Genomic DNA, 60,948 nt, shown 5'->3' with positions numbered 1-60,948 from the left:
AAAACTCGCAATTCAAACAACGCAATAACTTTTGCCACTCTCACATATTAGACCAAATATTGTGTTAGTTTAGCTCTCAATCAACTTCAACATCCTAACAAATAGGCAATAATCTTCGTGATAAGCAATTAGAATACTATGGATTTGGAAGTTGGATTTCAAATATGAACAAAATTGACAAACAAAGTTGGTTGATGTAATAACTAACAAAGAAAATGCTTACATTTTTTTTTTTACCAAATACATAAATTTTAAATTTGTTACTACGAGTATTTTCTATTAAAATTATTATACATATTGAACTGTGAGAAGAAATTCTCCAATAGATTATTTTGAAATTTTCATATATGCATATGATTAAAGTAGTGAAAGTGAAGAAAAAATATCTAAGCATAGGATAAACGAGAAAGAATAGAATAAGAAGAAGTGTCATTTGAGAATTATAAATTGGATTATTAGTTATCAAAGGTAATTTATAGATTTCATAAATGTAAGGGGTTAATTGCAACTGATCATTAATTACAGGGGGCTAAATATAATTAAACCTTAAAAGAATTTTGTTGGAATATAAGAGCAATTAATTCACTGTGGCACATACCTCACTTTCAAACTTTTGACCAAAAGCCTCCCAATACTTTCCACGACTTATTATATATATTTTATTCATCCGTGGATCAAAAATTAAAATTTCAAATTCCCAAAAAATTTTAGCTCAAAATTTTGCAGAAGAAGCCATGGCTTCGCCGGCAGACAACAGCGGAGGAGAAGACATTGAGCACGGTGGTGGAGTGGCAGTGGAGATGACCGCAACCGCCGCAACAGAATCATTATCACCTTCTTCTTCTCCTATGGAGGACGCGATTTCAATTTCCGATGAACATATTACTCCATTGTTGAATCAATCACAAAGACCTAGAGTCAACATCTTCTCCGTTTCTCACTCCAGAAGAAGGCCTGTTAAGGTGAATTTCGCTGAAAATCTTGCAAAATTTCAACATTTTGTCTGTTCATTTCAAGTATTTATGGAGAATTTTTTTTTTTGGCTTCAAACATTTGTTTATTTGTGTAATTTACAGTAGAAATAATGTTCTATAGATAGTTAATTACTCAAACGGAAAAAAATGTTTATTTATTTGATCAAGCCGAGCTTAGTATAGTAGATTTTTGGAGCTAGTATTTGAAATTCGGATATGTTTCTAATCTAAGTTGAACTTCACTCCTTAAAATTGCATAGACTTGACTTTGCTTATACTGGAATCGTATTCTTTTTGTTGTTGGGTGATCACTGTCAATTATATTTCTTGAGAAACTACTTATGAATAGGAAAATATATGTAATAGTTATTTATTTGTGATAAAGGATGAAATTTCAAAGCTTTGAATATAAGCTACTTAATTTTCGATTTTTGGTTAGTTGTGTTGAGCTGGCGATCAAAGTTTTGTGCTATTATAAGGTTGATTGTTTGAAAAAAAGGGTTGATTATTATTTGAAAGGGAATGGTTTTAGATCCAGTACTTTACCTGTTTGAAAGACGATGAATATCTGGTAGTATCAAATGCTGGATCGGTGGATGGTTTAGTAAGATGGATTTTATGGCCAAGTGATTCTAAGTTTGATAGATTATCAGGAATTGCTGAAGATTGAGCTGAGAAATTGATGAAGATGAGATGGTTTATATTCTTCCCATTGGAAATTCCATGGAACTTGTTCACTTTATTGGTTTTCTTCCAATACTTTAGGAAGCATAATTGACAATTTCTAAGTGGGAGAGAAAACATTAATGACAGTTAACCTCCTCAGATGGAAGCCCAAGTATCTGAATTTCTTTTAATCTTGTCCCAGCTGTTTAATTCTGTTAGTACTCTTGAAGGGGCAAATAGACTATTCTGTCATTGCTGGTGATTGTTTACTGTAGTTAACTCTAAACACTAATTACAATTCACTGACCAAAACCCTTACTGGAAAAGGGGAGTAACGGCATTATTTGCCACTTATTTCTACATAACTTAAAAGAACTTGATTACCTACTGAAATATCATTCTCTTTGTTTTACATGACTGGTGTTAGATTTCTAGTGGATTTGGGATATTGCTCTTTCTCCTTAAATTTAATTGAATGCTATAAGTAGCTCTTTTGTATCTGTTACTGTTTTCCTTTGATTTTTTTTTTTTATAGTTTTCTGATGTTGTTTGAAAATATGATGAGTCAAAGTTACATCTGTCTGAAATAGGAAGTATCAATTCTTGCAGTAGGATGAGTATTTAGTGGTTGGCTGATCATTATGATTAAATTGAAGCTTCAAAAGTCTTTGTTTTGGCTGTCTAGTTTTTATTGTCTTTTAATTTTCTTGAGTTGGGATTCTCATGTAAAGGCATTGTACTGCTGCTTGATTCTTGTGTTTTATTCCAATTTACACACATATATCAAGAAAAAAAATTTCTAGTCTTGTTCAGAATGCATCAGTGGGTAGAATTTGTTATCTGGTTGATGGCTAGTATTTCATGTGCTAATTTGGTTTCCCAGAGAAGTAAATTGTTTCTGGCCATAGTTTTATTGGTATGAATCACTTATGCTTGTTCTGCTTCAAATATGTTGGTTAAACATAGGAAAGGCTATTATATTTCTTACTTTTAGTATCTTACAGGAGCAAATAACAAGATTGGCTGAAACAGAGACATCACCATTCGTGCAGTTTACCGTTTGGATATGGGATGGTTCTAGGTACTCTGGTATGCTATGCATGGCCTTATCATCTATTATCTACTGTATCATGGAAGTTCTTTCAGATGTTTTCACTGGTAAGTAACTCACTGATTCAATTTACGAATAATAGCTCTCAATCAAACAAAAAGTTATTTTGAACAAGTTGTTAGTTGCTTAGCACTTTGAAGAGAGATCTTTATTTCTGTGGTTTCAATTATAAGCTTTGTGTGATTTATTTAGTTATCATCTTTTTTCTTGGTGTGAATAAACATGAGGCCAATTACATCTTCCTTTACGAGAAAGAGATTGGTGAAGATTTGTCCTCTCATTAATAACTTTATGTGATCAATGTAAGGAGTGAAAGCTAATCCTTCCGAACTATGTAGATGAAAATTTGGGCCTTCAATTGAAAAGGTGGAGTACATGATTCGGGCTTGAAGGTTCCTTATCTTTCAAATATGGGAGCTTCCCTCCTCTCCTCCATGACTGGCTGTATTTTCTTTGACTATGTCCCCCACTCGACCATGGAAAATATTGTATGCATAGCTTTAAATTATGGTGATGTCAAATAGTGGTCTTAGGAGTCAAAGAGTCAAAGACATTTAAGGCATATATAAGCTTAATTATGCCAGAGATTTCCTCTTATCTCCTTTACGTTGAGATTTCCTTCAGTTAAATCCTTTTTTGGTTTGTCAAAACTAATGGATTCTCCAGTCCTTTGATGACCATAATACATAGAGTAATTGGATGGTAAAATATCCAATTAGAAATATAAAGTTGAACCATTATATGAAGAGATGATATTTAGATGTTTTCATGAAGTAATAAATCATTAAATTTTTGTCTTAGTAAATGTAATTAACTGATTGACAATTCTTTGGTGAATTGACTGGATATTACTCTTTTTTCCTCTATAATTGCAATGTTTCTTTTTTTACTAGTTAATTTATTTTGTTTAGAAGTCTGAATACATCCTTTTCTTTTTTCTGCTTAATTAATGCAAATGTGGGCATTTCAGCTAAAGCTGAACAACTATTTACATATTTGAGAATTGTGAGAAATGTTTCAAGTTCAATATGCTGCTTTCCATTTAAAATTGGACCATGGATCTGCAAGATTTACGGTGCCCTGGCTCTATAAGTCACCATGTTACAGATTTTTCTGTTTTTAGTGCTTGGTCAGCTCTGCAATATTAGCTTCAACCACGATAATGTCCATCTTGAAACTCAATACAGATTTTTAATCAGAGCAAAGAGTTAGATGTTAGAATGGTGGTTTTTGGTAAATCTTAGAAGTATATTATGTAGCATTCGTTCTGAGTTTTCGTGATTACCCCTTTATTTACTTTGATATGAATCTCTAATTGAAATGGGTCCTTTTATACTTTCATCTTTCGTCATTAAAATGACAGGGTAATCTTTTCATTCAGGGCATGTAATGTCTTGTCTCTTCCCATGCTTCAAGTTGTGCCCATTCTAATGGAATAAATCGTTTTGCTCATCCTTAATGACAGCTCAATCAATTCCTCTTTTTGAGATGGCATTTACCAGATGTACAGTTATTTTGATTTTGTCGTTTGTATGGTTGAAAAGAAGCAGACAGCCAATATTTGGTACATCAAGTGTCAGAAAACTATTGGTTCTAAGAGCATTCATGGGATACCTCTCATTGTTGAGTTTTATTTATTGGTGAGTTCTAATGCTTGAACCAATTGAGTTGCATTTGGTCAGACTAACAACTTAGTAAGCTCAGCTGCTGATCTTGTTTATTGTAAATTTCTCTTCCATGCAGTTTATACATCATTTTAATAAGTGGAAGCATGATTTAGCCTTTTCCGAGGACTTATTACAGATTGTATCTATACTCTGTTGCTACAGAAGTGCTTCTTTTAAGTCTTGTCTGCAGAACTTAGAGTGCTTTTGAGATTGTGTATAAAGCCACTATATTTTTATCTATCTTACATTTTTACTTTCTGGTTCTTAAACATTTTCTAGATGTACACATGCTAAATTATTTTGTTTTGTCAAATACAGCTTTTGAGCTTACACAATATTACACACCACTATGCAAAAACTGTATCTGTTACAACGCTGCTTTCAGTTTTTCAAGTAGCACTTAGATCACCCTTATTGGCAGTTGGAATGATAATAAATCTGCTCATGTTCTATTCTTTGACTTTCTAAGGAACTCATTTGCAGCATTTTTAGCCGTTATATAATTTCTTTTCTCTTCTATTTTTTGGGTTGTTCGTCAGAGCTAGTTCTTTTTTTTGGGGGGGGGGGGGGGGGGAGGGGAGGGGGGTTGATGTTCTCATTTGCATAATTAAATATTTTGTTCTTTTATTTTACTCTGCTGTTCCATGCGTTTGGTTTTTCTTTTTTGGTGAGTTATGTTTGTGGACTTTGATGATTTACTTGTGACAATGTGTGAGCTAATTTCCTTTTCAGCATTCAAAGAGTACCTCTTTCTCAGGCAATCATGTTGAACTTTACTACTCCAATTGTGGCTGCAGTTGCTGCAAGAGTCATATTGCATGAGAAGTTAAAAATTGCAGAAATAGGAGGTAATTTTCTTTGTTATTAGACATTCTACAGTGACAATATATCTGTAATTTAGGCAACTATTACATGTACTGCAAACCTATTTGCAATTATCAGTCTGTTGGAAGTAGAAGGTAATCTGAAGAGATAAGGATAAAAGTCTAGAAGTACTGCTTAGTAGGCCTTGGACACAACTAGGTCTTTTGAAGAGAAAAGGAGAAAAGTTTACAAGTTCTCCATGAAGTAGAAAATTTCCTGAAGACGCATTGAGAAAAGTTTTCAAGTACTACTTAGTACGACTTAGACGGTCTAATTGAAAAACGAAGTTGGTTAAGGAAATTATGCAATCTTCATTGGTTAAGATTAAGGAATATCGGATTTCTGAGTATTGAAATTCTTCTGGTAAAAGAGGAAAATGAAGCTTTGAATTAGCTCTAAAGAACAGGTAAGTGCGAAGTTTGACCTAAATACTAAAGACATTAGGCTTGTAATAACATCATACACTCTAAAAGAATGGCTGCAAAGCTTGAATTATAGCTACAAGAAGGGTCATCGTTAATTGGAGCATTTGGGATGCCCTACCTTGGGACATTGGCATCAGATACTACACAGAGAAATATTGTTGAGACCAGCTAAATCTGATTGAGGTTGACTTTTGTGCCTTAGCAACAAGTTATCCTTGGTGTTTTATCGATTGCTGATAGGACTTGATTCCAACCCCAAATATATTTGCGCTTTTAAAACCTAATCCAAGTGGACTACATGCCAAACCTAAAAAATACATAAAAAGTACTTCCAAAATTTCTGAAATATCTTTGATGCAGTTATATTGGAAACCATGCTCAATGCTAGAGGAATCATTAATATACTGTGACAGCATTACATAACCCAAAACTGTTTCCAATCTCTGAACATGGTTTTTTTTGAAGTTAGCCAATGTTTGCAGTAAACTTACTCTTCCTTAAATTTATTGCTTCATTCTGTTGATTATAGAAGACTTGATTTCTAGTGGCTAAAACCAAACGAAAAACATTCTTAAGAGCAAAGGGCAGCAGATGCAGGTCTTCTGCTTATTGACATGTGATGCAGTATTCTCCAATAAGAACTCTCATTAAGGCTCAGCGTCCGTTGTTTCCAGGGAGGCACCTTGAGGACAAGTTTCTGTAGGATTCCTTATTTCAACTCCCGAACCAGCTTTAGCATCAAGCAGCTGAATTACTAGATTTTTAACAACTGGGCCTCTAACAGATAATTCATCATTCATTAATCCTCCTACTTAGGCTGAATCATCAAACTCACCAATATATGCTTTCCCATGTTGCTTGCCTCTAATCAGAAAGCTGGTCCTCTTGTTATATAGGAATCTAAAGCATGCCCCAAAGATTCTTTTCATTGGACAAATGGTTCAAGATCTCGTTTCTTGTAAGAGCCATTCCACAGGGACAAGCAAATTGGAAGATAAAATAGGTCAATGTTACCTTAATGCTCAGAAAATACACCATGAATGCCAAGAAGTTTTAGAAGTTTTGTTAGTAAGATCATTATTGATGCAACAGTGGGGTGTTTAATTAGGGAAGGAATGAGCATAATTAGGGACAAGCTCACATTGCTGCTTTTTCATTCCGAATTTGATGTCTAACCATATCCTTGTTGCCTATGTTGAATCTGAAGATCACAGTGCATTAGAAGTGTTTACTAGTTAGTTGGGTCATTTGGAAGACTGTAGGAGACAAGTTCGTCATTTCCAATTTTTACTTCACCTTTGGGTGTAAAGAGGTTTCAAGTTTTCTATCTTCTGTTCCAGCTATATCTTATCTTTCATTTTGCTTGTTGTGTCCCTTAAATATAAATATTCTTTTTATTTTGTATTCCTCTTTTTTGTTCATTTTGTGTTTACTTTGACCCACTCTACAGGTCTTGCTTGCAGTTTCTTTGGCGTACTTTTTATCTTCCGGCCAGTGCTCAACATACAAGGTAAACAAGCGAGTTTGTGGAGCTTCTTATGTAATTCTATGAGACTGGCTTCTTGAAGAAGGAATGCAACTTATTAATTTTGAGTATCGATATTCCCATGTACCTGCATTTTCATTTTCCTTATGTTTGTTTCAACTTCTATAACAATGATCACATTATACAGAACACAACCTGTTAAACTGAGTCAAGTAAGCATATTTCTCTAAATATATGGAAAGATATATTTGCAGCTGTCATTTCTGCCTAGTGTAAAAGCCTGATGACATATTAAAAGCTTAGTGTACTTAGTGCATGGATCTTCAAACCTTATCTTAATGCCAACTTATCAGAATACAAAATATTTCTAGCTATGCAATCCTTATGCATCTTTGACATGGGTAATTCCATTTTATTCCTCAAATTTAGCATCCAAGAGTTCAAGGAAGCTAGATATTTAATTGCTTTTTAATTAAAAATAAGAATAAGCTGGATCTTGGAAATAGTTCTAGAGAAAGAAATAAAAAAAGTTCAAGCTGTTATCAAGATTTGACAAACTTTAGCGTGAAACTGGGATACTAAATGCAAGAAGTAATAGATACTTCTATGGCACTGTCCTAACTTGCCAGTGCATCTCTTTACACAGCTCAAATGCTTATACAGTCTCCATTTGTCCATGTTCAGTTACTAGAGTACCACTAAGATCACAAATCTCCTTTCTGAATTGTTGCAAGTGAACTACCTTTAAAAGAGAAGAAAGATAACATTACCCAGCTGAAGCTAATCTAGCTTAGGCTGTCCTTAATCCTTATGTAAATGTTTTCAGGGTTAGGAATATATTCGGCATGTTTGCTCCAAAGGATTCCTGTTTGAATTCAATTCCAAACCATTAATTTTGCTAAAGCAGCGGATAATCGGTGATTATTTTTCCTAGCTTACAATTTCCTGACTGATATTTTGCCACAACACTTAGAAGAGCTGTCATTTGTCATTTCATTTTGAAAGCTATGCAGAGGATTGCCATGTATTCTCTGGTAGTTGACCCATGAAAGGTCAAGAAAGCATTAGTTTTTTCTATGGTATTCATGGAAATTTTAAAGGTCTATGCTACTATGCAAGAGAAATCTATACTCTAATTAGTAGTACAATGATCTGAAATGCTGTAAAATCAGAAATTACCCAGGATCTCCCTGTTAATTAGCAACTATCCTGCAAAGCTTCTCTCAAAATTCTAGTTTTCTGGTTGCTGTTATTATTTATATTTGTAAGAGCACTATTTCCATCTATACTTTTTAACTAGTTAGCAAGTTCCTAAATTTTTAATATCTTAAAGCCTTCTAAAATAAGTTTTACCACCATAGGCATAAAACCATTTAAGGATTTTCATTGTCCTCTACTATTTTCCTTGGGATCATAAATAAGAGGAGTGATAAAATTTTTCTGCACCCTCTGATGTTCTAATAGTATAATCAGATACCTTATGTCCTGCTTTAGCATTACTGAATTGTTTGTTATTAGTGTCATTTGTCCAACTTTTTGTGGCAGGCTCAACTGAAGCTGGAGAAGCAAATATTTCTTATGTCAAGGGAAGTAATCATTTATATGCAGTTCTAGTTGGTTTAGTTTCATCAACAGTTGGCGGAGTTAGCTACTGCTTTATAAGGGCTGGAGCTAAGGCAGCTGATCAACCTTTGTAAGATCAATGGTTTGCTTGTCTGGTTCATTGATTGATTTGTACATATTTACTTCCTACACTTCAGAAGATGGGTGGGATGAGTATAGTTGACTAGTGGGGAAATGGAGGGAGAAAAGAACTTTGGTTTACCCCATTTAATAAAGTTACATTTCTAAAACTTTTGGTCCTATTTATCAATGTATATTTTGCTCCTTTGGTTGTCTTCTTACATTAATAAATATACTAGAGTTGCTTTCCTATGACATTGAGAACTGTTATTTGTCTTTTTGGTTTGAGGCTTTAATCAGATAGACCAGTGATATTCATCCAAACAAATTGTGATGTTAGTTTTCATCTTGGACACCTTTGAAGTATACAAATTACATGAGTGGGTATGTCATAATTGGCCTTTTTATCTGTTCCCAATTTTTCTGATAGTTTTCTTTTGATGTTTCAGACTCACTGTCTTTGCATTTGGCTTATTTGCCACTCCTGCTGCAGCAATATGTGCATTCATCTTTGAAGTAAGATTGCAATTTGAGTTAAAATTTCTTATTGCTGTATGTTTGTATCATTCATTTCATGTTTCTTTATGAGCTATTGCCTAGATGTGTTATTACATGCAAGTTTATGGATATTTGAAATGATGATGTTTTCCAAATTAAATTGAAAAGGGTTGCAATTATTTGCTTATCTGAAAGCTATTGCATCTAGTTGCGCCATGACTTGTTGTGACTGTCAAAAAAAAAAAAAAAAATTATTGAGACTTAAATCACTTGGGGACTGGGTAGGTGGTGAATGTGGTGCAAGTCTTTTCATATGAAATTTCAAGAGATCTAAGGTGCTTCTACTCCCTTTTTAATGTTACCAATGTGCTCTAATGCGTGATTTGTAATTGTGACGGCTGCTAGAAATGTAGTTCCTTTTTGTGTAATGAGGGTGTATAACTTTCTCATATATGTTGTTTAACACAATTTCATTTGGATGAGTTAAACTTTTAAGTGATTATTCTGTGCCATTAGTTGCTGACAATTTTCAGGTTTCATTTGAACTGATATCTCCTAAAACGCATTTAAAAAAAAAAAATATTCAACTGAGTATCTTTATCTTTCTCCATTTATCTTGTCTTACAATGTGCCCATGCCTTTTTAATGTTAAAACTGAAAAGTAAAGGTAATTCATCATTGGTTTCAAGCTGTTTATAGATACTATTTATTTCTTATATGCTTTTGCAAGTTTCTTTTGCTTTTTGTATGATATTTTGGTCACCACTGTATTCTAGTTGGGGCTCTCATTAGGGAAGTACTGTTTTTCTTTTGCTTTTTGTATAATATCAGTCCATGCACTAAAGGCATTAGGAAATAACAATGAGCGAATGGAAGCTACTTTAAACAGCCCTAAGAACTTTATAGCAAGGTGCTTAGGAGCTCAGAACTCACAAAAAAATGATAGAGAAGGGATAGCTCAGTATGTTAACCCCCTTCATCCCCCTCGTGGAAAAAAAGAGACTAAGGTATCTGTAAGAGAGAAGGATTAGTCTGTTTAGTCTCCTGCATAACAAGACTCAGTCCCCTTCACTTTTATTGCTCATGTAGTTTCTTTTGTCCAAAATATACACTTTCTTGGCTTGGGCATAGAGTTTGGGATGATTACTCCTATCTGCCGTCATCCTCAAAAAGATTCTGTGCTTTTGTGAAGACATGCAATCTCATGTTTCATTTAGGTTTAGGACATACAATCTCATTAAAAAGACTTATTGTAGACTTTTCCTTTCAATAATCTTCTCTTACTCTATCTATAGCCTGAAGATAGACTAGTGTCATGTCATTTTTTGTGGTTTCAAAAAATTCCTTACTGGTTTTGAGTTACTAGATTGACTATATATCACCTCCTAAATCAACAATTACATTCTCTCTGCTTATTTAGCACACCCTTGTGTAGCACACAAATGGAGTGTGCCTCAAGCAGTGGTAATAACAATATTATTAACTTTTCAACAGACCTGAATGCCGGCGTTTTTCCTTTCAACTATGCAGCTTATATCTTGCCATCACAAGGACAGAAATAAGGAGAAGAATTACAAAAGAGCTTTTTTCCTTTTTTACTTTCTTTTTATAGAATCCTGACCCCAATAAATCATACAAAAAATGTTGCTTCTACTATGGTTGTCTGATGAGTGCATTGGATCTACTTGGTTTTATTGTGGCTTTGCTTGGTAGTCTATTTTTTCCTTTTTGCCTAACAGATTATAGCAATTTCAAACTTATTTAGTTTTATTGGCATAAACTACTCAAGTAAAAGCAAAATTCTAAGGAAGTTTATCAGCAGATAATCTTATGCCTTTGTTTACTGATAAAGCTAATATGAAAGTTGGAGTTCAAATATAATCAACAACTTGACTAGAAAATCAAATTGTATAAGGTACTAATGGGATGGTTTTGTTACTGAATGTAATTTAGAAAGCCAACATATACTGCCACATAAAAGATTAGAAAATGCAAGTGCAAATAAAAGAAAAAAAAGGTAGATTGTTGGAGTTGTAATTCTTACATGGTCACGGGTTAACCTCGAACAGCAGAATCTATTGTTGCTTGTCGATTGTCATCCTGAGATAGATATACCTATGGGCACATTTTAATCTTGTGAAAATTGTTTAGAAGGTCCTTTTATGTGCAAGAAAATGTAAAAGGTCAGATCCAATGTACAAGTGGAGTCTTTTGGCCATATATATTTACTCCGTAGGTAAATGCTGTAGCCTTTCTATTCTCTAAGTGAATTAAGCATTAAGATGACACGAGCTTTTAATCATATCTCTTGGTTTAGGTTCTTTTGTTGAATAAAGATTGTAATTTGTAATCTTTTGCTTCGAATGGCATGGACAAAAGTATGTAAATGATCGTCTGATGTGTGCTTCTTTTGCGTGTTTTAGACATTGCACTGATTTAAAAGACATCTGCTGTTTACCAACTACATGATGTATCATTTTTTATCTTGCTTTCTTACAACTATTTCTTTTTCGTGTACTCATGTAGGGTTTTGTGCTTCCTGGTTTTTATACTCTTCTTCTGATGGTGATACTTGGTTCATTAGCTTTCTTGGCAGAGGTCACTCTCTGAAGCTCTAATCCTTTCACATTGTTTGAATTTCAAAATTTGATCTGAAAACGAATTGTGGCTGAATATTGATCATAACTATTTCTTGGATGCCCATTGACACATTTTTCTCTCTTCAGATAACTGTAGCACGTGCACTTCAGCTTGAGAAAACCAGCAAAGTTGTGAATATTCTGTATCTTCAGGTATTATGTAGTGCTTCATACTGTACCATTTAGTCTGGATATGATGCAGTTCTTTTATACCAGCTGTCTCACTCTCTATGTGGTAACATTCAGTTAGGAACATGCAGTGTCTTTCTGATGATGTCATGATACATTTTATGGCTTTGGTAATTTATATATTAAAAAAAGGTGGAAACAAACTGGCCTATTATTGTGGGAGTTCTCCTGTATCTGTAAGTAGTTATGTGATCACATTGACTTAATGATTTTTTTCTTATTTTTTGGATAATAACTTTGACTTAATGACAGTATGCAACATTTGATCAGTTGTACTGACAGTATGTAATAACACTGACTTAATGAGTTTTTCCATATGCCTCCACATATACTCGAGATTCATATCTACGAGAATCCTTGAAAGGGAAAAATATGCAGTTGTATGCTTTCATGTTTGTGATAGTGTCTTATGGAAGTGTTAGATTTCTAATCCGCTCCGCAATTTACAAGCCGGGAAAGAAGTGTTAGCTAATAGGAAGTTGTTAGTTAGTTCAAACACCACGATTAACAGTGTAGCAGTTAAAGGCCCTGTTGTTAGCAGTTAGATGGAGTTTGGAATTTGGAATTTGTTGGGCTCTTGTATAATTATTATAGTTGCTGAATTGATATCCTAATTTCATGCTAGTTACACGACTGCATTTGAAACCTAACACAATATCTCTTGCTAATTGCATCCTCTTTCCTTCTCCTTGGTGTTGTTATTAGGCTGCTTCAACTCAATTGCTTGGAATGAGCTTATCTAGAATAGTTCCAACATTTGGTAGACTAGTTGGCTGTACACTTATCTTGATTTCAGCATGTTGTACTATGTACGTTGGACCCGAAAAAGAGGTTGATTGAAACATTTTGTTGTTGAACTCAATCTGTCGAGGATATATTCACCCCAATTCGGTGCAGAAAAGACTCTTTTGTGCTTGCCTTCATGCCAAAAGGGTTTCAATACCACCTGTGACTTTACAGCTCCTACCTGCGTATCAGCGACAGCTTTATTGTGCAAAATAGAGATGACAAGGATATCAATATAGACTGTACTATAGAATTTGTGACCATCTTGTATTTTTTTTACTCTGGGGGGAGTTTTGCAGGCAACAGCTTAACAACGTGCTAATTTTGCTGCTTGCTCATTTTTGCATCTTCTTGTCCTAATTCAAAACGATTTTTTAAGGGTCAAAAAATATAAAGATGTTGTTTCTTTGTCGAGAATTTCCATTAATGTTGGAATCATGATGTGTGTCTATACATGTCTATATATATATATATATACACACATATACATATATATTGAGCACCAAGAAATCTTCAATCTGATGTTCATCTAAAATAAGATTAGATGAGTTTGCCTCTTCTCTAGATAAAGCGTATGCAGTAACAATCCTTTGCTATGCTTCATTTTGTCAGAGAAACCAATTTACAATAACATACAATTTGTTTGGGCAATTCTTATTGAAGTTAATTCATCTAAAATAAGATTCTCAGTATTCCCATCAGTTCAACAAAGCTAAGTTGGGATAAATAACGCCAAAGCAATTAATTCATCGAATTATTCCACCAAAAGAAGGGGAAAAAAATTCGGTCAAAAAATCGGCAATGATAATGAGAGGTCTGTTACAATGCTGAGTGCCAATATTTCGACTACAGTGTTAATTGATAATGAAAATATTAGAAAATCATAAATTTAAAAAGTATGTTTTGAAATATATTATGGTTAGTCAATTGTTCAAAAATGCTGCTGAAATTATGAAATACAAAATGAGGTACATACGCAAGAGAAGTAAATAGAAATCTTTGTGGCAAAGGTTCGCTTGGATGGCAAATTTTGGCTCTTTACTGCAAAGGCCATTTGTATTGACTTTTGCAAAAAGCGTACCTTTTTTTTTTGGGTATATATAGCTGTACATCCCATGAGATACCACAAATTATCAATTAACAGTGTCGCCACATCTAGGACACCATTTTAAAAAAAAAAAATTCTTTTTGGGATTCGAATGCAAAAGTTTGCAAATGGTGTTGAAAAAAATGAAAAAGGAAATGATATGTCAAGGTGCTGCATAGCTCAATTGCAGTGACCCTATATGAAGAAATGGTGTGCATTTCCCCCTAAATTTGTGACTTTTTTTTACATTATTTCTAAAAATTTGCCCAAGTGAGGTGACAAAGTGTATACATGCAACCATTGGGCTTTGGTCTGCCCTCCCTCGTGCATTAGCGGGAAGTATAATACTTCCTTTCGTCATAAGATTTAGAAAATGCATTAATACACTTGTCTGGTTTAAAAACTCACCTCCAATCTCGTACAAGTCTAATTACGCTCTCCCCTCTAGCATAAGAGTAGAATAGATTGTTGACGTTAGATCCAAAAGAGAAAGAAAAGGCAGGAGGTGGGGAACAAAGTGGATATATCCAATATTGGAATGATAAAGGGTGATTCCGTATTGCGTTGAGAGGGCAAAGCATGATTAACGCTACATAAAATATCAATGGAAAAAAACTTGGTGCAATATTGCAGAACAGGTAGCACAATTTGCTTGAAACTCAGATCATGGCTTCATTTGGTTTTTCTATTGCCACCAACCATCCTTAACACTAGAAGAAAAGAACTTAATTCTGCATTCACATTTGATGCAGGAAATGATAACCAACAAAAATCTGTATCATCACAGGTGCTGTGCCGTACTATGGAAAATTACATAGTTTCACTTTCCAACATAATCTAAGAAGTAGAAAATAACTTTTGACTTAGCAACAAATAATTGAAAAAATGAAACTTGAAATGAGAACCACTTAAACTAGAACTGCCAAAAGATCAAGGTCTAGTTAGAGCAGAACATTCATAGTCGTCCCATCAATTAATAAGCAATCTCCAGAAATATCCTATCAGACATATTCAAGTCAAAAAAACAAAAGAATAAGGAAAAAGAGTACAAAGAAAGAAAGCTGATATTTGCATTCCTATTTTGGATGGACCTTCTTCTTCTTGACATGGCAGTTGCAATCATGCATGCTGGTTATGCATCCTAACTTCCTCTTCATTTCTTTCCACATGTTCACTTTTCCTTTTCTAGCTTTCCTGCAGCTACCATTCAGGATTTCCCTTCTCATCATATCGCATTCTCTTTCCAGTTCCAACACTTTGCTGCTCATCTTTTCCATCTCTGCCTTGATCACTTCTTCTTCGCTGTTGCAACCCCTTGTTGCTGCTTCCTCTTCCTCTTCCTCTTCCTCTGCCCCTTTTAAAAATAATCTCCCCTCCTCTGATCCCTTGATTTCCTTTGGCATAGTCTCTCGCATTTGCAACTGAACTGCAAATAGCACTTGCACCATTACTCTCACAGGCAATCTTTCATTCCTTGAAGCATGTAAGCAAGCTTCTGGAGACATCTTGCTGCAATCCAACAGGTGGCATACCTCTTCTCTCTCAGATTCTGTCAGATATCTATGCTTGTCTAAGTAGATATCTATAGCCCTGTACATTCCATCTGAATTTTGTAGAATTCCTCTAGATGCTGCAAGTGAAAAGTCAGCAAGTGATATAAATGTGCTCATCTTTAAGTCTATGTCACTAGCAATTTCAATCAGAAAGTTCTCAATAAGTTCTGCCACTGTGATCAATTCATGTCCATCTTTTCCAGTATAATTGCGATAGAAATTCTTCATGAGCCTCCTCACGCATTCTGTGTCATACCGTTCTTCCTTGGCATATCCTTGAGAAGGTATCAGGAGATCTTTCACAGTCGCCTGGTCTAATTGCTTCCCAATCCTGATTTCAAATCCATTTCTACACTCGTTACTAGCATCCAAGGCTATTGCAGACCGTAGCATTTCAAATAGTAATGCGCAGGGTATTAGTCCTCTTGCATTTGGTAACATTCTCTCCACTGCTTCAATTATCTCTCTCTGGATACTTTTCTTGTAAATTGAACCATCATCCCCTTCTTTCATGCTGAAAAGTACCCACTTTTTTGCATACTGACATACAGCTGCAGCTATGTATTCTGCTGGGATTTCCCGCTCAATCATTGCACCAATGATGGGCTCATAGAGCCTGAGAGACAATATTGACAAATCTTCAGATTTCCATTCCAAAGCAAAGAGTTTCCTCCGCACATTTGGCCTGAAGTAATTTTCATTGTCCTCTCCTTCATCATTGGAGGTCAAGTCCTTGAATGATTCTCCAAGAAGATGTGGATGTTCCAAAGCCTTTAAGATTATTGATTCGACACAGGCACCAACCAGGCCAAGATCCGCTGCTTGTTGAAGAATATCCTCTGCGGCCTTGAGGGCTCTAATGGATTTGTTCCAACTAGAAACAACTTGGTGTTCAAAGAAGTCCAGAGCCTTGCTGAACAAATTATTGGTGCAGTGGCTCTCAGTCATTCCAAGGTAGTGGGCTAGGCAAGCAACATGCGTGACATTTTCGGTTGACAGGTTGATTTCGTAACCATGGCAGAATCTTGCAACTAGCTCAAATGTTTCTGGGTCAGCAGGGGCATCTCTAAGAACATTTGTGAGATCCTCACTTGGATGATCTTTGAGCAACACAGCTAGCTTTGATGATTTAGAAGCCAGAAGTTCCTAATACAGTTAACAACTATCAGATTTATATAAACTTTAAACAAAGCAGAAGGGATATCTAAATCAGGGCCTTTAAAAGACAAGATTTCCTTAACCAATTAGAGGATGAAAAAAATGGGAAGCGAAATGGCTGCATCTAGAGGATGTTCTTACCCTGTCTAGTGTAAAAGGTACACCATCAACACAAAGTTGCACTTCTGATGATGCTTTAGATTTTGACTTCCTGATCAAAGAAGAAAAAATGGTTTACAGAATTGATTCCTAGATTAACAAAGAAGGGTATGGTCCTTAACTTATTACCTGGTTGCAGAATCTATAAACTGCCCGGTGGCCATTATATATAGCTTCCAGTGATACAACAAATTGGTTCCAGAACAAGGAGATGATGATTATTCAAATCTGCAAGCTAGACAAAAATCTTGAAACCCTGAGATCAAATTATTCTCCAGTAATACAACAAATTAGTATGTTCTTAACTTGGTTCATTTGCAATAATATACAGATATTTGTGAAGCAACAACAGTGCATCTGAGGTGATATGTAATGCAGTAACCATAACTTAAGTTTTCCAGCCCATACTTCAATCAACAGATGCTCAATTGAAACTTAAATAACTTCTGGTATCAGTGTTACATTGAATACGGTATAAACTTTTTAGCTACATAATCATGAAATTTAGTGCTTATTTTGAACAACAAAGATCCTGTAGATGATGTAAAGAACAGTTTTCAATGGCTATAGGCAGCCTAATGTGTAACTCAGTCAAATTAAAGCCAAGTATGATCATCACTCACACTAAAAGACCATTGCAACTTGTGATTCAATTCCAATAATTGCACCAGCAAAAAATATAACCAATAAAACATGCGTGTCATAATAGACATCAAAATGCACTGTAAAACTTCCCCAAAACCACGTTTTAAAAAGACAAATTGGTAAACTAGAGGAAAATTTTGGAAAATAGTGAAGTAATAAAGGTGTGGAAAATAATGGTAGTACCTTCTTGAAGGGCTTTTTCACCTTAGTACTAGATCCAGCAGCAACACAAAAGTTTTGCATATTTTGTGAAAGCTGAGAATTCTCTTCATTGTTACTAGACATATAAGTGTAGATGAACATATAACATGTGAATGTTTATCCTACTGTTTGACTCTTCCAACGTTCAACCCAAAAATCAGGATTTCTGTTAGGGATAATTTCAGAAATCTCCTTGAGGTTTCTGATAATTGCATTGCCCTCTCTTGAAGTTTTGAAAATACCACTTACCTCCCCTATTAGTCATTTGGAACCCAATGCTTATCTCATAAATGGTGACATGACTATACTATCCTTACAACTTAGGAAATATTACGTATTTATATGGAGAGAAACAATTTAGTTACTTGTACTAAATTAACCATGATTTTGAATATAAAAAAATTGAAAATCTTGAATACTAAATTTTATAACGATAATTGCTAGCATTTTAAAATTCTTTTTCTATATTTTAGTAGTTCTTATAATTTCTTTCTCCTAAACAAAGATTAAAATTCTGATTAAATATTATTATTTCATAATTTTTTCATAAGAAAAACAAGATGAATATGAAAATACACAAAAGAGGGTAAAGTATTAAATATGTTTACAATTAGATTTTATTAAGTTATGGATAAAATGTAACTGCACATAATCTATTCTTTCCCTTCTTTTCCAAAATATTTGGTCTTTCTTTTATTTTCTTTGTATAAGTAATCCAAACAAAATGGTTAGAAAAATTTTTTTCTACTTTGATTTATTTGCTTTTCCATTAAAATCATACCCTTTTATTAATCCAAACGTTACTTGAGAGTTGTATTTTTTTTAAATTACAAATGATGGAAATTTCTATTCATTTTCTATACACTAACAGTATATGCATTTTTACCATTGGATGCACGACACATAATCTGAATCTAAATTTGAAACCCAAATTTTGCGCAAATATCATTCATCGAACCGTGATAGTGTATACACTGTTAGTATATATAAGAGTTACTCATATTTTTTATCATTTGCCATCTATAGTGATTTTTTTCTTATAAAGGCCATACTTGTTTTGTTCAATTCCTTTTCAAAATCTTTCAAATTTTGATACTAATAGCTAGTTTGAATGTTTAGCTTAGAAAAAAAAACATGGGAAATGTTAAGTTATGAAAGAAAAGAAGAGAAGAGTTTTTAATATTGTTTGAGAATTAAAGTAGGAAAAGGCATGATTTTGGGTATATATGTCAATAAAAATTTGTTTAGTATACCCTTGAGGACAAAATTGGCATTTAGAAAAATTTTATTAGGCATTCTTGGCTTTTGTAATGCTTTCCGCCTGCATTTGGGCGGAAAACTTTGGTAGTCATAACAATGGGAGCTCATTCGTCCAAATTAGACGCTTTTCATCCTTTGCTGTTCTTTAAAAACTCCCAAATACTAGAAAGAGTGTCTTTTTTATCACATTTTTTTTCATCAAATCGCAGCTCCCAAACTAGTTATAAGAGTTTAGAAAATTTTTGCATAAATCTTGATTCCAAATTAATAAGTTTTCCTCTCCAATACTTTGATTTTGTTATTTTATATAGTACTATGAAAATGGTTATTATTACTAAATTCTATTACATTCATGCTAGGGTTTAGTCTTTATTATCTATTTTTAACTAATACTTCCTTTTGATAACCAATTAGTAATAAGTTAAGGGGTATTTTTGGTATGAAATATTCTTCTTACTCTTGAAATCATTTTTTTATTGTTGATTTTTTGAATTAGACTAATTTGTTACAAGAACATTAGTTTTAAGGGAGGTTAATGATATTTTGAAAACTTCAAGGGAGGGCAGTGAAACTGTTATAAACCTCAGGGGAGGTTTCTGAAATTATCCCTTTCTGTTATTTTCAAATCTCTGAAAGATTTAGATGGATAAAACCAAGAAGAAAATAAGAAATGAAGCAAGAAAAGTTCTACAAGCCATACTAGAACGTTAGCTAGATTTAAAAAAAAAATTAAGTTATTTTCCGAAATATAATTAACAAACTAATTTTCTTGCAAAATTGATATATCCACCAATTATCACCAACAAAATATTAATGTGGTTGGACACAAACTTGAAAATGTGACCACAAAGATTCTTATTTTTTTTCCAAGAAAAGAAAACAAAAAATGAAATTGACTTCCATGATTTATTTTATTTTATTTTGTTTTATTTTTTTTTGTGGCGAATATAGCATGGTAATTTTGGTAGTTTATAATTTTATATGGTTCCTTCTTGATAAAAACTGTTTTTCACATTCCAAATGCTACAGTAAATGTGTGTTTCAAAAACAACTCCAAAAACACCATATCCAAACAATATATCAAAAACAACTCCAAATAAATATTTAATATGTTTATTTCAATTTGTATATTTCAATTATGTATATGATATATATATATATAATATTAATTTAAATATATTTATTTATACATATTATAAATATTTTATTTTATAAATAAATATATATTGGATAAAATATATTTTTATATATTTATAATATATTTATATAAATATTATATATTATAAATTATATAAATGATATATAATAATATGTAATTATACATTTATATAAATATTATATATTATATATATTTGATATATACATAATATATATTATATATATTATACATTTATATAAATGTACATTTATACATAATATATATATTTATGTATATTTATAATATACTTTTATATAATGTATTATATATAATATAATACATTTATAATATATTTATACATTTATATTTAATATATTAATACATTTATACATAATATTAACATATATTTATAATATATTAATTTATACATTTATATAATATTCATTTATAATTTATACACATTTATACATTTATAAATATATTTATATTATGTATTATATATAATATATTTATTATATATATATTTATATGTATTATAAATAAATATATTTATTTATAAATATTTATAAATGTATTATAAATGCATAAATGTATATAAATATAAAAATATAAAATTTATAATTTATAATTTATACATTTATACATTTATATAATATTCATTTATAATTTATACACATTTATAATAATATACATTTATACATTTATAATACATTTATATATTTATTTATAAATTTATTATAAATGCATAAATGTATAAAAATATAAAAATTATAAACTATAAATTATAATTTATACATTTATATAATATTCATTTATAATTTATACATAGGGGTGCAAACGAGCCGAACCGAGTCAAACATTGAACTTATCGAGCTAGACTCGACTAAATAAGAAACTGGCTCGAGTTCGACTCGATAAGGCTCGATTTACTCAACTCGACAAGAGCTCGAAATGGCTCGAATTCAGCTCAAAAATTTCTATCACTAAACATAACCAGCTTTATTTAACCTGACTCCAATAGCACGTTTTAACCTATTCAATGCCTTGCAAACTTGAATATAACAATTCCAAACATGAATTAAAAGTAACAACAAACAAGTTTTTCATTGTCCAATAAATGAGATCAATTTTTTTTTCAATAACAGCCCATCTAGTAACAGAAATATAACAGAAATGAAAGAAAAAGGAACATCCTGAAGCATACAAAGTGCTCCACACGATTAACTCTGTTGAGAAAGTATGAAACAACTTCTAAGCAAAATGAACATCCTGAAGCATACAAAACTGAGCCTAAAACATAAACAGCAAAAAAACCCAAATTGCAGCTAGTAAACTCTTTTCCTAATGTCTATAAACTCCTGTTTTCCCAGGTTTGGAATATTAAATTTAGTGCAACGCAAATCCAATCGTAACATAAGCCAAGATTATGTAAAATAAAAAAAATCATATCAAAGATTATGTTTAATTACCTTCTTAGTTGAGTTTTGCATATTTACTCTTACCCTTGACTAAATATCATCAAAGTCATTCCATTTACTCTTAGTGCACAAATCTGTCATATCTTTAACATTTATACTTTCTCCTATCACCAGCAGCCGAAAAGGCCATTTATACTTTAACATTGATTAAGTTCACTAAGCACATAATTTCTAAACGCAATCCAGCTTGCATTTTCTAACAGGACAAGCTAAAAATTACCCCAGAATGAGAAAATAAAAAGTGAACAATCAAAAACTACAAACCAAAATTATTTCAATCAAACAGAAGGTATATTCCATGAAAATGTATGTAAGAAGTTAAAAAAAGAAACCCAACGTTCTTACCAATCTTCAAAAACCGTCCTAAATCCAAACTCAAAAAAAAAAAAAAAAATAAGGAGAAAAAAATACATAGACAAAAACGCTTGTTCCAACTTCCAATCAATATCAGTACAATCTTAATTCACCGAATACCTGAGAAGAGACAAATTTTTTTTTTCGGCTAATTGATTGAAATTGGGGACGGAAATGGGAAGGAAGAGGAGATCTAAGTCTAACGAGAGCTCCAGCTCCGTCGCCATTAACAGGAAAGAGGAAATTAATAGTAATAATTTTACATCTATACATTCTACAACAGGAACGAGGTGAAGAAGTCGATCTGGCTTTAATGACAGGAAACAATCACTTATTCTACCACCAAGCATCATTATACAGCAACAAAAACAGAGAATAAGGGAATAAGAGTGATGGATTACCTGTTCGCGAGGCCCTCCACCAATGGAGCTGATGAAATGTCTACCGTAGCTGAGTCTAACGTTGGCCAACAAACTGGGACTCGGAGAGAAAGGGCTCTTCAATTGAAGGACGGCAGTGGTGGTGGCAGAAGTGGCCAACTGGTGAGTGGTGAAAACAGTGGTAGCGGCGGCTAGGGTTTGCTTTTGATTTGGGGAAAGAGGAATGCCGAGTTGCCGACAGCGGAACAGCCGAGTGGGAAGAAGAAAGAGGCGTGTTTGTGTTAGGGGTGTCCGCTGTCTTGGACTCTTGGTCCTTAGTCCTCGGAGAAATTGTATCTAGTTTCTAGTTTAGTAATTAGTTAAATAAGTAGGGGTATTTATGTAATTTTACACGGCTCGCGAGGCTCGAACTCGACTCGTATTATAAACAAACTAGTTCGAACTCGATATTGACTAAGCTCGAGTCGAGCGTTGACCGAACTGCTCGCGAGCAACTCGATTCGTTTGCACCCCTATTTATACATTTATAAATATATTTATATTATGTAATATAATACATTTATATATTTTTATATAAATATATTTATTTATAAATATATTATAAATGTATAAATGTATATTGTTATAAAAATATAAAAATTATAAATTATAAAAATACTCGAAAATATGTTTTAAAAATACATCAAAAAATAATCCATAAAACATTTATAGTAGAAGTTTGGAATATAGTTTTTGAAAAATAATTACAAAAACAACTAATTCAAACGGACTTGTATTTGAAAAACGAAATGCTACAGTGCTGTTTTTGAAAAACAACCCTAAAAATAGCTAATCCAAGCAGAGCCCATGTTTCCATTCCCTTTCTTGCTCAGACTACAAGAAGCGACTTCAAGTTTCAGCCACCAGAAAACAGCAGCAAGAACAGCAAGAGCAGCAGGAAGAGCAGAAGCTGCTTTCTCGATTAAGTGATCAGATATGTGAGTATCTGTGCAATAAGTAATAAAATACTCAACGCCTAACAACTACTAAACTAGGCAGCTTTAAAACAACTAACTAATCTACCAAGTAGGAGATCATTCTTGCACTTCAAATGTACAAGTGAGCAAGGTAACTTCATGGTCCATTAATTCTTCAAACTTAGCCTGCTCCTTGCTTGTATGGTGAATGATCAAGGCTCTTAAAGCTTCCTTCACCTTCTTGGATCTTGATCTTGTCATCGGACCATCAATGTTGACCAAAGGATCCTTGACCCAAGGTTGAAGTTATTGCACACCCTTATCCGCATCACTCTCTCTCAATTACATGTGCTAAAGTTGGTAAAAAAATTACTGTTATACATAATCTTGTTTTACTCAAAAATAAATACATACCCATGTTTGTTGTTATCTGAGTCATGAACAATCTAACATTTATTGAGGTACTGATTTTCTTAGATTGTATGTTTGCTTTTAACTTTCTTGGTTGTCTAGTGCAGAGTGATGAATGGTCCTATTGTATCTATTGTGAACTTGGTTCTGAAGGAAATTCCTTTCTCCAGGAACTTGTCGTTAGTACATTTATTGGTGGTGCATTTATCGGAAGCATAAGGTCTGGTCTTCTTGTGGATAAAGTTGGTTTTCAAGTAGACACAATACCTCTTGTTCTTGGTGCAATCATCAGGTAATTGCTTTCCTATGGACTCTGTTGGTGTTGCTGTTTATTTCATCCTGCAATATTTCAGATGTTTAAAAGTATTTGTCAGTGAAATCATGGTTTTTGTATTCAATTTGTCCACCAAGCTATACTGCCGGCTTGTTGGAATATCCACAATAGTGACTAAACAGTTGAATCTAAGGGAGTTGAGGTGTTTTCTCTAATAAGCTCTCATATAACATAAAGAGAAAAATCTATGTGCTTTTGTGCTACTTGATTCTCCATCTTAGTTTTATACCCCATCTGAGTTATTCTGCTTTCGTGATGATTGATCAGGTATGCAACGTTTTGGTGTGTCTATTTTTGCTTGAACTGGTGAAGAAATTTGGTGTGGCTCCAGTTTATGCAGGCTTCAGCAGATTTTCCTTGATTGCAGCAAACATTTGCTTATTACTTTACAGCTGAAACTAAAGGCTGATCTCTTGAAGAAATCAGGTTGTCATTAAAACCCAATTTCCAGGGTAGGAATAAGTGATACTGCCTAATCCATTGAGGAAAACAAAGAGAGAGACAAATTTATGTTTATGTAAAATGGCTTCACTCTCCACCATGTTTCTAAAATTGATTCATGTGTTCTTGGTTTTGGCTGCTTGATCCTCCTGCAACTTCTAATTTTGTTGTCTCAGTAGACATGCAAAAAAAAGGTATTCTTATGAATTGTACAGTAGTTTGTTCATATAGATGGATTCTTCTGATTGTTTTAATTATGTACTTAAGTGTTAATCTTGATAGGAAATTTCTGCAAAAATAGTGAGCTGGATGGGTTAATGATAAAAAGTTACTTCAAGAAATACCTGTTTGTTCATCTGCCATTGTTCTAAAGATTGTACAAAGGGGCTCAATTTTTTAATGGAATGATCCTTCTTGATTCAAGTAGCAATTTTTTATACAACATAAAATGGTGGTTAAAAATTAAAAGGAGGTTTAATTTTAACACAAACTCCAATGAACAGAGAGGATCAATTTTTTTTTTCTCCAATGAATTTAGTCGTTTAATAGTCTAGTCAATCTCTTTGCTTAGTTATTCATGTTTTCCCATCAAAATAATACATAGTAGTATTTTATACAAACAATGAATAGGGACATGAATGTATTGTAGGCAGATTCGTCTATGGCTATCAATAATTTCCATCCCATTTCTATCATTCTTTTTCTTTGTTTAGCAATGTGATATATACGAGGTAGGAAAAAATGCAATTTAAAAATGTGTTGAGAGAATTTTTGTACGAAAACTCGCAATTCAAACAACGCAATAACTTTTGCCACTCTCACATATTAGACCAAATATTGTGTTAGTTTAGCTCTCAATCAACTTCAACATCCTAACAAATAGGCAATAATCTTCGTGATAAGCAATTAGAATACTATGGATTTGGAAGTTGGATTTCAAATATGAACAAAATTGACAAACAAAGTTGGTTGATGTAATAACTAACAAAGAAAATGCTTACATTTTTTTTTTTACCAAATACATAAATTTTAAATTTGTTACTACGAGTATTTTCTATTAAAATTATTATACATATTGAACTGTGAGAAGAAATTCTCCAATAGATTATTTTGAAATTTTCATATATGCATATGATTAAAGTAGTGAAAGTGAAGAAAAAATATCTAAGCATAGGATAAACGAGAAAGAATAGAATAAGAAGAAGTGTCATTTGAGAATTATAAATTGGATTATTAGTTATCAAAGGTAATTTATAGATTTCATAAATGTAAGGGGTTAATTGCAACTGATCATTAATTACAGGGGGCTAAATATAATTAAACCTTAAAAGAATTTTGTTGGAATATAAGAGCAATTAATTCACTGTGGCACATACCTCACTTTCAAACTTTTGACCAAAAGCCTCCCAATACTTTCCACGACTTATTATATATATTTTATTCATCCGTGGATCAAAAATTAAAATTTCAAATTCCCAAAAAATTTTAGCTCAAAATTTTGCAGAAGAAGCCATGGCTTCGCCGGCAGACAACAGCGGAGGAGAAGACATTGAGCACGGTGGTGGAGTGGCAGTGGAGATGACCGCAACCGCCGCAACAGAATCATTATCACCTTCTTCTTCTCCTATGGAGGACGCGATTTCAATTTCCGATGAACATATTACTCCATTGTTGAATCAATCACAAAGACCTAGAGTCAACATCTTCTCCGTTTCTCACTCCAGAAGAAGGCCTGTTAAGGTGAATTTCGCTGAAAATCTTGCAAAATTTCAACATTTTGTCTGTTCATTTCAAGTATTTATGGAGAATTTTTTTTTTTGGCTTCAAACATTTGTTTATTTGTGTAATTTACAGTAGAAATAATGTTCTATAGATAGTTAATTACTCAAACGGAAAAAAATGTTTATTTATTTGATCAAGCCGAGCTTAGTATAGTAGATTTTTGGAGCTAGTATTTGAAATTCGGATATGTTTCTAATCTAAGTTGAACTTCACTCCTTAAAATTGCATAGACTTGACTTTGCTTATACTGGAATCGTATTCTTTTTGTTGTTGGGTGATCACTGTCAATTATATTTCTTGAGAAACTACTTATGAATAGGAAAATATATGTAATAGTTATTTATTTGTGATAAAGGATGAAATTTCAAAGCTTTGAATATAAGCTACTTAATTTTCGATTTTTGGTTAGTTGTGTTGAGCTGGCGATCAAAGTTTTGTGCTATTATAAGGTTGATTGTTTGAAAAAAAGGGTTGATTATTATTTGAAAGGGAATGGTTTTAGATCCAGTACTTTACCTGTTTGAAAGACGATGAATATCTGGTAGTATCAAATGCTGGATCGGTGGATGGTTTAGTAAGATGGATTTTATGGCCAAGTGATTCTAAGTTTGATAGATTATCAGGAATTGCTGAAGATTGAGCTGAGAAATTGATGAAGATGAGATGGTTTATATTCTTCCCATTGGAAATTCCATGGAACTTGTTCACTTTATTGGTTTTCTTCCAATACTTTAGGAAGCATAATTGACAATTTCTAAGTGGGAGAGAAAACATTAATGACGGTTAACCTCCTCAGATGGAAGCCCAAGTATCTGAATTTCTTTTAATCTTGTCCCAGCTGTTTAATTCTGTTAGTACTCTTGAAGGGGCAAATAGACTATTCTGTCATTGCTGGTGATTGTTTACTGTAGTTAACTCTAAACACTAATTACAATTCACTGACCAAAACCCTTACTGGAAAAGGGGAGTAACGGCATTATTTGCCACTTATTTCTACATAACTTAAAAGAACTTGATTACCTACTGAAATATCATTCTCTTTGTTTTACATGACTGGTGTTAGATTTCTAGTGGATTTGGGATATTGCTCTTTCTCCTTAAATTTAATTGAATGCTATAAGTAGCTCTTTTGTATCTGTTACTGTTTTCCTTTGATTTTTTTTTTTTATAGTTTTCTGATGTTGTTTGAAAATATGATGAGTCAAAGTTACATCTGTCTGAAATAGGAAGTATCAATTCTTGCAGTAGGATGAGTATTTAGTGGTTGGCTGATCATTATGATTAAATTGAAGCTTCAAAAGTCTTTGTTTTGGCTGTCTAGTTTTTATTGTCTTTTAATTTTCTTGAGTTGGGATTCTCATGTAAAGGCATTGTACTGCTGCTTGATTCTTGTGTTTTATTCCAATTTACACACATATATCAAGAAAAAAAATTTCTAGTCTTGTTCAGAATGCATCAGTGGGTAGAATTTGTTATCTGGTTGATGGCTAGTATTTCATGTGCTAATTTGGTTTCCCAGAGAAGTAAATTGTTTCTGGCCATAGTTTTATTGGTATGAATCACTTATGCTTGTTCTGCTTCAAATATGTTGGTTAAACATAGGAAAGGCTATTATATTTCTTACTTTTAGTATCTTACAGGAGCAAATAACAAGATTGGCTGAAACAGAGACATCACCATTCGTGCAGTTTACCGTTTGGATATGGGATGGTTCTAGGTACTCTGGTATGCTATGCATGGCCTTATCATCTATTATCTACTGTATCATGGAAGTTCTTTCAGATGTTTTCACTGGTAAGTAACTCACTGATTCAATTTACGAATAATAGCTCTCAATCAAACAAAAAGTTATTTTGAACAAGTTGTTAGTTGCTTAGCACTTTGAAGAGAGATCTTTATTTCTGTGGTTTCAATTATAAGCTTTGTGTGATTTATTTAGTTATCATCTTTTTTCTTGGTGTGAATAAACATGAGGCCAATTACATCTTCCTTTACGAGAAAGAGATTGGTGAAGATTTGTCCTCTCATTAATAACTTTATGTGATCAATGTAAGGAGTGAAAGCTAATCCTTCCGAACTATGTAGATGAAAATTTGGGCCTTCAATTGAAAAGGTGGAGTACATGATTCGGGCTTGAAGGTTCCTTATCTTTCAAATATGGGAGCTTCCCTCCTCTCCTCCATGACTGGCTGTATTTTCTTTGACTATGTCCCCCACTCGACCATGGAAAATATTGTATGCATAGCTTTAAATTATGGTGATGTCAAATAGTGGTCTTAGGAGTCAAAGAGTCAAAGACATTTAAGGCATATATAAGCTTAATTATGCCAGAGATTTCCTCTTATCTCCTTTACGTTGAGATTTCCTTCAGTTAAATCCTTTTTTGGTTTGTCAAAACTAATGGATTCTCCAGTCCTTTGATGACCATAATACATAGAGTAATTGGATGGTAAAATATCCAATTAGAAATATAAAGTTGAACCATTATATGAAGAGATGATATTTAGATGTTTTCATGAAGTAATAAATCATTAAATTTTTGTCTTAGTAAATGTAATTAACTGATTGACAATTCTTTGGTGAATTGACTGGATATTACTCTTTTTTCCTCTATAATTGCAATGTTTCTTTTTTTACTAGTTAATTTATTTTGTTTAGAAGTCTGAATACATCCTTTTCTTTTTTCTGCTTAATTAATGCAAATGTGGGCATTTCAGCTAAAGCTGAACAACTATTTACATATTTGAGAATTGTGAGAAATGTTTCAAGTTCAATATGCTGCTTTCCATTTAAAATTGGACCATGGATCTGCAAGATTTACGGTGCCCTGGCTCTATAAGTCACCATGTTACAGATTTTTCTGTTTTTAGTGCTTGGTCAGCTCTGCAATATTAGCTTCAACCACGATAATGTCCATCTTGAAACTCAATACAGATTTTTAATCAGAGCAAAGAGTTAGATGTTAGAATGGTGGTTTTTGGTAAATCTTAGAAGTATATTATGTAGCATTCGTTCTGAGTTTTCGTGATTACCCCTTTATTTACTTTGATATGAATCTCTAATTGAAATGGGTCCTTTTATACTTTCATCTTTCGTCATTAAAATGACAGGGTAATCTTTTCATTCAGGGCATGTAATGTCTTGTCTCTTCCCATGCTTCAAGTTGTGCCCATTCTAATGGAATAAATCGTTTTGCTCATCCTTAATGACAGCTCAATCAATTCCTCTTTTTGAGATGGCATTTACCAGATGTACAGTTATTTTGATTTTGTCGTTTGTATGGTTGAAAAGAAGCAGACAGCCAATATTTGGTACATCAAGTGTCAGAAAACTATTGGTTCTAAGTGCATTCATGGGATACCTGTCATTGTTGAGTTTTATTTATTGGTGAGTTCTAATGCTTGAACCAATTGAGTTGCATTTGGTCAGACTAACAACTTAGTAAGCTCAGCTGCTGATCTTGTTTATTGTAAATTTCTCTTCCATGCAGTTTATACATCATTTTAATAAGTGGAAGCATGATTTAGCCTTTTCCGAGGACTTATTACAGATTGTATCTATACTCTGTTGCTACAGAAGTGCTTCTTTTAAGTCTTGTCTGCAGAACTTAGAGTGCTTTTGAGATTGTGTATAAAGCCACTATATTTTTATCTATCTTACATTTTTACTTTCTGGTTCTTAAACATTTTCTAGATGTACACATGCTAAATTATTTTGTTTTGTCAAATACAGCTTTTGAGCTTACACAATATTACACACCACTATGCAAAAACTGTATCTGTTACAACGCTGCTTTCAGTTTTTCAAGTAGCACTTAGATCACCCTTATTGGCAGTTGGAATGATAATAAATCTGCTCATGTTCTATTCTTTGACTTTCTAAGGAACTCATTTGCAGCATTTTTAGCCGTTATATAATTTCTTTTCTCTTCTATTTTTTGGGTTGTTCGTCAGAGCTAGTTCTTTTTTTTTGGGGGGGGGGGGGGGGGGAGGGGAGGGGGGTTGATGTTCTCATTTGCATAATTAAATATTTTGTTCTTTTATTTTACTCTGCTGTTCCATGCGTTTGGTTTTTCTTTTTTGGTGAGTTATGTTTGTGGACTTTGATGATTTACTTGTGACAATGTGTGAGCTAATTTCCTTTTCAGCATTCAAAGAGTACCTCTTTCTCAGGCAATCATGTTGAACTTTACTACTCCAATTGTGGCTGCAGTTGCTGCAAGAGTCATATTGCATGAGAAGTTAAAAATTGCAGAAATAGGAGGTAATTTTCTTTGTTATTAGACATTCTACAGTGACAATATATCTGTAATTTAGGCAACTATTACATGTACTGCAAACCTATTTGCAATTATCAGTCTGTTGGAAGTAGAAGGTAATCTGAAGAGATAAGGATAAAAGTCTAGAAGTACTGCTTAGTAGGCCTTGGACACAACTAGGTCTTTTGAAGAGAAAAGGAGAAAAGTTTACAAGTTCTCCATGAAGTAGAAAATTTCCTGAAGACGCATTGAGAAAAGTTTTCAAGTACTACTTAGTACGACTTAGACGGTCTAATTGAAAAACGAAGTTGGTTAAGGAAATTATGCAATCTTCATTGGTTAAGATTAAGGAATATCGGATTTCTGAGTATTGAAATTCTTCTGGTAAAAGAGGAAAATGAAGCTTTGAATTAGCTCTAAAGAACAGGTAAGTGCGAAGTTTGACCTAAATACTAAAGACATTAGGCTTGTAATAACATCATACACTCTAAAAGAATGGCTGCAAAGCTTGAATTATAGCTACAAGAAGGGTCATCGTTAATTGGAGCATTTGGGATGCCCTACCTTGGGACATTGGCATCAGATACTACACAGAGAAATATTGTTGAGACCAGCTAAATCTGATTGAGGTTGACTTTTGTGCCTTAGCAACAAGTTATCCTTGGTGTTTTATCGATTGCTGATAGGACTTGATTCCAACCCCAAATATATTTGCGCTTTTAAAACCTAATCCAAGTGGACTACATGCCAAACCTAAAAAATACATAAAAAGTACTTCCAAAATTTCTGAAATATCTTTGATGCAGTTATATTGGAAACCATGCTCAATGCTAGAGGAATCATTAATATACTGTGACAGCATTACATAACCCAAAACTGTTTCCAATCTCTGAACATGGTTTTTTTTGAAGTTAGCCAATGTTTGCAGTAAACTTACTCTTCCTTAAATTTATTGCTTCATTCTGTTGATTATAGAAGACTTGATTTCTAGTGGCTAAAACCAAACGAAAAACATTCTTAAGAGCAAAGGGCAGCAGATGCAGGTCTTCTGCTTATTGACATGTGATGCAGTATTCTCCAATAAGAACTCTCATTAAGGCTCAGCGTCCGTTGTTTCCAGGGAGGCACCTTGAGGACAAGTTTCTGTAGGATTCCTTATTTCAACTCCCGAACCAGCTTTAGCATCAAGCAGCTGAATTACTAGATTTTTAACAACTGGGCCTCTAACAGATAATTCATCATTCATTAATCCTCCTACTTAGGCTGAATCATCAAACTCACCAATATATGCTTTCCCATGTTGCTTGCCTCTAATCAGAAAGCTGGTCCTCTTGTTATATAGGAATCTAAAGCATGCCCCAAAGATTCTTTTCATTGGACAAATGGTTCAAGATCTCGTTTCTTGTAAGAGCCATTCCACAGGGACAAGCAAATTGGAAGATAAAATAGGTCAATGTTACCTTAATGCTCAGAAAATACACCATGAATGCCAAGAAGTTTTAGAAGTTTTGTTAGTAAGATCATTATTGATGCAACAGTGGGGTGTTTAATTAGGGAAGGAATGAGCATAATTAGGGACAAGCTCACATTGCTGCTTTTTCATTCCGAATTTGATGTCTAACCATATCCTTGTTGCCTATGTTGAATCTGAAGATCACAGTGCATTAGAAGTGTTTACTAGTTAGTTGGGTCATTTGGAAGACTGTAGGAGACAAGTTCGTCATTTCCAATTTTTACTTCACCTTTGGGTGTAAAGAGGTTTCAAGTTTTCTATCTTCTGTTCCAGCTATATCTTATCTTTCATTTTGCTTGTTGTGTCCCTTAAATATAAATATTCTTTTTATTTTGTATTCCTCTTTTTTGTTCATTTTGTGTTTACTTTGACCCACTCTACAGGTCTTGCTTGCAGTTTCTTTGGCGTACTTTTTATCTTCCGGCCAGTGCTCAACATACAAGGTAAACAAGCGAGTTTGTGGAGCTTCTTATGTAATTCTATGAGACTGGCTTCTTGAAGAAGGAATGCAACTTATTAATTTTGAGTATCGATATTCCCATGTACCTGCATTTTCATTTTCCTTATGTTTGTTTCAACTTCTATAACAATGATCACATTATACAGAACACAACCTGTTAAACTGAGTCAAGTAAGCATATTTCTCTAAATATATGGAAAGATATATTTGCAGCTGTCATTTCTGCCTAGTGTAAAAGCCTGATGACATATTAAAAGCTTAGTGTACTTAGTGCATGGATCTTCAAACCTTATCTTAATGCCAACTTATCAGAATACAAAATATTTCTAGCTATGCAATCCTTATGCATCTTTGACATGGGTAATTCCATTTTATTCCTCAAATTTAGCATCCAAGAGTTCAAGGAAGCTAGATATTTAATTGCTTTTTAATTAAAAATAAGAATAAGCTGGATCTTGGAAATAGTTCTAGAGAAAGAAATAAAAAAAGTTCAAGCTGTTATCAAGATTTGACAAACTTTAGCGTGAAACTGGGATACTAAATGCAAGAAGTAATAGATACTTCTATGGCACTGTCCTAACTTGCCAGTGCATCTCTTTACACAGCTCAAATGCTTATACAGTCTCCATTTGTCCATGTTCAGTTACTAGAGTACCACTAAGATCACAAATCTCCTTTCTGAATTGTTGCAAGTGAACTACCTTTAAAAGAGAAGAAAGATAACATTACCCAGCTGAAGCTAATCTAGCTTAGGCTGTCCTTAATCCTTATGTAAATGTTTTCAGGGTTAGGAATATATTCGGCATGTTTGCTCCAAAGGATTCCTGTTTGAATTCAATTCCAAACCATTAATTTTGCTAAAGCAGCGGATAATCGGTGATTATTTTTCCTAGCTTACAATTTCCTGACTGATATTTTGCCACAACACTTAGAAGAGCTGTCATTTGTCATTTCATTTTGAAAGCTATGCAGAGGATTGCCATGTATTCTCTGGTAGTTGACCCATGAAAGGTCAAGAAAGCATTAGTTTTTTCTATGGTATTCATGGAAATTTTAAAGGTCTATGCTACTATGCAAGAGAAATCTATACTCTAATTAGTAGTACAATGATCTGAAATGCTGTAAAATCAGAAATTACCCAGGATCTCCCTGTTAATTAGCAACTATCCTGCAAAGCTTCTCTCAAAATTCTAGTTTTCTGGTTGCTGTTATTATTTATATTTGTAAGAGCACTATTTCCATCTATACTTTTTAACTAGTTAGCAAGTTCCTAAATTTTTAATATCTTAAAGCCTTCTAAAATAAGTTTTACCACCATAGGCATAAAACCATTTAAGGATTTTCATTGTCCTCTACTATTTTCCTTGGGATCATAAATAAGAGGAGTGATAAAATTTTTCTGCACCCTCTGATGTTCTAATAGTATAATCAGATACCTTATGTCCTGCTTTAGCATTACTGAATTGTTTGTTATTAGTGTCATTTGTCCAACTTTTTGTGGCAGGCTCAACTGAAGCTGGAGAAGCAAATATTTCTTATGTCAAGGGAAGTAATCATTTATATGCAGTTCTAGTTGGTTTAGTTTCATCAACAGTTGGCGGAGTTAGCTACTGCTTTATAAGGGCTGGAGCTAAGGCAGCTGATCAACCTTTGTAAGATCAATGGTTTGCTTGTCTGGTTCATTGATTGATTTGTACATATTTACTTCCTACACTTCAGAAGATGGGTGGGATGAGTATAGTTGACTAGTGGGGAAATGGAGGGAGAAAAGAACTTTGGTTTACCCCATTTAATAAAGTTACATTTCTAAAACTTTTGGTCCTATTTATCAATGTATATTTTGCTCCTTTGGTTGTCTTCTTACATTAATAAATATACTAGAGTTGCTTTCCTATGACATTGAGAACTGTTATTTGTCTTTTTGGTTTGAGGCTTTAATCAGATAGACCAGTGATATTCATCCAAACAAATTGTGATGTTAGTTTTCATCTTGGACACCTTTGAAGTATACAAATTACATGAGTGGGTATGTCATAATTGGCCTTTTTATCTGTTCCCAATTTTTCTGATAGTTTTCTTTTGATGTTTCAGACTCACTGTCTTTGCATTTGGCTTATTTGCCACTCCTGCTGCAGCAATATGTGCATTCATCTTTGAAGTAAGATTGCAATTTGAGTTAAAATTTCTTATTGCTGTATGTTTGTATCATTCATTTCATGTTTCTTTATGAGCTATTGCCTAGATGTGTTATTACATGCAAGTTTATGGATATTTGAAATGATGATGTTTTCCAAATTAAATTGAAAAGGGTTGCAATTATTTGCTTATCTGAAAGCTATTGCATCTAGTTGCACCATGACTTGTTGTGACTGTCAAAAAAAAAAAAATTTTTTTTATCGAGACTTAAATCACTTGGGGACTGGGTAGGTGGTGAATGTGGTGCAAGTCTTTTCATATGAAATTTCAAGAGATCTAAGGTGCTTCTACTCCCTTTTTAATGTTACCAATGTGCTCTAATGCGTGATTTGTAATTGTGACGGCTGCTAGAAATGTAGTTCCTTTTTGTGTAATGAGGGTGTATAACTTTCTCATATATGTTGTTTAACACAATTTCATTTGGATGAGTTAAACTTTTAAGTGATTATTCTGTGCCATTAGTTGCTGACAATTTTCAGGTTTCATTTGAACTGATATCTCCTAAAACGCATTTAAAAAAAAAAAATATTCAACTGAGTATCTTTATCTTTCTCCATTTATCTTGTCTTACAATGTGCCCATGCCTTTTTAATGTTAAAACTGAAAAGTAAAGGTAATTCATCATTGGTTTCAAGCTGTTTATAGATACTATTTATTTCTTATATGCTTTTGCAAGTTTCTTTTGCTTTTTGTATGATATTTTGGTCACCACTGTATTCTAGTTGGGGCTCTCATTAGGGAAGTACTGTTTTTCTTTTGCTTTTTGTATAATATCAGTCCATGCACTAAAGGCATTAGGAAATAACAATGAGCGAATGGAAGCTACTTTAAACAGCCCTAAGAACTTTATAGCAAGGTGCTTAGGAGCTCAGAACTCACAAAAAAATGATAGAGAAGGGATAGCTCAGTATGTTAACCCCCTTCATCCCCCTCGTGGAAAAAAAGAGACTAAGGTATCTGTAAGAGAGAAGGATTAGTCTGTTTAGTCTCCTGCATAACAAGACTCAGTCCCCTTCACTTTTATTGCTCATGTAGTTTCTTTTGTCCAAAATATACACTTTCTTGGCTTGGGCATAGAGTTTGGGATAATTACTCCTATCTGCCGTCATCCTCAAAAAGATTCTGTGCTTTTGTGAAGACATGCAATCTCATGTTTCATTTAGGTTTAGGACATACAATCTCATTAAAAAGACTTATTGTAGACTTTTCCTTTCAATAATCTTCTCTTACTCTATCTATAGCCTGAAGATAGACTAGTGTCATGTCATTTTTTGTGGTTTCAAAAAATTCCTAACTGGTTTTGAGTTACTAGATTGACTATATATCACCTCCTAAATCAACAATTACATTCTCTCTGCTTATTTAGCACACCCTTGTGTAGCACACAAATGGAGTGTGCCTCAAGCAGTGGTAATAACAATATTATTAACTTTTCAACGGACCTGAATGCCGGAGTTTTTCCTTTCAACTATGCAGCTTATATCTTGCCATCACAAGGACAGAAATAAGGAGAAGAATTACACAAGAGCTTTTTTCCTTTTTTACTTTCTTTTTATAGAATCCTGACCCCAATAAATCATACAAAAAATGTTGCTTCTACTATGGTTGTCTGATGAGTGCATTGGATCTACTTGGTTTTATTGTGGCTTTGCTTGGTAGTCTATTTTTTCCTTTTTGCCTAACAGATTATAGCAATTTCAAACTTATTTAGTTTTATTGGCATAAACTACTCAAGTAAAAGCAAAATTCTAAGGAAGTTTATCAGCAGATAATCTTATGCCTTTGTTTACTGATAAAGCTAATATGAAAGTTGGAGTTCAAATATAATCAACAACTTGACTAGAAAATCAAATTGTATAAGGTACTAATGGGATGGTTTTGTTACTGAATGTAATTTAGAAAGCCAACATATACTGCCACATAAAAGATTAGAAAATGCAAGTGCAAATAAAAGAAAAAAAAGGTAGATTGTTGGAGTTGTAATTCTTACATGGTCACGGGTTAACCTCGAACAGCAGAATCTATTGTTGCTTGTCGATTGTCATCCTGAGATAGATATACCTATGGGCACATTTTAATCTTGTGAAAATTGTTTAGAAGGTCCTTTTATGTGCAAGAAAATGTAAAAGGTCAGATCCAATGTACAAGTGGAGTCTTTTGGCCATATATATTTACTCCGTAGGTAAATGCTGTAGCCTTTCTATTCTCTAAGTGAATTAAGCATTAAGATGACACGAGCTTTTAATCATATCTCTTGGTTTAGGTTCTTTTGTTGAATAAAGATTGTAATTTGTAATCTTTTGCTTCGAATGGCATGGACAAAAGTATGTAAATGATCGTCTGATGTGTGCTTCTTTTGCGTGTTTTAGACATTGCACTGATTTAAAAGACATCTGCTGTTTACCAACTACATGATGTATCATTTTTTATCTTGCTTTCTTACAACTATTTCTTTTTCGTGTACTCATGTAGGGTTTTGTGCTTCCTGGTTTTTATACTCTTCTTCTGATGGTGATACTTGGTTCATTAGCTTTCTTGGCAGAGGTCACTCTCTGAAGCTCTAATCCTTTCACATTGTTTGAATTTCAAAATTTGATCTGAAAACGAATTGTGGCTGAATATTGATCATAACTATTTCTTGGATGCCCATTGACACATTTTTCTCTCTTCAGATAACTGTAGCACGTGCACTTCAGCTTGAGAAAACCAGCAAAGTTGTGAATATTCTGTATCTTCAGGTATTATGTAGTGCTTCATACTGTACCATTTAGTCTGGATATGATGCAGTTCTTTTATACCAGCTGTCTCACTCTCTATGTGGTAACATTCAGTTAGGAACATGCAGTGTCTTTCTGATGATGTCATGATACATTTTATGGCTTTGGTAATTTATATATTAAAAAAAGGTGGAAACAAACTGGCCTATTATTGTGGGAGTTCTCCTGTATCTGTAAGTAGTTATGTGATCACATTGACTTAATGATTTTTTTCTTATTTTTTGGATAATAACTTTGACTTAATGACAGTATGCAACATTTGATCAGTTGTACTGACAGTATGTAATAACACTGACTTAATGAGTTTTTCCATATGCCTCCACATATACTCGAGATTCATATCTACGAGAATCCTTGAAAGGGAAAAATATGCAGTTGTATGCTTTCATGTTTGTGATAGTGTCTTATGGAAGTGTTAGATTTCTAATCCGCTCCGCAATTTACAAGCCGGGAAAGAAGTGTTAGCTAATAGGAAGTTGTTAGTTAGTTCAAACACCACGATTAACAGTGTAGCAGTTAAAGGCCCTGTTGTTAGCAGTTAGATGGAGTTTGGAATTTGGAATTTGTTGGGCTCTTGTATAATTATTATAGTTGCTGAATTGATATCCTAATTTCATGCTAGTTACACGACTGCATTTGAAACCTAACACAATATCTCTTGCTAATTGCATCCTCTTTCCTTCTCCTTGGTGTTGTTATTAGGCTGCTTCAACTCAATTGCTTGGAATGAGCTTATCTAGAATAGTTCCAACATTTGGTAGACTAGTTGGCTGTACACTTATCTTGATTTCAGCATGTTGTACTATGTACGTTGGACCCGAAAAAGAGGTTGATTGAAACATTTTGTTGTTGAACTCAATCTGTCGAGGATATATTCACCCCAATTCGGTGCAGAAAAGACTCTTTTGTGCTTGCCTTCATGCCAAAAGGGTTTCAATACCACCTGTGACTTTACAGCTCCTACCTGCGTATCAGCGACAGCTTTATTGTGCAAAATAGAGATGACAAGGATATCAATATAGACTGTACTATAGAATTTGTGACCATCTTGTATTTTTTTTACTCTGGGGGGAGTTTTGCAGGCAACAGCTTAACAACGTGCTAATTTTGCTGCTTGCTCATTTTTGCATCTTCTTGTCCTAATTCAAAACGATTTTTTAAGAGTCAAAAAATATAAAGATGCTGTTTCTTTGTCGAGAATTTCCATTAATGTTGGAATCATGATGTGTGTCTATACATGTCTCTATATATATATATATACACACATATACATATATATTGAGCACCAAGAAATCTTCAATCTGATGTTCATCTAAAATAAGATTTGATGAGTTTGCCTCTTCTCTAGATAAAGCGTATGCAGTAACAATCCTTTGCTATGCTTCATTTTGTCAGAGAAACCAATTTACAATAACATACAATTTGTTTGGGCAATTCTTATTGAAGTTAATTCATCTAAAATAAGATTCTCAGTATTCCCATCAGTTCAACAAAGCTAAGTTGGGATATATGACGCCAAAGCAATTAATTCATCGAATTATTCCACCAAAAGAAGGGGAAAAAAACTCGGTCAAAAAATCGGCAATGATAATGAGAGGTCTGTTACAATGTTGAGTGCCAATATTTCGACTACAGTGTTAATTGATAATGAAAATATTAGAAAACCATAAATTAAAAAAGTATGTTTTGAAATATATTATGGTTAGTCAATTGTTCAAAAATGCTGCTGAAATTAAGAAATACAAAACGAGGTACATACGCATGAGAAGTAAATAGAAATCTTTGTGGCAAAGGTTCGCTTGGATGCCATATTTTGGCTCTTTACTGCAAAGGCCATTTGTACTGACTTTTGCAAAAAGTGTACCTTTTTTTTTGGGTATATATAGCTGTACATCCCATGAGATACCACAAATGTGGTATACCGCATGGTAGATGATACCATTTAGTAATATATTCTATATAAAAATGCATACCGGCACTCTTGACAAACCGGTCATCTTTAAAGATTTTTTTTTTTTTTTTTTTTTAAATAAAGGGGGCATCATTCAAGTTTGCTTGCCATAATCTGCTACCCACCTAGAAGATAATCAGCACTGGGAAAGAATTGAGTGGTAAGATAGGAGTAATTGTAAGTAAGAAATCTTATATTCAAATCTTTTCACTTACGGAAAAAAATCAGCACTCTTGATTTTTTTTTTTCCCTTTTAAGGTTTCACGTATTTCTTTGTTTCTGTTTTTTTTTTTAAGAATTTGTTTAGTCACCAAGAGTGTTTAGTGGCAACCATTAATATGATTTCAAGTGTTATAGTTATTTTGTCAAGTGAAAGCAAAAGGTGTCTCAAACAACGTCAAGCAACAAATATAAACATGTATATTAAGATATTAATTTGAGTGTAAATTACAGGCACAAAGATCATTTGCAATGCTCTTTATTCTAGCTTCTTGCCTTTAAAATGATTATAAAGAATATGCAATCTCAAAAACTAAATTAGAAATTCTAAAATAATACTCCCTCCATCCCAAAATGTTTGTGATATTTTTTCTAAAATATTAGTCATGACATTACTAGAAGAGGAAATCAGGCGAATGGTGCACTGAGACAGTAGTTTAGATAAACAAATTGGGATGGAAGGAGTAATCAAATGGAGTTAGAACTTAGAAGGTCCTGATACCAAATGTAACGGAAGCCAAGCCAGTTTAGCCAAACTGCTGGGAAACCTGGGAGTTTTTTTTTTTTTTTTTTTTTGTCAATCGTCATTCCTACTTCTATTTTATTCTAATCTAACTATGGGACAGTCTAATTGGACCTACAGGAAATCGATGGGACAGAACCATCATCGAATCAATACACGGTCTAAATTTTTTTGAATAGGTAATTTGATGGAGGCTCCCACCCCACCAAAGCCTTAAAGGCTTGGTTTCAATTTCCATCAACTTCAACTGAGCTGCTGCACAGCAGTCAAAAGCCCCTCCAAGGGATCAAATAACATTAAAGGGGAACCAACTTTAATTACTTTACCTACACGCTTCTGCTTTTATGAAAGTTTTGGTAAATAATAAATGAAACCTTTGAAGGGCCTCGTACGGATTGCCTATATATGTTTTATTTTAACCATCACAAAGAAAGAACCAATATTCACTGTGAAAACTAATTTGCAAGAAATATCAACTAGGTTTTCTCCTAATTGTTTTTTTTTTTTTTTGTAATTTGTTTACTTGGTTACATTCTCGTAATTGTTAGTGAGTTTTTTATACAGTTAGTATTTTTTTTAATACAGTTAGGATGAATGTATTGATGTCTTGTATTTTGTTGATAAGATTATTTTTCGAACAAAAAATTTTATTTATTCAGTTTATGTGATGGAGCTTGCATCTTGCAAGAGGTTCAAAATTAACTTATGTGGTTTTTTGAATAAAAAATTTTTATATTTTTATGAACATATTTTTTAATTATCTTTTTGCTTCACATACATCAAATCGTCACAATACATTTCTCTACAAAACTACTAAAAATAGCTATGTAAACGGGACCTTTTTTTTCTAGTCATAGGATAGCGTGGTTAGAGACAAAGTGTATATTGGAGTTTCACGAGCAAAGTACCTATAGTTCTTTCTTTATACTTTATAGCAAATTGTAAATTTCAAAGTCATAGTTACTCTTTCCTCATAGTATGTGATTTATAGTTTAGGGTTAAACGGCTTAACATGAATTAAAAAATAAAGTAGAATTACTCCCAAGTCCCAACATTTAATAACGAACTGAAATTAACCCAAATTTATATCTTAAGAATTTTAAATTGCTTTATTTGCTTTACACTTTGGGTAATTATTGCATTAAAAATATTAAAGATATTACCCCAAGGTCAATTTAAGTCAAGAATTGCCTAAACTTGTTCGTGGAACACCAAAATGTTTGGTCATCCTATGTATCTTAAATATGTGGTGGACCATGAATTAAAATATCTTTAATACAACTTAAACTACACCATGAATTAAAATATATTTCCCCAAAAAATATCTTGACTTCGTTAATTTTAACTGTGCATGAAATTTTTTAAAGTGTTAATTACTCTCCAAAATTCTCTTAAGTGGTTGATTTTGATTAGATTTAATTTATCCACGTCCTTTGATATCTCAGCATGACCCTAAGGTAAAAAATATGGACCATTATTAGTTAGCAATTTGTTTTTGAATTTACATTTTTTTGCTTTTAAAGTTTTATTTTGTCCTGACTTTTTGATTAAATAGTTATTAAGAGCAAGGGTAATGTTGTTAATTTATGACCTTTGATAAGAATATTTAATCTTATCAAGTTGATAAGAGAGGTAAATAAAATTTTAAAAACTTGAAAGGCGCTGAATGATATTACGACAAACCTTAGAAGATGTTTAAGAAATTACCCTTTTCTAATTGGGTTAATTACATTTACCTCCCTTGAGATTTGACCATATTACCAATCAATCCCTGTAATTTGTCCAAATAACGGTCTCACCCTTTGAATGATCAAACATTTAACAAAAATCCCCTTAATGCCGAAAATGCCCTTATTGAGGCCATGTTGCATTAAAAAAAGAACATATTTTTATTTTATTAACCTTGAAGCAATCCAAAAAAATAGAAAAAAATTTTTGCTTATTATTTTATAAAAACTATATCTTTGCTTCCATAAATAGTTTTGAATCAATAATTATTTTAAATCTTAAAAATGAATATTAAAAATTAGATAAATTGAAAGAAAAATAAAAAAGAAGCAATTATTTGAAATTCTCAAGTATGGTTCGAATTTGTGATTCAAGGCATGTTGCGGAGAGCACAAGACATGTTTTCCTTAATTTGAACCATACTTCAGGAATTAAAATAATTTCTTCTTTTTTTTATTTTTCTTTCAATTTATCTAATTTTTAATATTCATTTTTAAGATTTAAAATAATTATTAATTCAAAACTATTTATGGAAGCAAATATATGATTTTTATAAAATAATAAGCAAATTTTTTTTCTATTTTTTTGGATTGCTTCAAAGTTAATAAAATAAAAATATGTTCTTTTTTTAATGCAACATGGCCTCAATAAGGGTATTTTCGGCATTAAGGGGATTTTTGTTAAATGTTTGATCATTCAAAGGGTGAGACCGTTATTTGGACAAATTACAGGGATTGATTGGTAATATGATCAAACATCAGGGGAGGTAAATGTAATTAACCCTTTCTAATTTGCATGAAAGTGTTCAAGAGGGACACGAAATTATGATGATGGGGGACCCTATCCCAACTTCTCAAGTACCGTGCTAAATTGTTCGCTTTGCATTTCGAGAAGAGCTGGAACAAATGAATCAGAACTTTGTCAGGAGTTCAGTTAATGATTTGCCAAAATATTAATTGAAAGGTGAATGGTCCCTTCTTGACTGTTGTCTTGAAATAATGCTGTACAATCAATTTGCAGAAGAGTTTGATTTTTCACCTCAATGACATCTCAATATTGATTTTGTAGGCTATAGCTTACTTTTGGGGACAACTAGTCTATGTTAAAGTACTTGTAAATGTACTCCATTTTTTTTACCTAATTGGAAGATGTTTTGTCCTATATTTACTAATATTAATTAAACTATAAGAAGAGAATATGAGCAGAAAGGACTAAGGGCACGATAGTCATCAAAAAAATCGCTCCTGATTGTTTTCGTCCAATTCAACAGGGTGTAATTTCATTTGTTTTAAAATGTAACTCATTTTCAATAACTTGTAACTATGAAACAAAATTTTATGGATCCATACATGATGTTAAAATCGATATATAAAATATGATCTGATTTTTACATTTTTTTTTTGGCTAAATCATGGCCATCAACCTTCAAGGACAAATGCTACATTCATCTAAATGTAGGATAAAATGATAAAAGTGTAGAAGGGATATTGAGGATTGTAATTCTTATTAAGATATTGGGTAAATTATTTTTTATCCCCCCCCTATGGTTGGATTTTTACCGCATAAACTTCCTATAATTTAAAAATTTATATATAATCCTTTCATTGTTTTGGTTAATGTGTCACTGTTAGCATTTTTTCATTAAAACTAACAGTCAATAGTAAAAAATCAAAATCAAGCTAATAAATTGAAATTTTTATCCATTCATTACTTCTTTTTTTTTCCCTCAAAACATAAATAGATAAGAAATAGAAAATACTATTAAAGGTTTGGTTTAAAAACCTATAATAATAGTTGTAGTGAAAAAAGATTTGGTATTTTTTTTGTTTCTTATTTATTTGTTTTATATTTTCCTTCCATCTTTTTTGTTTCTTATTTATTTATTTTTATTTTACTTCCATCTCTTTTATATTTGGAGAAAATTAAAATTTTTCAGGTCAAAATATAGGTTTTCAAAATCATCTCTACTCTTTCCACACATGGAGAGAGAGAGAGATAGAGAAGAAAAAAAAAGTAGTGAAACGGTGAATTTGACATTTTATTAATTCGATTTTGGCTTTTTACTATTGATCATAAGTTTTAACGAAAAAACTAATGGTGACATTTTACCAAAATCATGAGGTGATTATATATATGTTTTTAAATTATATGAGAATTATGTGCTAAATTACTAAATCACATGAGGGTAAAAAGTAATTTATCCTAAGATATTAGATATATAATCTCGTACAATAAATACTCTTGTACGATAAATACTCTTGTACAGTAAATATTGATATTCCGGAAATTGGATGCGAGTTTAATCCAATGACTTAGATGACTTACCGATGCAAGGAATTTTTATCAATAGCTTGTAATAAGACTTTCTATGTGCCTGTCCAAGAACTGTGAATTGGTGCATTTGACAGTACGTTTTCAGAAGCAATTTGGGAAATGAATAGTGGATGATCGGTTTATCTTGTAGTACAAGTGTACAACTTCACCAATATTGGGGTTATGTAACTAGGTTACGTGTCTGATCGGTTTTCTACAATTTTAATATCTTTTTTTGGGTCAATCGTCACTTTTTTATCTATAACATAGATACACTATCTTAATTTAAGGGGAAACTCAATTGGATCTAGGGACCAGACGGGTCGGTGGGAAACCTACATTATCTTCATTTAAGGGAATCGGTGGGAATTGAACCATCACCGAGTCAGACCGGTATACTATGCACCCATCTGAAATTTTTAAGAAACCACTTAATGTAGCAATTGGTGGGAAACCTTGCCTCCCATCCTACCAAGCCTTAATTGGCTTAGTGGTGACTACCAGCCCAAAGGCTAGTGGTTTCTACAATATCACTTGCCACCTTCAAATTTTGAAAAGTTTTATTTGCCTTCTCCATTTAAGTTTTTTTTTTTTGTAACGTTTGCTACTCATTTTTTTTGGCATCATTTGCAACTCATTTCAAAATGTAATATTGAAAAATTCATTTTGGGAGAGAGAATATAGTCTTCTTCCAAATTTGCCCTTCACTTATGGTGTATTAATTGTCATAACACATCAATTTTATCTCTTAATTTTGTAAACTTGGTTGATGTAGTTTTTTTAATGAAAATTTAAAAGTTGATAATGAGGTCGAAAGACCCTATAATAGTTTTTTTTTTCATTTCTTTGGACAAAAAAACTAAATATTTAAAATGATAAATTATTTACAATACTTGTAAAAATAACTTGAAATATATTACAATCATGAACATAACTTTTTTTATGCCCTAACTTGAAATGGGTTGCAAATATTACAAAAAAACTAAAGTAGGGAAGGCAAGTGAGAATTTTCAAATTTTGGGGTGGCCAAGCGATATTGTTAGAAGCTTCATGGGAGGCTTCTTGACTAATCCCTTGTGACACAAAAATATTGACATAAACTTTACAACTTTCTTCTTTTAATGAACATTTTTTTCTTGATATCTCTTTCTTTCCGAAATATTTACCTTTTTTTAATTGATCAAATATGTGTTGCAGCCCAATAGTTTTTTGAAGGTACAAATTACACCTAATTGTCAAAATTTTGAAACATTCATTGCACACATTACTTTGATACTTATGCAGTTATGCTACTAGTTCTTGTTCAACTTAACAAGTCACTTAATTTCCATTCATATTGTGATAAATCTGGTTTCTTCCATAACGCCCGAATATGTAAAAATGGGCATTGATTTAGTGTCAACCAGTTGTGCAGAGGTGCAATTTATAGTTAAAAAAAATAACCCACAATTAGAAAAGAAATTTGCTATTGGCACTTTTTTCACCCTTTTAGGCTAATTAAAGGAGAGTGACAATAATATCATTCAAAAGAAAAAAAAACTTAAAAAGTTGATTAATTGACTCTTCATTGGATACACAAATTGTTTTCCCTGACAGGATAAGGGAATCACATTGGTTGTTAGATTATCGTGTAATAGCTTATCTCTACAAGCTCTATGCTCAAGGGCACCTATTACTTTGACCAAGACTACTCCTAATGACAATTGTTTTTGGATGTTCTCTCTCATATTTAATCTTCTTGTTAACTAGAGCAAAGCATTTCTGGCTTAAGTTTGTTTGGGTTGCATTTTTATGAAGAGTTTCAAAGGAAAATTATTCTTACATTTTTTTTTAAATGTGATATATATGAGGAAAAAGAGTGATTGAGTTATATGTCAAAAAAATATTCTCAAAAAACTCAAGATTTTCTCCCAAAAATGCAAACCAAACAAGTTATCTCTATTTTTTTTGACAACTCAATAATGACAATAACAAAATAAATAAATCAAACAGAGAAACATGAAATTTACACGGTTCGGTCCAATTGACCTACGTCTATAGGCGAAGTGGTAACAGATTTATTATAATAGAAAGAGAGTACAAAACCTTAGGAAATAATTCCCAGGTCCAAAAGACGCCTAAAACTAAAAACACAAAAGAGACTAAATAGCACTAAATGCTTAATGGTCCAAAGGTTCATGACTTGCTCTTTTGGTTTGATGCCAAACCAAAACTCTTCTTAAACTGGGGCGTGGACCCTCCAAAACTCTCTTGGACTAGTGCATATGTCAATGGGCTGGTACCCTTAGCATAGTTATCTCTATTTTGTTAACAAGGTTGAGAATAGTGTCCTATTTCTTGTATGGACTTAACTTTAAATGAAGTAGAATTATCTCTTTTTAATATACTTTATATTATGAAATACATTTTGGAATTATTTGTTTGGGGGTCAATATAAAGGGAGAAGGGTAATTTTCAAATTTTCTAGAAAAACAAAATACTTCTATTAAGGGGATTTTTAAAAATTTAAGAGGTGCAATTATGAGGAGAAGTCATTGTTTTTTTGCAGTTTTCAAGCCTAATCCATAATAGAAGTTTTGAGAATGACAATTGCTCGCTCTCATTTAAACATTGTTCACCAACACAAAGATATAAAATGTGAATTAAAACCCTTTTTTTGTAGCTTTTACCAAAATCATTTCACCGTTATATTGTGGTTTCATGTCCATCGTTATCATTTCGCAATTAGAATCTTTTGATTCGAATTACACCCTTGCATGTATATCCACGCCTTGGAAGGATGAAATAGAAAGTTCTAAAAAATAAAAGCAAGAAAGAAAATAATTTCCTATCGGGCCTCTCTAATGGATATTCGTTAGGATACCTTTTTTTTTTTTTTTTTTTTGCCTAATCTGCCATTTAAACACATCTACTCACAAATATTACTTTCTATAAGAAAAAATCGTTCAAAACATCCCTCATATTTTGTTAAATTATCCTTAATTTTAAACTATTAACTTACGTACCTTACAAATTTAAATTAGCAAAATTTAGTTCCAATCTAAGTTTTCAACCACTTTTAACTTGAAATCATCACGTGACCCACATGTAGTTATTTTTTATGGATAAAATGTCAAGTATCATTTTTTTAGTGAAAAAATAAATATGGATTGAGTTCTATTCCACTTTTTTTTTAAAATAAAATAAATATAATTCGAGTCAGATCCTACTTTTTTAGGACAAAAATAAATATAGATCAGATAATTTGTTTAACAGCAAATAGGATCCAATTGAGCATGCATGAGAGGCTAAGAAACCCTATTGGCCACCCTTAGACAAACACTTTTGTAGCCTTTGACGGATTTGGGATGTTAATTGGTTTGTCTTACTAAGATACACCTGATATCTATTGAGTTTTGTCTTCGTTCTGCTAAATCACCCGGGCCACATATGACTACATTTGCAGACCTCTTAGAACATATTTCATCCTCCAATTACCCTTTCTTTTACTATAGTTTTTTTTTTTCTTGAAATGCTCTTTACATAGAAAGATGATCCAAAATTCACCTTTCTTGTGCAATTTCTTGTATCAAGAGAATACACCATGTGTGAAAAGCACAGGCACAACTGCGAATTTCAAATAAAGCATTTTGCATTTAATGATGATTAGACAATAATGTAACTGAAAATGACCTTAAAGCTGGAGAAAGTTGGTTAATTCCAAATCTAGAATAAAGAAAACAACTCGGACCAAAAAATATTCTTAGAGATATACTGCAAGAAACTTTAAAAAAAAAAAAGAAAAGAAAAGGAAGATGAAAAATATGTTTTGAATATATAATCATTCTTATACCGTTAGTGTAGAAATTTTTTGACACTTACACAGTTGGATGGATAAAACGGCATCTAAACATTCTTGTGTAAAAAAAAAAAAAAATCTTTATATCAAAAAAGTAAAAAAAAAAAAGTAGTACTTAAAATTTTACTTTGCAAATGTCTCCAAAGCATGTATCTAATTACTATGCTATTTTTACAGCATTTTTCCAATTGTTTGTCAAAAGATTCCCTAGAAAGGGAACCATTTTTGTGGAATAGGTTATTATCACTTTATTCTCTTAATATTTGGTGCCACTACCGATTTCTCCCTTAACTTTACTTTTTAGTCACTTTACTCCCAAAATTAACAGTTAGACTTAACTGAATTTGTTAATTCATTTGAAAAAATGTATTTAGCCCTTTAAATTATTATCACATTATCACTATAAACTATAGCCTTATTATTAATTTATCTTAGAGAGTTATTTTTTAGGTAATTTATCCCACCGTTAAACCACTTTAGCAAGTTAAAAAAACTTTAGATGAAAGTATTCTTTTTTTTTTTGTATAATAAAACAATAAAAAATTTAGAGTAGGTCTTCTCCTTTTTAGTATCAAGGAAAAAAAGTTAAAGCATTAGTTTCTTTCTTTTTGGCAATCTTATTAATATTGAAAAAAATAGAAAGAGGGGGGGCTCAATTCTTTTTTTTTTTTTAAGTACAAATAAGAAAGAATGCAATATTTTTATTACTTTAAAATTACTTTACTTTTTTGTTTACCACCCAATTCCAACGCTAGTCTTGATGATGTTAAAGTCATACAATAATATTAGATCCTTCTTTACAAAATCTAATTTTCTGTTTCTTTCTCTCCTATCTCTTTTTCTTTTTCTAGGATTAACAAATGTGAAAAAAGAAATTTGAGAAAACGCTTTAATTTTTATGTTTTTGGAACTCTTATAGTTAAAAAAAAAGGAAAAATAACCATTCTAACTTTTTTATTTTTAATTATATATAAAAAAGGGTAAATACATTTAAAAATTTTTGAACATACTTGTTAGATTAACGATGGGGTAAAATTCCTAGAAAATAATGTTAGAAAGTAAAGCGATTGTATCACTATAATTTAAAGGGATAAAGTGATAATAACAATGTAGTAACGCTATAAAATAATAGGGTATTTTGGTCCAAAAGTTATTAACATGCCGAGTTAAATTACTTATGACGGTAAAATGATTAAAAAATAACATTATGAGGTAAATTGACATAGTAATATAGTTTAAGAGGATAAAATAATAATAATCCTCGTAAAATATGCTCACTTCTCTCTCTCTCTCTCTTTTTTTTAATAATCATCTCGATTGTGAGTTGTCACTTTACATTTCAACGAGTAATATTGGCTACTGTGGTCCCCCTCTAAAAAAAAAAGTACCACTACCATTATCCTTTTTTTTGACCATTATCCTTAAATGTAAATAATTAACATAAGCCAAAATTCTAGAAAATCAAATCTTACTATATACTAATTCCTAGGATAAAAAGTGATCCCTATGTACCATAGGTAAGTAAATAAACTCTAGAGGAGGGATGGATTGATTGAATCCGAAAAACGTACAAGTTAAAAAATCTGGATTTGAATCTTTTTACTTATTTAAATCCTTTTACTTAAAAAAAAAACCCTTACAAACAGTGGCACTTTTGTAAATATGTTTAAAAACTTGTGTCAAACACGTATACACATTTACTGTAGCAAATTTTAAAAAAACACAACAAAAAGTTAACGTTGCAATTCAGGTACGAGACGTAACAGAAACAAAACCAACCTATTCTCAATCTGTTGTAAAGCATTTTTATTATGTCTCAGAATGTAACCAAAAAACCGCTCTTTCACACACTAAAACACCCCACAAAACACACAGAACCCATCACAGAGAAGAAAGAGAAGAGAATACTCCTGTCAGAATATCAGAACACTACATTTATTCCCTTTTCTTTCTCTTTTATCTCTTCCTTTGCTTGCCAACTTTTGATTTTTTTTCTCTTTTATTTTCTTGCTTTTTAGTATAGTATAAATATATCTGCTTTCTTTCTATTTCAACTTTTCTATCTGTTTGCTCATCTGGGGTGCTTTACTTTGTTCTGAATTCTTCTTCCTCTTTCTCTGTTGGCTTCTTCTTCACCTTTTTTACCCTCCTATTATTCCCATAAATATTCCCTGCCTTTTCTTTTCTTTGTTTTTCAGTGGAAGTATTTCTTTGATTCTCAGTGGAGTGTTTGAAGCTCTGGAAAAATGGCTGCAGATATCAGCCACCCTCCCATGGAGCAGCTACAGGACCTTGAATACTGCATAGACTCCAATCCTCCATGGCGTATGTCTATTCTTTCTTTAGTAATTTTTTTGCATAGTATGAGTGAAAAGTGAAAACCCAATGGAAAAAGCGTGATACTGCTGAGTCTCGGGAATCTCAGAAATGTGTACATGTCATTGATGTGTGTGTGATTTTGTAGAAGAACGAAGGATGAATTCCAGTTTTTCTACTTTTAATGATTTGTGGGAATAATTTTTATAGTCAAAGTACTTATAATAATTTCAGGTACTGAAACTGGGTGATTTTGAGTGATAGAATGGTGGGGACAGTAGAATCATGGCATTGGTGGTTTGATGTGTGATAAAATGATTTTTAACTCTTGTGTCACTTCATTTTGCACATCTTTCTTCATTTTTATTTCTTCTTCTTCTTTTTTTTTTGTCCCCGGGGGAGGGCATGTCAGTTATCTGGACTCTTAAAGAGCTTTTGGTTATAGTTTTTGGGCTATATGTGCTATTTTCATCACTTGGGAGTAACGAAACTGGAAGATAAAACGGAACTAACCTGGAGGGCATTCTTAAAGTCTTCATTTGAGAATCTTGTGAAATACTAAGAGGAATGTGAAAGGAAAATGAGGGATCAAGGAAATTATGAAATAAGAGGAGATTAAGGGAATTTCTGGAAATGCATGAAATTTTGTTTACCAATTTTCAATTTATGAATTTTCTTCTATAGATGAATTCTGTGTGATGTGAAAGGGGAGATTATAGTTGTAGTACATCATAAGGTATCCCCTCAGAGAAATCTTCTGTCTTCTCCCACTCACAATGCATGATCTAGCCCCGACAGGCTAGACGATTGAATCTGCATCAATATGCCAAAAATAACAGCGAAAGAGTGAGAAAATTTAGGCTGGAGAATTTACTGGGCTAGGTGATGATTTTGCCTTGAAAGAATTAAAACGGGAGTAATGTGATGGGGTTGTACAGCTGCTTAGTTTGTAATACGGGTCTGGTTATTCATTCACTTAATGGAAGCTACATTGTGCAAATTTTGCATTTTGGAACTCTGCATTGAAGCTAGCAAGCATTCTCCACTTTCAGGCTTGAAGTCATATATATTAAAGCAACTTAGAAACTCTGCCATGTAACTAACTTGGGTAGGACTCTCTAGTTTGGGTACTAGCATCTTACATTTCCAGCTTTCTTTGGTGGAGGAATCTCTACAAAAATTTCATCGCAAGAAAATAAAGTTGTTCATTGTGTTGAACATCCTTTGTTCTAATGGATAATGTTGTATTCTGGAACAATTTTTCAAAATGCCAATTGGATGAATTACTCAACAAATGCTGCTCAAAATAGAAAGCAGAGGAGAATGCTATTAGCATGAATGTTTTTCATCTGGTTTCTGTAGAACTATTGACCAGAAATTTGCAATCTTAAAAACTTTTTTGTTGATTGGTCTGCTTGTGCCAAATTCATAGATGGAACCAAAAAATTTAGTTAGAGGGGTTGAACTTTAACATATCTAAAGTTATGTATAAACCATATAGTATTTTTGAATTTTTGCGGGGGCAAAAATTTGAATTTACAAAGAACCTATTTGAAAATACTTAAATTTCTAAGTGAAAAAAAAACAAAATTTTTAAAAACTTTGGGGGGGGGGGGGGGGGGCAAGGGGGGAGTGGCCAAATTTAGACTGCAGAAGTGAAAAGTCTCCCAGATTTTTGGTAAAAGAGTAGGATGATAAACACAGTGAGGAAGTTAATCCTATAGTTAAGGCTGCCTACTCAAAGCTTATGGAAAGTAGATATCTACTGCAACTTAATTAATAGCAGGATACCTTAAGATATCCTGGCAAGTAGTCTCAGAAGTACAATACTTGTACCAGGACAGGACATCAAACCATACACTTAGGCATTTCATCATCTTTTCACTCCTAGTGTATGCATTTGGCTATGGTAGTTCCTTGCAAGAGTATCTTTTTGCTTTCCCGTCAGCAGATGGATTAGTAATTTGTAGCACCAGTTTCTTTCTGGTGTTCTTCTGTTTTAATGTTTTGAAGCTCTGAAAAAGCATTTTTACATCATACCAAGAGTATCTTTGATTTCAGATCAGCAGCTGCGTTAGTGTGATACCAGTTTCTTTCCAGTGTTTGTCTTTCTTAATTTTTAAACCTCTTACAAGGAAATTAACTAAGTAGAAAGGATAAAGCATAAGAAAAGTTTTTAACATTGGATTTTCTTTTGCAATCCAATTAACCAGGTGGATTATGAAGAAATTTACTTGCACAAGAACTCTTTTTTTTTTTTTAATTCTTCCTATTATTGATATTCAATTTTCTATTGCAGCTGAAACTATCTTGTTGGCATTTCAAAACTACATATTAGTCATTGGCACAAGTGTAATGATCCCCACAGCCCTTGTTCCCTTGATGGGAGGATCTGATGTAAGCTAATTATCCATATTGTTATTTTTTACTTGCACATTTTAGTTCAAAAGACATGAATGGACTTCATCACTACAGATGATAATAATGTGCCTCTAAGGATTTCTCTTTCTTATTCAAGAAATTGATTAAGAGATTCGACGAGTTACATCATTCTTCACCTTTATCTTTTTTCACCTAAGGACCTGTTGTTCCCCACAAAAACATTTTCATCTTGCTGGTGAAGAAAAGAATGGAAGAAAGAGATATATTGTCATGTACTACACTTCTGCTCTTCACTTTCTGATATGTTTTATGGCAAGCCTTGGACTAACTTCAAGCTCACTTCAAGTACTATTTGAAGCTTCCATTGAGAACTTCCCAAAACATAATGCTGCCTTCTGATTGTTTGCTGTTCAGATAGCCATATCTTTGCATTGCCCTTCTCCCAAAACTATTCTGCAGTGAAGGCCAAATGTCATGCCAAATTGCAAGCTTGAGTGTTGTGACGTGGATGAGCTATATGCGTTCTTTCTTAAATGATGTCTTCTGGTGCTTGTTTTTTTTTGCATAGGGAGATAAAGCACGAGTGATACAAACTTTACTTTTTGTAGCTGGCATTAACACACTTCTCCAAGCACTCTTTGGAACTAGGCTACCTGCTATAGTGGGAGGCTCTTTTGCCTACGTCATCCCAGTAATCTATATCATCAGCGACTCATCTCTGCAGCGAATCGAAGAGCCACATGCAGTAAGCTACCTTTCGTTTTGACTTCAAGCACCTTCCTTGCCTATTTTTAAGACAAGTATTCAGGAATTATAGGGTTAGGTGCTAAAGATTGAACAAACACAGATACCTGTGAATTTGTACTGATTGGCAATATCTGGTCTAGAAAGTCACATAAAGACATGCTAATCAATAGTGTACCATGTTGCTTCTGCTTTAATGTCATTTAAATTGCTGGTTTATCTGCACCTTTGGTATTGTACAGTGTTTGCAGCTACATACTAGAATGTATTTCTCCTAATTTTGGTTGCTAAAAGTTCCTTATGTTTGACTAATTGTAGAGATTTATACAAACTATGCGAGCTATTCAAGGGGCTCTAATTGTTGCTGCTAGCATACAAATAATACTGGGGTATAGTCAAGTTTGGGGACTCTTTTCACGGTAAAAGATTTTGCATCCCTGTTAGTAAAATAACCAAATTTCCATTTTGAACTGGCCATTTATGTCAGGAAATGTCTTTGCAGATTTTTCAGTCCCCTTGGCATGGCACCAGTGGTTGGATTGGTTGGTCTTGGATTATTTCAGCGAGGGTTTCCTGTGGTATGGTGTTCTCTTAAGATGTGCATTATGTCTTAGGATTAAGTGTGTAATGCTTAAGCATGCATAGTATGGCTGTTTACAGAATGCCTGAAAGTTTTCCTAGTACTCAGTAGAGTATGCCTCTGGCTACATGCCCTGGTAAAAAGTGATGTGGCTTGTTTTTTTCTGCTTACATAATATCAGAAACATCTATATATGCAACTTTTGAGGGCATGGTCATAGTCTGCATTTCGATTGGAACTTGTAGCATTTAAGAATATCTATTAAACGAGCAATCACTTAACTCTGTTAAATAAGAGCTTGTACAAATTTAGGTTTTAGTTGTTCTCTCATGTCATCACATTCAGTAGTGAGACTTGACAAACCACCTTGCTCTGCGCAGAATAAGTAAATTTAAGATTAGAGGTGAATATGTATTTAACCCCACAATCAATTCTTGCAGCTTGGGAATTGTGTTGAAATTGGTCTCCCAATGCTATTGCTGGTTATTGGCCTGTCACAAGTAAGTGGTAACTTTGCATTATCAAGGATTGCCCTCTTACATTTTCCTGATCTCTGAAGCTCATGCAAGTAATTGCTTTTCCTAATTGCAGTATCTAAAGCATGTTAAACCCCTGAGAGATTACCCCATTTTCGAAAGGTTTCCTGTGTTGATATGTGTCACAATTATCTGGATATACTCCATCATTCTAACTGCTAGTGGAGCTTATCGAGGCAAACCAGCTAAGACTCAATATAGCTGCCGTACAGACAAAGCAGATCTGATATCTACTGCTCCCTGGTCTGAATTTCAGTAACTCAAAGATATCTCTTTCCCTATCAAATTTTTGTTCCCTTCATATGACTCTTAAGTCATTGAACCATGTTGTGTTATAGGTTCAAGTTCCCATATCCTCTGCAGTGGGGCCCACCTACTTTTGCAGCTGGTCATTCATTTGCTATGATGTCTGCTGTTCTTGTGTCAATGGTTGAGGTATTTAAGGGTTTCTGGAGATTGTCTTCTTTTTTTTAATTAATAATTTTTTCTAGCACGGAAGGGTGGGATTTAAGAAGAGGGGAGGGGGCAGGGAGTTTGCCTTTCACTGTTATCTGTTTAATGTAATGACTCTGTTGAATGCACAGCTATGAACATTAGTGCACCTAGTGATTTGGGACAGATTATAGTGGATTAATTGTAAGTTTGAAATCACTTTGATGCATTGCAATAATTTTAGCAGAATTAATGATCCTTAAGACTATTCGTCCTTCTTTAACTCCATGATGATTTGAAGTCAACATCCATGAACTTTTTCCACTTGTGACCATGGAACTTTCTATCTAAAATGGTACAATATTGATATGGACCCTTAGCCGGTCCACCACTGTAATAAAGAAACAAGTATGAGAAATATATGAAGAGTTGCAGCTTTATCACTGTAGAATTTCAGGAAACGTACGTTTACTTCAGTTAATGTGCAACTGAGGCTTGTTAATGACTTTCATTCACAGAAGCCTATTCAGAAACATTCTATGCAGGAACTGGCACTTTCTCCTGGCTAGCAGTCTCCATAGTAAGATAATAGATTAACCTACTGATTCACCTTGGATACAGTCTTAAACATTTTATCAAGTGGGATACACTAGCCTAGAAGAAACTCAAAGAACTACTTAGCAAACCTAATCTAGTGGCCTTTTTATTTAACTTTGTGAATGATTTTCTTTAACTTAGTGAATATATAAGTTAAGAGTAGAAGTTTTAGACCTGTTACTAAATGATGTAAGTAGCTTTCATGGTTTCCCCGGGTATATGTTGGCTTTGATTTTATGTGCAGTCAACTGGGGCCTATAAGGCAGCATCTCGTCTGGCAATAGCTACTCCACCACCAGCCTATGTACTTAGCCGCGGCATTGGTTGGCAGGTGAGATGATTTTGAATATTACCATACACGGATGACTTTCTTCAGCATCTAAAACACAGCATCACAAGGGAAAAAAAAGTTGGCTAAATGAGGAGTTTTAGTAACTTGTTGATTCTGTATGAAATAGAGATAACATTACCTGAAAATCAAAGGTGCACATTAATCCAACAATCAAGAAGGATTTTATGAAATATTGATTTACTAAGAAGTAGATTTGTCATGATATATATATATATATATATTCTATTTACTTTTCTTTGAATACACATGTTGTTGCATAAGGAGTGAATCAGAAGTTAGATTGGATTACAGAAATAGTACCACCAGCTTATGATGACCTTTGACCCAATATTTATGACAGGACTTAAACAAATAGATAAATCCTACCCTTGACTAAAAGCTTCCGTCTACCTATATATTTTGGAGTATGAACAAGCTTAAGTACAATTACCTCTTTTTGCGTGTTTGATGTGTGAACATTCCGAGAAGATGTCATTGAGGTTCTGAAAGTTGTTAAGGTTGTTACATGAAGTTTTAACGTATCATTTATTCTAAATGCTATCTAAAGTTATGTTCACCAAATGTAAATAGCTTTTGCTCTTCATTATTGGATTTCTCCTAAATTCATCAATTATTCATGCTTCTGTCACTGAAGCAAATTTTTGTTTCAATTGCATGTCTCTGGATTATTCCAACTAACTTCTGTATATTATCACTTTGCAGGGTATAGGGGTTTTGCTGGATGGTCTTTTTGGGACAGGCACCGGATCTACTGTGTCTGTGTAAGAAATGTACAGCGTGATATGTGATTCCTGTACTTGTATTCACTTCCATTTTCTCAAATGAAACTTTCACAACATATTTCAGGGAGAACGTAGGACTCCTTGGGCTCACTCGAGTTGGAAGTCGAAGAGTTGTTCAAATTTCTGCAGGCTTCATGATATTCTTCTCCGTCTTAGGTTGGTGTTCTAAACTTCTCAGAACAGGGAATTAAACCATCATGGAAAACTCATAAGTTTGTCCCTTGGCACTCTTTTTCCCTCGGTTCTTGTATTATGCTAAAGAAGCATGATTCTTGGTTTTCTAGAATGCAGGCACAACTAATCTGTCAATTTTTATGGTTGTCAGAAAGTGGGTCCAAAGATCTTCTCATGCTTACTAAATGCTCTGTTGCTTGCAGGAAAGTTTGGGGCTGTTTTTGCATCCATACCTTTCCCCATATACGCTGCATTGTACTGTGTTCTATTTGGACTCGTAGGTAGGCAGGCCTTATTTGTCTCAAAACATTCCTTGCTTTTTTTCCGCGACATTGTTCAACAAGTGAAGTTTCTGATCTTTGGCTGCAGGTTCAGTTGGTTTATCATTTCTGCAGTTCACTAACATGAATTCTATGAGGAATCTCTTTATAACGGGTCTTTCACTATTTCTTGGGATATCAATCCCGCAATTCTTTGGTGAATATTGGGGTGCTAATCGTCATGGCCTTGTTCAGACAAATGCTGGATGGGTTAGTATCAACTCAAACCTTGCATGTTTAAACTACAAGAAAAAGCTCTTGAAACATGAAATTGGATTTGTTTCATCTCGAGATATTAAACTTAAAAAAAGTTGAATCCTTCAAGTTCTTAGTGCACTATATCTTCGAAAGTGGTCCCCAATCTCAATAAAATTTCAAGAACACTTAAATTCTGTCATATCAAGATTCTGTTCCGAGAAAATTTTGGTGAACTTAGGAAAACTTAATATGGCTGTGCTCTCCTAATAAATCACAATATTTCGTTTCAAATTGTGTGTGTTGGTTATTAATCTTGCCTTCTTCTTTTGCAGTTCAATGCATTCTTGAACACAATATTTGCTTCGCCACCAACAGTAGCACTGATCATTGCTGTATTTCTTGATAACACATTAGACGTGGAGAAATCAAAGAAAGATCGCGGTATGCCGTGGTGGGTGAAATTCAGAACTTTTAGAGGTGATAATAGGAATGAAGAATTCTACACTTTGCCATTTAATCTCAACAGATTCTTTCCACCTACGTAGCCAAGCTCGTCCTAACTAGCTTGCAGTTTAAAAAAAAAAAAGAAAGAAAAAAAGGTTTATCCAATCTTTAGGGTAAAGGTTAGTTCATATTTCATTTCCCAGATCAGTTAACCCGATAGATTAGATTTCCTTGAAGCTAAATTCTAGAGTTATTTAGCAAAGCTGATTTTGTTTCTTTCAACAATTATCCAATTTTTTGTGGGCATTTCTAGCAGCAAGGCCCCTAGTAGGAGCGCAAAGCTTGTAATGAAAGCTTTTGTAGTTATTGGACGTTGATGAATAATAAATTTTTCTCTTATCTATCTCATGGGAATGCACAATTTGAAATGTTTGGAATGTGATTTTCCGATGGAAAATTTTTACATTTTTTATAAACATATTTTTTAATTATCTTTTTACTTCATACACATTACATCGTTATAATATACTTTTCTATAAAAATTCCTAAAAATTGACTCTGTTTGGATTATCTATTTTTTGGAATATTTTTGAAATATTTTACTGTAGCAATGTAGTTGAAAAACTTGGTTTGTTTGGATTCTTTGTTTTTGGGTCTGTTTTTGAAAAACTGTTTTTCACATTCTAAATGCTATAGTAATGTGTATTTCAAAAACAAATCCAAAAACACACCAGTCCGTTTGGATTAGTTATTTTTGGAGTTGTTTTTCAAAAACTATATGAAAAACTTTTATTGTAGATGTTTTATGGATTATTTTTAGATTATTTTTAAAACATATTTTCGAGTATTTTTATAATTTATAATTTTTATATTTTTATAACAATATATATTTATGCATTTATAATACAATTATAAATATTTATAAATAAATATATTTATATATTTATATATTATATTATACATTTATAAATGTATAAATTATAAATGAATATCATATAAATGTATAAATGTATAAATTATAATTTCCAATTTTTATATTATTATATTTATATACATTTATGATTTATAATACATTTATAAATATTTATAAATAATACATTTATATATTTATAAATAAATATAAATGTATTATATTATATATAATACATAATATAAATATATTTATAAATATATAAATTATAAATAAATATCATATAAATGTATAAATTATAAATTATAATTTATATATTTATATACATTTATAAATATTTATAAATAAATATATTTATATAAAAATATGTAAATGTATTATATTATATATAATACATAATATAAATATTTTTATAAATGTATAAATGAATATCATATAAATGTATAAATTATAAATTATAAGTTTTATATTTTTATATTTATATACATTTATAAATAAATATTTATTTATAAATATATTTATATATTCTTGTAAATACATTTATAAATGAATATATTTATAAATAAATATTTATAAATAATATATTTATATATTTACAAATAAATATATAAATGTATTATATTATATATTATGCATAAAATAAATGTATTTATAAATGTATATTATTATAAATGTATAAATTATAAATGAATATTGTATAAATGTATAAATGTATAAATGTATAAATTATAAATTATAATTTTTATATTCATATATTTATATACATTTATGTATTTATAATTATATATTTATAAATAAATATATTTATGTATTTATAAATAAATATATAAATGTATTATAAATGTGTTATATTATATATAATACATAATATAAATGTATTTATAAATGTATAAATGTATGTTATTATAAATGTGTATAAATTATAAATGAATATTATATAAATGTATAAATTAATATATTATAAAAATATATTAATATTATGTATAGATGTATTAATATAATAAATATAAATATATAAAGGTATTAATATTATGTATAAATGTATAATTAATATTATGTATATTAATATTAATGTAATATAAATGTATATTATAAATAAACATAAACATATATATTATGTATATATTAAATATATAATATATAATATATAATATTTATAAATTTGTATAATTACTTATTTATATTATATATAATTTATATAATACATAATATTTATATAAATATATTATATAAATATGAAAATATATTTTATATAAAATAAAATATAAATTAATATAATATATATATATCCTATACATAATTGAAATATACAAATTGAAATAAACATACTAAATATGTATTTGGAGTTGTTTTTGATATATTGTTTGGATATAGTTTTAATAGCGTTTTTGGGGTGTTTGTGAAAATATATTTTGGGATATATTTTTAAAATTTAAAATTTTAATAAAATATTTTTAAAATTTTATAAAATTTTACAACCACCCATCACAACCCCACCTTAGTCATTCATTTTTGTGTTAAAGAGTCATTTTACGAGATGCACTTACCATTGGCAAATGACATTTGTACTACAAAATAATCCTTTAGCACTCCATCTTCCTTCACATAATAAAATCATTATCATTATCATTATTATATAAAAGTATGAATTTTGGTATTAGAGAGTGTAAACACTTTTGAGTGTAAGTATTTTTTAATCTTAGTTTTTGTTGTTCTTAAATTACCCTCATGCCTTTTCATTAGAATTATTGTATTTCAATGTGACACTAATTAAAAGAAATAAAACACTCCAACTGATGACATCTCAATAGTATTGGTAATTATAATTAAAATTAAAAATTGCTCAGTAAAAACTATTTACGTACCCTTGGACTTCTTCTCCAATTATTATACGTGTCAAACAAATTTTTTTTTTTGGCAAAACTCGTACACGGGATGAGATGTCAGTCCAAATTTTATTAATAATCAAAACAAGTACAGGGTCAGGGACATAAATTTTTCCTCCTAAGTACTACTCCTTTATACAAAAATAAATGAACTAGGAGTACTACTCCTTTATAATGAATGATCTAATTGAAGG

General features: G+C 32.3%; 4 protein-coding genes across 10 annotated transcripts; 3 read left to right on the top strand and 1 right to left on the bottom strand.

The window, feature by feature from the left end:
• The first annotated feature begins 596 nt into the window (after positions 1-596).
• LOC140006537 (uncharacterized) lies at positions 597-13,326 on the top strand. 2 transcript variants are annotated; one of them, XM_072048593.1, is made up of 10 exons: positions 597-962; positions 2,645-2,798; positions 4,217-4,391; positions 5,151-5,266; positions 7,158-7,217; positions 8,739-8,886; positions 9,326-9,392; positions 11,901-11,972; positions 12,101-12,166; positions 12,908-13,326. In XM_072048593.1, exons 1-10 carry the CDS (start codon positions 735-737, stop codon positions 13,040-13,042), a joined length of 1,221 nt encoding a protein of 406 aa, XP_071904694.1. In that variant the 5' UTR covers positions 597-734; the 3' UTR covers positions 13,043-13,326. The 2 variants fall into 2 exon arrangements, with proteins under 2 accessions (XP_071904694.1, XP_071904695.1); XM_072048594.1 differs by lacking the exon at positions 4,217-4,391 and having other exon boundaries at positions 604-962; positions 5,216-5,266.
• A 1,690-nt stretch (positions 13,327-15,016) lies between these two features.
• LOC140006536 (BTB/POZ domain-containing protein At5g17580-like) lies at positions 15,017-22,730 on the bottom strand. Of its 5 annotated transcripts, none has more exons than XM_072048590.1 (4): positions 22,423-22,730; positions 17,075-17,201; positions 16,928-16,997; positions 15,017-16,774 (listed from the first exon to the last, which is right to left on the bottom strand). In XM_072048590.1, the coding sequence occupies exons 2-4, from the start codon at positions 17,107-17,109 to the stop codon at positions 15,152-15,154; spliced, it is 1,728 nt and encodes a 575-aa protein (XP_071904691.1). In that variant the 5' UTR covers positions 17,110-17,201; positions 22,423-22,730; the 3' UTR covers positions 15,017-15,151. The 5 variants fall into 5 exon arrangements, with proteins under 5 accessions (XP_071904691.1, XP_071904689.1, XP_071904690.1 ...); XM_072048588.1 differs by having other exon boundaries at positions 17,075-17,180; XM_072048589.1 differs by having other exon boundaries at positions 17,075-17,173.
• Positions 22,731-25,924: 3,194 nt separating this feature from the next.
• Positions 25,925-38,650, top strand: LOC113723287 (uncharacterized). 2 transcript variants are annotated; one of them, XM_027246453.2, is made up of 10 exons: positions 25,925-26,283; positions 27,966-28,119; positions 29,538-29,712; positions 30,473-30,588; positions 32,480-32,539; positions 34,061-34,208; positions 34,648-34,714; positions 37,225-37,296; positions 37,425-37,490; positions 38,232-38,650. In XM_027246453.2, exons 1-10 carry the CDS (start codon positions 26,056-26,058, stop codon positions 38,364-38,366), a joined length of 1,221 nt encoding a protein of 406 aa, XP_027102254.1. In that variant the 5' UTR covers positions 25,925-26,055; the 3' UTR covers positions 38,367-38,650. The 2 variants fall into 2 exon arrangements, with proteins under 2 accessions (XP_027102254.1, XP_027102255.1); XM_027246454.2 differs by lacking the exon at positions 29,538-29,712 and having other exon boundaries at positions 30,538-30,588.
• Positions 38,651-49,944: 11,294 nt separating this feature from the next.
• On the top strand, positions 49,945-58,366 carry LOC113743728 (nucleobase-ascorbate transporter 1). Its single transcript, XM_027271804.2, has 14 exons — positions 49,945-50,426; positions 52,717-52,814; positions 53,368-53,544; positions 53,862-53,962; positions 54,046-54,121; positions 54,564-54,623; positions 54,715-54,902; positions 54,998-55,094; positions 55,933-56,019; positions 56,743-56,801; positions 56,887-56,978; positions 57,200-57,277; positions 57,366-57,526; positions 57,847-58,366. Exons 1-14 carry the CDS (start codon positions 50,348-50,350, stop codon positions 58,057-58,059), a joined length of 1,566 nt encoding a protein of 521 aa, XP_027127605.1. The 5' UTR covers positions 49,945-50,347; the 3' UTR covers positions 58,060-58,366.
• The last annotated feature ends 2,582 nt before the right edge of the window (positions 58,367-60,948 follow it).

Source organism: Coffea arabica, chromosome 5e (genome assembly GCF_036785885.1).
Source record: "Coffea arabica cultivar ET-39 chromosome 5e, Coffea Arabica ET-39 HiFi, whole genome shotgun sequence".
In the NCBI taxonomy this organism is placed as follows: Eukaryota; Viridiplantae; Streptophyta; class Magnoliopsida; order Gentianales; family Rubiaceae; genus Coffea; species Coffea arabica.
This window is presented reverse-complemented; position numbering and strand designations above follow the sequence as displayed.

Excerpts from the sequence above, each read along its gene's own strand:
- LOC140006536 (XM_072048590.1), bottom strand. The coding sequence starts at position 17,109 with ATGGCCACCGGGCAGTTTATAGATTCTGCAACCAG. Across the intron at positions 16,998-17,074 it reads TTTATAGATTCTGCAACCAG|GAAGTCAAAATCTAAAGCAT; the intron begins GTAATAAGTTAA and ends TTCTTTGATCAG. Across the intron at positions 16,775-16,927 it reads TACCTTTTACACTAGACAGG|GAACTTCTGGCTTCTAAATC; the intron begins GTAAGAACATCC and ends TAACTGTATTAG.
- LOC113743728 (XM_027271804.2), top strand. The coding sequence starts at position 50,348 with ATGGCTGCAGATATCAGCCACCCTCCCATGGAGCAGCTACAGGACCTT. Across the intron at positions 54,903-54,997 it reads CTGATATCTACTGCTCCCTG|GTTCAAGTTCCCATATCCTC; the intron begins GTCTGAATTTCA and ends GTTGTGTTATAG. Across the intron at positions 57,278-57,365 it reads TGTTCTATTTGGACTCGTAG|GTTCAGTTGGTTTATCATTT; the intron begins GTAGGCAGGCCT and ends CTTTGGCTGCAG.
- LOC140006537 (XM_072048593.1), top strand. The coding sequence starts at position 735 with ATGGCTTCGCCGGCAGACAACAGCGGAGGAGAAGACATTGAGCACGGT. Across the intron at positions 5,267-7,157 it reads AAAAATTGCAGAAATAGGAG|GTCTTGCTTGCAGTTTCTTT; the intron begins GTAATTTTCTTT and ends CCCACTCTACAG. Across the intron at positions 9,393-11,900 it reads TATGTGCATTCATCTTTGAA|GGTTTTGTGCTTCCTGGTTT; the intron begins GTAAGATTGCAA and ends GTACTCATGTAG.
- LOC113723287 (XM_027246453.2), top strand. The coding sequence starts at position 26,056 with ATGGCTTCGCCGGCAGACAACAGCGGAGGAGAAGACATTGAGCACGGT. Across the intron at positions 30,589-32,479 it reads AAAAATTGCAGAAATAGGAG|GTCTTGCTTGCAGTTTCTTT; the intron begins GTAATTTTCTTT and ends CCCACTCTACAG. Across the intron at positions 32,540-34,060 it reads GCCAGTGCTCAACATACAAG|GCTCAACTGAAGCTGGAGAA; the intron begins GTAAACAAGCGA and ends TTTTTGTGGCAG.